The sequence below is a fragment of the Chionomys nivalis genome, chromosome 1, assembly GCF_950005125.1.
Source record: "Chionomys nivalis chromosome 1, mChiNiv1.1, whole genome shotgun sequence".
NCBI lineage: Eukaryota > Metazoa > Chordata > Mammalia > Rodentia > Cricetidae > Chionomys > Chionomys nivalis.
Window position 1 is genome coordinate 126,245,893 of NC_080086.1, and position 71,855 is coordinate 126,317,747.

Below are 71,855 nucleotides of genomic sequence, written 5' to 3' on the forward strand. Positions count from 1 at the left end.
CAAAAGCCCACTCACCCCAGTGACACATTTCCTCCAACAAGGCCACAGGTCCTAATCCTTCAAATGAAAGACCTGGATAAATCCAGACCTCCCCAGCAGGAAGAAAATAGTGAAAAATCCAAGCAGGAAGAGAAGAATCAGAAATCTAGGATTAGCCGGTTAGTGACTGTGTTTCAGAAACTAGCTGAAGATAAAGTTAGGTTGTAATCTTGAGAATAATCTTAAGAATCAGGGAGTTTCCCCCTTGGGATTGTTATTGTACTGTGTTTTAAGAACTAGCTGACTATGACCTTGGGAGTGGTCCTGAGAGGCAGGGGGTTGCCCCCTTGTAATCTTCACTGGTATTTTCACAATTTTCTGTGACACACCCCCTGCCAATTCCGGATGACTGGGCTGTGGTTTCTTCCCTTAAAAATCGGTTCTCCTGGTGACTCGGGGTCGAACTCTTCCCCTGCGTGGGTTATGAGTCTCGGCCCCAGTGCACTGGTTCCTGTCCCATCTCATCATTAAAGCCTCGTGTGATTGCAGCAAGGACAGTCTCTCGTGAGTTAATGGGTGGTTCGTGTTATCCCGAGACTTGAGTGAGAGTCTCCCTAGCACTGGGGGTCTTTCACAAAGAATACCACTCCCTCTAAGTCTATGTGGGCCATTTTCATTCAGACCATCACATCCAGTTTCCAAAATGATATTCATACTTACAGATTATTTATTTATTTATTTATTTATTTATTTATTTATTTATTTATTTATTTATTTATGGTTTTTCGCGACAAGGTTTCTCTGTGGTTTTGGAGCCTGTCCTGGAACTAGCTCTTGTAGACCGGGCTGGTCTTGAATTTACAGAGATCCGCCTGCCTCTGCCTCCCGAGTGCTGGGATTAAAGGCGTGCGCCACCACCGCCCGGCTCTACTTACAGATTTATATACATAAACACGGACAAAGAATGCTAAAGATAACCTGGCTTTTAAACGTACGCTTTTTTTTTTTGGATGTAATCATTTGATTTTATGTGTGTTTTGCCTGAATGTATGTCCCTGTACCACGTGGGGTTGTGATGCTTACAAAGGAGCCAGAATAGGGCATCAGATCCCCAGGTATGGAGTAAAGGATGGTTGTGAACCACTATGTGGCTGCTGGGAATCCAACCTGGTTCCTCTGGAAGAGCAGCCAGTACTCTTAACTGCTGAGTCATCTCTCCAGGCCCAAATCTAGGCTTTTTAGACTTCAGGTTTTAAACCCCTGTACCTAAATTTGATTGCAGGACAATTTTTTTTGGCATATTTTATTTGCTCGAAGGGGGGCATCTGACTCCCATAGAAAGACTTCAAGCAGAACTGGTGCACCGTGTCTCTTACTGCCGTCTCTTTCCTCAAGGCCCTAGTTTTTCGCTGATGACATTTCCTTTTCTGCCCCCAGCCCCGCAACTCCTTTGATACATCTTCGGTACACTTCGATTTTATCTTAATTTTCAAACTCAATTTCTAGCTTTCAGTTTTGTTGGTGTATGCCAGTGGCCTCACACACAGTTGCTGTACCGTGTGCAGGAACACTTGGAACTGGGATTCTAAAATGATAAGCGATGTAAAGTCTAAAGGAGAAAATAGCATTATGTTAAAAGCACCATCAGTGGAAAGCACACGTTGTCTTTCCTGGGGAAGAAATGACGGGGGTGGGGGGGTGGGGGGTGGACCCGGCTAGAGGAGGAAACGACCCACAGCTGGGAAAGGAAGAGGTGCATTTAGGACTGAAGGGCACAGACAACTGATCTCAGGCAATTCTCCAAGGTTGAAAGTAATGGGGCACTTAGGGCATGACAGGCTTCTCGCCGGAAAGAAATGGACCGTTATTCACCAAGGGCCAGCCGTTCAATAAGCCATTGAAATCGTGCCATTGATTTGCAAAGACAACACAGTTCCTACCCTTAAGCACACCTAGTTTATAAAAACACCTTGAGATAGGTGTTAAAAGGTCTTTTGCAGAGAGAAGCAACCGAACCGTTACGGTGGTCCGTAGGCTTCACAGAGGAAGTGAGTTGTGGGTTGGAAACCAGAGCTGTGATGCCGGTTCCTATTTTGGAAAATGAATGGTAGTAGAATGGATCATCCAGAACAGAAGAGTCGGGTTTTAGATGAAGGCTGCGAACATCGACTGCAGCGGGGTCTTGGATGTGTCTGTCAGTCAAGGGTCCGGTTTGCCAAGAACCTATGCAACCCACGCGGGTCTGTGTGGATCGCCACAGTCACTAATCGCTAACAGCTGCTCTCAGATATTTAAACATCTGCTGAAAATTTGCACACGCACTTTTAGGGCCATGTGGGGTAGGGGTGCGGAGATCCTCGAGGCTCCCCACCATCTTTTCAAAAGGAGAAGCCAAGCATTCAAATTAGCGGGAAGGCGGTTAACACCCGCAGCCCCGACTCTACCGAACGCACCGCCGGTCGCCCAGAGGCACCGGGCACGTCGCCTGAAGCGAGGGCCTAACAGCGCCAACCGCCGCGGGGCCGCAACCGCTGCAGAGTCGCGCGCAGCGGGCGTTGCGCCGTCCGGACTTGAAGCCGGGCGAGGATCCAGGCGGGATTCTGACGAACGGCCCCTCCATCCAATGGGACAGCAGATCGACTTTTCCCTCGCCAATAGGAAGCGGAACCTTGGCGAGGGGGCGGGAGCTCTTGGCTGAGGGATCCGATCCCGCCCGGCGGCAGTCGAGGCGGGGTGGAGGCTCCGCCTGAGCGGCGGGGAGCGGATTAGGGAGGAGGGAAGACCGGAAGCTACGGCCCCGGCCCCATCCTTACTTTCGCGTTCCCCCCGGGGGCTGGGAGCTGCGAAGCTGGCGGAGGGAGAAGCCGGGGGCCGGCTGGGAGAGAAAGGGAAGCGTCCCCTCAGCCCGCGCTCCCTCCTCAGCCACGGGCTCCTGGAGCGCGCCGCGGAGGACCCCGGGGCCGCTCCGAGCCGCGCTGAGGAGGCGCAGCCCGCGGCGGGGACCGATCGGCGACATCTGAGGCCGAGCGTCTCCCACGCCACCTCGACCGCCGCCATGTCCTCCACCTCCTCCTCCCCGAAGGAGGAGACGTACGAGGAGGACCGCGAGTTCGAGAGCCAGGCCAAGCGCCTCAAGACCGAGGAGGGAGAGATCGTCTACTCGGCGGAGGAGAGCGACAATCGCCAGGAAGCGACGACGCCTCAGGCGGGGAGCGAGAGCGGCGGCGAAGGCGACGGCGGCGAGGGAGGCAGCGGCGACGGCGGCGGCGGTGGTGGCGACGACGGCGAAGAAGGCGACGGTGAAGAAGGCGACGGGGGAGACGAAGGGGACGGCGACGACGGCGATGAAGGAGGCAGCGGCGGCGACGAAGGCGGCAGCGGCGGCGGCCCTCGGAGCATGCCCCAGTCCATGGTAACAAAGCGCGGCCGCGTCCCCTGTCACCGGGCCCGGGCGGGCGGCGGGCCCCGGCCTGCTTTCTTGATGCGTGGCTGCCGAGCGTGTCGCTGGGGACCCCCTCGGGCTTAGTATTTATGGCTTGCTTAGATTTTTCCGGATCGTGCCGGTGCCACGCCGGCTCGGGCTTCGGGTGGCGGGGCTTCGCCGAGTCGACAGCCGGGGCCCTGAACTTGGGGAGGGTCGGGGGGCGGCGGGGGCGGCGGGGGCGGGTGGCGCTTCCGCTCCGGGAGTCGGTGCCGCGCGCCCGCGGCGGGCTCAGCTCTTTGTTAGTTGAACAACTCTGCCTTGGCTGTGCTGGGACCCGGCTGCGTACAGCCCTCCCGGCCGCAGCATCCTCCTCCGGGCACCAGCCCAGGACGGCTCTCCTGGCCTCGTCTCCAAAAAGCCGAGGCCAAAAGACAAATGACGCCCCCGTGCCCTAAACTCTAGCTCCCTTGCTGGTTTGTTTTGTCTTGGGTTTTGTGTATGCGTGTGCGTGCGTTATTTTGCTCTTAAAAAGTGTTTGCGGGCATGGAGTTCATGCTGGGCTACCCGCTTTTTGGGCGGTGACTCAAGACAGTTTTCACATAAAAAATGTTAACCAAAAAAAAAAAAAAAATGTGTGGGTAAGAGTGTGGCCGTGCTTTCAAGTAAAAGGTTTGCAAACGTTCCCGAATGACTTGAGTTCTACTTCAAGTTTGTCCCCACGGAAGAAGGAAATGAATTCAGAGCTGTGTTATACACATTCCTCGAAGCCTCCTTATCAGAAATGTTTTCGACCGAAGGAATGTGGATAGCTTAACCCACAGCTTCAGTTCCATGGAGAGTTTAAGGAAACAAAGCGTTCCAACGGTTTTGTCCCTCGTTGGAGCCCTTAAACTCTCTTGGTGACTAAGATATTCTTTAAACATTTAATACATTTGAGACAAATCTTCTGAGCATTTTATGAAGTTATAGAAGTCTTCCACCATTAAAGGTGTTTCAACCCTTTTAATCAAAAGCAACTTGTCTTTGAAAAGTTTGTTTGAATTTTATTTGTCTTGCTTAAATTAAAAAAAGTTACCTGTGTGGATACTTAAGCACCCATCCATGGCAGCCTCAGAAGTTGAATCGCCTGGAAATAGAGATAAAAGTAGTTGTGAGTCGCCTGACCTGGGTGCTGGGAATCAAACTGTGGTCCATTACCCCCAAGAGGACTGTGTGCTTTTCGGATGAGCCCTTCTTTCCGCCCGTTTGAATTAAATTAAATTAAATTAATTTTTGTGTGTGCATTGAAGCCTGCGTGTGTGGAGGTCAGGGGACAGCTTCATGTGAGACCTGGGGATTGAATTAAGAGTGTTTTTAAATATGACAATGTGATGGGTAAATTTGACCTTTGTTTTTTAAGGAATTGTTTTTTCTTGCTGTAACTGTGCTCACAACTGATTCTCAAAGGCCTTTTGGCCCAGATCAGGCATAGTTTCCATGTATTTGTTATTTGGGGACTTTTCTGTCAAGTTTTTTTGAAATACTCCAAATGTGACTTGGGGGTATGAATAAAGGAGATTATGGTTTTCTTAGAGACTCTTAAGATCACAGGCAACTGTTGTAAGAGTTGAAAATAGGGTTATAATAAGTGGTGTTGTGGTTCTTTTGCCAAAAGCCCTAGTTGTTTGTGAAGTACTTTTAAATGTTTTGGAAAGATGCTTAAAACACTTGGCAGGAAAGATGGGTGGCTCAGTGGGCAAGAGTACTTGCAAATGCCTGAAAACCAGAGTTCAGTTGCTAGAGCCCACATGGTGGATGTTGTCCTCTGCCTTGTATATGCATGGCTTGGTGCACACACACCCACACACACAGCGATAAAATTTTTGTTTTAAAATAGGCTATTTTTGAATGCTAGGGAGAAATATGTAATTAACATAAGTCAAAAAAGTGCAAATGGCATTGGGCAAGGGCTTGAAGTAGATCAGGAGTTTAGTCTTACAATTTTTTTTTTTTTTTTTTTTTTTGGTTTTTCGAGAGACAGGGTTTCTCTGGCTTTGGAGCCTGTCCTGGAACTAGCTCTGTAGACCAGGCTGGTCTCGAACTCACAGAGATCCTCCTGTCTCTGCCTCCCGAGTGAGTGCTGGAATTAAAGGCGTGCGCCACCATTGCCTGGCTAGTCTTAAAATTTTTGTGACCTTGAGAAAGTCTACTTTTTAGTTTTCTTAGTCTATAAGATGTGAAACTTGAACTATGTGTACTTTCCTTACTTGATGCTGTAGTAAACTAGTTAATACAACTTTCAAATGACCAAGGCAGGAATTGATGTGTGTAGTTAAAATTCAAGTTGCTGTTCATCTTTTAGTGCTTAGGGCAAGGTGCTTTCTTTTAACTGCATAGCTGGAGCTGGGGCTGTAGCTTGATGGCCTCAGTGGTGCACTTGACTAGCATGTGTAGCTGTTTTTGGCTCTACCAGCACTCCTCTCCAATAAACTTATTTGTAAATTTAACAATGGAACCGATGGGCTAATGTTAAGTTTAATGAAGACTCAGTTTGTCTTTTTTTTTTTTGGTTTTTCGAGACAGGGTTTCTCTGGCTTTGGAGCCTGTCCTGGAACTAGCTCTGTAGACCAGGCTGGTCTCGAACTCACAGAGATCCGCCTGCCTCTGCCTCCCGAGTGCTGGGATTAAAGGCGTGCACCACCATCGCCCGGCTAACACTCAGTTTTTCATTTTCAAAATTTTTCCTTGTAATTTTCAGTACTATTTTGAAGTCATTGTAATTATGAAACATGTGCATAATAAAATTACCTTTATCAAGATAGAGTCTAGTGCTCCATCTTATTGAAATACTTTTTTCATTTAACTGAAGAGTTTAGCCTAATTTCTATAATCCTTAGCCTGTAAAAGAAATACATCAGTGTCAAGCTGTTAGAGTAAATTCAGATTCGGTACAGTGGTGAACTATCTTCTTAACTCTAATTGGAAATTTGTGAAGGGAGAAGCAAGATTTTAAAGGATGCCTTCTGTTTGACTTTTCATGATTTAATAACTAAGTTTAAAGAAGAATGTGAATAAGAACAGTTAAAATGGGAATGGATCCTTAGCAATGGTCTCAGTGTTTGAAGGTAGAGAAATAGGAAGGCTGGCTGTGGTGCATGCCTGTAATTCCAGTACCCAAGAGGTAGATGTGGGGAGCACTGCTCTGCCACTTGACCTATCTAGTGAGTTCCATAGCCAGAGACTCTGGAAGGAGGGAGGGAGAGGAGAACGAGAGGGGGTGGGATTGGGATGGATTGCTCTGAATGGTTTGGATTGGACAAATACGATACCCCTTGGTTGGCGTCACAGACCAAAAATTCCCAGGGTTTTTGATTCACTGGATTTCATTCTTGAACAAAGCTTAATTATGGGAGGTTCATGCTATGTATGTATTATAATTATTTTATTCTTTTGGAGTAAATAGCTTATGATTTTTAAAATTTATTTTTGAGGCAGGGTCTCACTGTATACCCTTGACTGGCCTGGAACTCAATAGAGACCCACTTTCCTTCTGCCTCCTGTGTGCTGAGATTAAAGTTGTGTGTTTCACTATTTCTAACCAATTTATTTTTTATTGTGTGTCTGCATGTCACTGTGCGTGCCTAGTGCCCATGGAGGTCAGAAGAGGCCTCTGGAACTGGAGTGAAAGATGGTTGTGAGCCATTGTGTGGTACTGGAAACTGAACCTGGGCCTTCTTCAAAAAGCAGCAAGTGCTAAGCCATTTCTCCATAAGTAGCATTCTTAAATTTAGCAGGCATAATCTTCAAGTTCATTAGGGTAGCTTTTTTGGTTCCCGTCCTGGAACTAGCTCTTGTAGACCAGGCTGGCCTTGAACTCAGAGATCCACCTGCCTCTGCCTCCCGAGTGCTGGGATTAAAGGCGTGCGCTACCATCGCCCGGCAAGTTCATTAGTTTTTATATCTTTTTAATTTCAAGAAATAAACTAGTCCTTTACATATAAGGCTTCACTTACCAAAACCAATTTGTTTATAGAGATGGAGTTCCAATTTATCTTGAAGATGAAGTTTTTCAAGTGTTGTATTCCATTCATGAGTAGACAGGCAAAATCAAGGATTGAATGATAACCAGGCAGCTTGTAGTCCCAGCTACTCAGGAGGTTAAAAAAAAAGTCTGGAGGACTACTGGAGCCTAGGCCATCAAGTCCAGGGTGGGCAGTATGGTGTCAAAAAAACAAATCCAGGTACAGTGGTACATGTCTGTAATCTCAGCAGTTCTAATACTCCTAAGTGGACAGAAGCAGAAAGATGATGAGTTGGAGGTTAGCCTGGGCTTCAGACTCTTGTTTCAGCCAAGAAAGGTCAGGAATAGGTAGCAGTTGGGGTACAAGGCAGGATAATCAGTAAAGACTAGCCTTAGCTACATAGTGAGTTTGAGGCTAGCTTGGGTTCCAAGATACTGTCAAAAGAACAGTAACAACAACAAAACTGCCCGAACAGAAAGCTCCAAAAGGAAAGGGGGAAAAATACTCAGATAGTCAAAAGTCATATAAGTTAGGTAATTTGTTTGCAAATAAAGTAACTACTCAGGGTTTTCAAATTTTAATAAAGTAGACTCGTAAGGTAGTAAGACAGATGAAATTGTTGCCCCTAAAATTTCCAAATGAAAGATTATAGCCAAATAGAAAAAAAAAAGTTTGGTTGGCTTGTGAGAATTTGTCCTTGAGCGACTGTTCAGCATAGTTATAACTAGACAAACCTCAAGCCTGTTGGTGGGGACCCACTGAGCCTCCATTATAGTTTGACACAATTTACCTAGTGAAAAGAATTGAAAAATTGTAAAAACAGACATGTATTTTGAAAGAATGATTGGATTTGCTTGGGTATATATATTTAGAATATTACTTTGAAGCTGGGAAATGATAGATATAGCAGAACAGGAGAGAGCCTAGCTATGGAAGAATTTGAAATGGAAAGATTGCTGTAGACGAAAAGAATTTAAAATGATTTCTTAAGCCGGAGAAGATATGCTGCAAGTATTAGTAGGTATATAGTCTGGCCTTGACTATGAATGATGGTGATGTGAGTGAGGGGATTGTGGGCCTTTGCCATCACATCTACTTTAGTTTGTATATAGGTAGGGATTATCAATACTGATTTACCCACTAGTTTAGAAATCAGGTAATAGGGTAATGTTGTAAGACTCAGTGGTAGAATAGTTGCCTAGCATGAGAGAAGTGTATTCCTTGATACCACAGCTACATACATGATATATACCTGATTTTAGGGTAGGTAAAGGCCTCTGTGCTGCAGAGGATTTCAGATTTCTTGTCATAGGTATATCTCAAATTGAAAAAACAGTGATTTAAGAAGAGTGCTAATGATTGGGATATAGCTAAATTTGTGCTTGTCTGTGTGCATGAAATTGTGGGTTTGATTTCCTGTGATGCATAAACAGTGTATTCTAGTGCACATTTAAAATCTTAGCTGGATGATCGGAAGTTCAAGGTTGTTTTCTGCTACATATAGCAAGCTTGAAGCTGGTCTTGAATGTATGAGAACTTGGTTTTTTTGTTTTGTTTTAACTTAATAGTAGTCCCAGCACTCTCGGGAGGCAAAGGCAGGTGTATCTCTGTGAGTTCGAGGCCAGGATAGTTTAAAGAGCAAGTTCCAGGATAGGCTCCAAAACTACAGAGAAACCCTGTCTCCCAAAACACACACACACACAAATTTAGGGTAGAAGGGAGGATAGAAAACTATACCTTGAGGAAGGGAGTGGTAGACATATAGTTTGAAAAGAAAATTGTCTTTCAATTGGGAATGACTAGAATTTTAGTGTTTCAAAAATGAGCGATAGAAAAGTTTTTGTATTAAAGGGATGGAAATCGGGTTCTGGATTAGCCAGGGCTACATAGTGAGACCCTATCTCAAACAGAAGTATATATGGGAATATAATTAAAATTAGAGAATTGCCAAGATAGATAATTTAAGAATGGTAAATGATTGGGAATAAGGAAAAGTACAAGGATTATGAGGTGGTTTCTTTGCCTTCAGACTGAGAACAATCTCCTTTCACCCAAATACTATATTATAGCTAACATCTTCCAGCTTTTCTCTATAAGTTCTTTTTAAAAATTTTCCTTGACAACAAATAATAACCTTTATGGAGTACAGACTCATAATTTGTATGTAATACATGGATCAAATTGGAGCAGTAATATTTTCATGTCCTGCAGCTTTTGGAAATGGTGTCAGTGTAAATTGTGAATTCTTTTGAGGGATTTTAAGAAATTGGTCTGCATTTTCCATTTTTTATGGGAAAGACCAATTTGAAAACTAGCCATTTTTTGCACTGTATTCATCATAGTCATTATTCATGACGGGCAATTCTTAGAGAAAAACTGGCAAAGGTAAAAGACCTATTCAAAGTTACTGCCAAAATACAGGAGGAGAGAGCCTCTAGAAAAACAAAACTGAATTCAGAAGGTAAATTTTGTTATATGAAAGATTTAATTGGATTAGCATAAATATTTTTTGAGTGCAGAAGGTGAATTTTATAATAGACTAAAAGTGCCTTAGAAGCCAGATGATGGACAGTTGGAGAAATATGAAAACAGACTGTTAGATTTGCCTAATCGAATTATTTTTGTCTTAGGAAAGTGGTAAAGGTTATGTAAAAGAACATCATCGTTGTTAGATGTTCTGGATGTAAAATGCAAGGGTAAAAGCCCCCAAAGGGTGGGGGACACAAACAATACTGAGTGTTTTATGAAATAAAAAGCTGTAAAATAATTATTATATATTATGTAAGACAAGCAGAAAAGTATAAAAAAAAAAACCACTCATGAGCCCACCACCTACTTCAGTACATCAGACATTGCCTATCACATTTCCCTTCCTGGCTGAAACACTTTTTTTTTTTTTTTTTTTTTTTTTGATTTTTGAGGCAGGGTTTCTCCGTAGCTTTTTTTTGGTTCCTGTCCTGGAACTAGCTCTTCTAGACCAGGCTGGCCTCGAACTCACAGAGATCCCCCTGCCTCTGCCTCCCAAGTGCAGGGATTAAAGGCGTGTGCCACCACCGGCCAGGCTTGGAACACTTTTTAAAGGAATTTATTTTGGCCAGGCGGTGGTGGCCACACACATTTAATCCCTGCACTCTACAAGAGCTAGTTCCAGGACAGGCTCCAAAGCCACAGAGAAACCCTGTCTCGGGGGGGAAAAAAAAAGAAGAAGAAAGAAAGGAATTTTGTGTATGCAACAGTTCCCTATGTCCACTGTGTGGGTTCTGGGGATTGGACTTGGTGTCAGGTTTGGTGGCAAGTGCCTGTGGCTTTACCCAATGAGCTGACTTCTGTTCTCAAGATCACTCTTCTTTAGAAATAAAAATTTCAGAAACAGGCCTGAGTTTGTGGCCAGCCTGGTCTACATAAAGAAATCCTGTTTTAATAGCCCAAAGCCAGAGAGAGGGGTTTGGAAACTTATTAGGAATAAAAATTTCAAAGCAAACATTCAATTTATCTTATTTCTCAGGTCTTTTGCTAACTTGTGAATTATAATTTAGTTTGTCATGTATGTTTGATGTATGTGTGTGTGTGTACCCTTTATAATGTAGAGTTGAATTTACTGAAAGATGCAGTTTAGACTTTGAAGTTAACTTGACATTCTTTTCTCTTCACTAGGAGGGAGGTGGAAGTCATCATAAAGTTTCTGTTTCCCCTGTTGTTCATGTTCGAGGACTCTGTGAATCTGTGGTGGAAGCAGACCTTGTGGAGGCGCTGGAAAAATTTGGGACAATATGGTAAGGACAGCAGGGACTTAAATAAATATTGAAAATAACATGGTAGGACAATTGCCTGCTTGATTGCTTGAGTTGTATGTAGCATTGCTGTATGTATGTATGTATGTATGCTTTTCTATGGGGGAAAAAACTTCTCCCTCATATTTTGAGGTGGGGCAGGCTGGCCTGGAACTTTCCTGTTTCAGACTGTTGAGTGCTAGGATTATAGGTGTCTGCCATCTTTGGAATCTTTTTGTTTTGTTTTGTTTTGTTTTGTTTTGTTTTGTTTTTTCCAGACATGGTTTCTCTCTGTAGCTTTGGAGCCTATCCTGGAACTTACTCTATAGACCAGACTGGCCTCAAACTCAGAAATCCGTCTGCCTCTGCCTCCCTGTGTGCTGGGATTAAAGGCGTGTGCCACCGCTGCCCGTCTTTGTTCTTTATTTGAGGAAGAGGGGTTCGAGACAGTCTTTCTCTGTGTAGTCAGTCCTAGCTGTCTTGGAACTTGATTACATAGACAAGGCTGGCCTCAAACTTACCAAACTCCACCTGCTTCAGCCTCCCTTGTTGTGTTGGGATCAAAAGTGTGTGCCACTACCATCTGGTTGTTTTAGTTTTTTAAATTTACTTGTTTATAGTCTATGGAGGTCAGAGGATAGCTTGAGGGAGTCAACTCTCCACCATGTGTGTCCAGGGTCTAAAGTTAGTTGCTCAAATTAGTTTGTTTTGTGTTCTGTTCAGGGCTTTGTTTGCACTATACAAATAGTTTCTTTCCTGGGATTTATTTATATTTTGTACTTATAGCTAGGCAGACACTTTGCTACTAAGCCTTAAGCTTTTTTTTTCTAACCTTTATGGGGTGATTAGTAGATGCTTACATTGATCATCACCTGCCATTCAATGAGTTTATAGGTAAAAAGTTTCTTGGTATTGAGTTGAAAATATTGACTCATCATGTTGGTTGGCTCTTTCATTTCTCTTTTTGCTGTTTGGCCTTTCTCATATTCTTTTTAAACTTTTGGGTTTGCTTCTAGTTAATGTTTTATTTGTGTGTGTGTGTGTGTGGTTTTTTTTTTTTTTAAGAGGCAGGGTCTCTACATGGCCCCGGCTGTCCTGGAACTCACAGAGATTCATCTGCCTCCTGAGTGCTAGAGTCAAAGGTGTGCTTTGATAACTTCACCCAGCTAGAAAGCAGTTTTCTTATGACCAAATCTATAATAGGCCAGTTAACTTTGTTTTTAATTTTTCTGTTTCTAGGGACCATTTTTAACTTGGCAACAAAAAATTTTTAGTTTGTGCAAAAGACATTCTTAAATTATTTACTTTTAAAGATTTGTTTTGTCTTCATATATGTATGATTCCTACAGAGATCTTAAAAGAGGATGTTGGATCCCCAGGAACAAGTTAGAGTTGTGAATCACCATGTAGATGCTGGGAACTGAGCCCTGGTCCTCTGTAAGAGTAATAAGTACTCTTAATTGGTGAACATCTTATTCCCCCCTTTTTTATTTTTTTTAATTTTATTTTTTTAATATTTATTTATTTATTTATTTATTTATTTATTATGTATGCAATATTCTGTCTGTGTGTATGCCCGAAGGCCAGAAGAGGGCCCCAGACCCCATTACAGATGGTTGTGAGCCACCATGTAGTTGCTGGGAATTGAACTCAGGACCTTTGGAAGAGGAGGCAATGCTCTTAACCTCTGAGCCATCTCTCCAGCCCCCCCCCTTTTTAAAATAGTTTAAATAGTAAGCCAGATTCCGAGGTTTACTATTTTACATATAAAAGAATTCATCTGGAAGAAATAGTTTCTTTCCTGGGATTTATTTATATTTTGTACTTATAGCTATAAATCAAAGACCTTACTGTGTCTCTGTTGACCTTTTAGTGATATAGGTAGAGATAGCTAACCAGCCTCCTAGGCCAATTTATTATCTGCTGTGTGCCAGGCTCTGTTTCTTTCTTCTGAGGATATGAAGTTGTGTGAGGAAAACAGAGTAAGAGATCCCAGAATGTGCCAGGCTGTTTGCTAGGCAGTTTGTATGCAGTAACTCTAATCTTGACCATAAGTCTCCAGTTTTATAAATGAGGAAAGTGGTAAATTACTGAATATAAAATGATGTGAGGGACCGGATGTTGGTGGTGCATGTCTTTAATCCTAGCACTCGGGAGGCAGAGGCAGGTGGATCTCTGTGAGTTCAAGGCCAGTCTGGTCAACAAGAGTTAGTTCCAGGACCACCAAGGGCTGTTACACAGAGAAACCCTGCCTCCTTTAAAAAAAAAAAAATGTGGGTTTTTCATTTAATTTGTTTTTACTAACACTGTGTTATTGTCAGTTTCTGTTTTGAAACTGTGGGCCCTGGGTGCTTGTTTTGCAGAGTGGTTTGAGTACCTGACTTGATGTTTTTTGTTCTGTTTTATTTTTTAAGACGGGTTTCTCCTTAGCAGCCTTAGCTGTGCTGGAATTTACTCTGTAGATCAGGCTGGCTTTGAACTAGAGAGCCATAGGGATTAAAGGCAAGCGCCATCATGCCCTGATGATTTTTGTGTTTTTTTTTTTGTTTTGTTTTGTTTATTTGTTGATATGATTAGACCATGTTGCTTGTATCTCAAGACAGTTGAAAGTTCTTCTTCATGTCAGCTGTGAATATGCTGTTTCTCCTTTTGTAAAACATGCACTGTGATTTTTTTTTTTTTTTTCTATTTTAAAAAATTTAGACAGGGTTTCACAATATAGCAGCCCAGGTTGACCAGGCTGGCCTCAAATCCTCAGAGATCTTTCTGGCTCTGCCTTTTGAGTGCTGGGATCACCCCATTTATTATTCATTTGTGTATTAAAATATATTTCCTCCAGAGGAATATATTTTCAAAAATAAATACCTCATCCTCTTGCTCATAGTTAACCAAGATTAACTTGTAGTGTTTGTCTTTTTGTGAACTCTTTAAAGTATTTTGGGGTAAATTACTCGGATGAATTTTGGTCAATCTATGGTCACCTCTATTTGTCTTTTTTTAATAAGATAAAATAGAAGTAGTTAATTCTTAGTTATTGTTATGTGGGTATTTCTTTTCTTTTTTGAGATGAGCTGGCTTTGAACTTGCAGCCCTCTTCTGCCTCACATCCCAAGTGCTGAGATTACAACTTTTGCCACCATGTCCAGATAGTTTCTACTGTTTATCTTCAGGTTTTGCTTGCTGATTTTCTGTGGGGTTTTTTAGTTTCTGTATCTTGATGTTTTCTAATTATCGCATGGGAGAGGGGGTGTAAGTGATTGATGGAATTGGGCTTGAGTAGGGCATGAGATGAAAGCTTTTTCAGTCATGGGGAGATTAAAGTTTGCTTTTACTTGACTGAGAGTAAGTAATGAATTTTGATATCTCTTCCTTTTTAGCTATGTGATGATGATGCCATTTAAACGACAGGCTCTAGTGGAGTTTGAAAATATAGATAGTGCCAAAGAGTGTGTGACGTTTGCTGCAGATGAGCCTGTGTACATTGCTGGCCAGCAGGCTTTCTTCAACTATTCTACAAGTAAAAGAATCACTCGGCCAGGAAATACTGATGATCCATCAGGTGGCAACAAAGTTCTCCTGCTCTCTATTCAGAATCCTCTTTATCCAATTACAGTGGTATGTATTTTAGTAGAACCAACTACCTCTATAATTAGCCCCTGTAGTTTTTTTTTTTTTATCTGCCAACGACTTGTTTTTGTTTGTTTTGAAACATGGTTTTCACTATGTAGTCCTGGCTGGCCTGGATCTTGCAGTACCAGGCCTAGACCAGCTTGGCCTGGAACTCTACCTTCCAAGTGCTGGGATTTAAGATGTGCAACATGCTTAGCTGTCTTTCTTTCAGTTTTATTTGTTTATTTTTAAGTTTTATTTTTATTATATGTACACAGGCTTTTTGCCTGCATGTCTGTTCACCACATGTGTGCAGTGCCCTTGGAGGCCAGAAGAGAGCATCCCTTGGAACTGGAGTTACAGATAGTTGTTAGCTGCTGTGTTGCTGGAAACCTAGCCTAGGGTCTGAGCCATCAGTGATTCTCAACTGGCAGGTCATGATCCCTGTTTTTGTTTTTTCAAGAAAGGGTTTTTCTGTGTAGCTTTGGAGCCTGTACTGGAACTTGCTCTGTAGATCAGACTGGCCTTGAACTGCCTCTGCCTCTAGAGTGCTGTGATTAAAGGCATGTGCCATCACTGCCTGGATGTCATGATTCCTTTTACTAGGCTCACATACCAGATAGTTTGCATATCAGATATTTACATTCTGATGCATAACAGTAGCAAAATTATAGTTATGAAGTAGCAATGAAAATAATTTTATTGTTGGTCACCACAACATGAGGACCTGATTAAAGGATTGTAGCCTTAGAAAGGCTGAGCACCACTGGGATAGCCCCACTCCTTAGCCTTTCAGTGTGGTTAATAGCTGGATGTTGTGGGAGATAACCTCTGATTCCAGCACTCAGGAAGCAAAAGTGGGTAGATTTTTTATTTTGAGGCTCTGCTGGTCTGTGTGACCAGTTAGGACTACACAGTTCGATCCTCTAAAGTTTAGTAATTAAGAGGAATGATATCTGTAAATTTTTGCTTTTTAAATAAACAAAGTAGAATATAGTTTTAATGTTTTTCTAAATGTAAAAAATGAAGAAATATTCTTTTTTTTTCCTCTTTCTAGGATGTTCTATATACAGTATGCAACCCTGTTGGAAAAGTACAACGGATTGTTATATTCAAGAGAAATGGGATACAAGCAATGGTTGAATATCCTTTATTTGTAAATGTGTTACTGATATATAGAAGTGTTTGTAATTCTTTTTTTTTTTTTTCCTCTGCTTGGCATTTCTAGGCAAGTGGTGCTTTTTCCTCTTAGAGCAATCTTCTTAACTATTGTATAACCCTGGCTTGTCATCTGCCTACTTTCTGACTGTTGAGATTAAAGGTATATACTGCCATACCCTACTTACTTACATTTAAAACATGAAAGAAACTGCAGTCCTCTAGGGAATTTTACTCTTGGTTAAAAATAACTTTGTACCATAGAATAGTCCATTAAGGTCTGGGGATTGAACCTAGAGGCTCTGCATTTGAGGCCAAGTATTCTAACACTGTTATTTCTTTGGATCTATTCTGAGAACAAAGTAATTTTGTTTCCAGGTTGTAGGTTGCCCTTCACTAAGAGGATAAAACCTACTCCATGTTCTACTATATAGTACTTCTAATAATTTGGAAGGATTAATGTAGATAACGTTGATGGTGTTCTATTTTCTTTGTTATTCTCAGTCTTTAAAATAAATTTTTATCAGTAAGGATTTATTTGTAAGTTTTAGTTGGGAAAACGTTTCCAGAAACAGAGTTAGTTTTGGTTATCTTTTTAGTTCCCTGGGAATTAAGAAAACTAAATTTAGGAAGCCATGTTTCCTTAATAGAGCTTTATGTTTGAGTCAGTCCTTTGTGCCCAGAAAGCTAAAGCAGCACTCAATGGAGCTGATATATATGCCGGATGTTGCACACTAAAAATTGAATATGCAAGGGTAAGTATTTCAACACCCCACCAAAGAAATATTTATGCTTTCAGTATTCAATTTAAACTAACTTATCTTCGCTTTCAACAGCCAACTCGTCTAAATGTTATTAGGAATGACAATGACAGTTGGGACTACACTAAACCTTATTTGGGAAGACGAGGTAGGTATTTTACGAATTTTAGAATGTACTTGGATCTGCTGAGAAATTTTTACAAGCGGTTACTTTCTTTTTTCTGAGATGAGCTAGTTAATTATAATGAAAATCTTGTTTCTGAATGCTTTTGTTGGAAAAGTTGTGTAATGCTGGAAATTAACCTTGGACATTAGTGCCCCCTACTGGTATGTGCTGAGCTTATTTATATTTAGTTCAACAAGGAGCCCTCACATACAGGCACGCCCGCAGTTCAAGGACTTGCATTTCTCCAAGCAGCTCTCTCTCTTTGGAGGAGAGGAAACTGATTCAGAATATTCCTTACAAACTGCAAACTTGCACACTGCTTCTCTATGGAAAGGACTTTTCCCCCAAGCTGGACGAGGCATTAAGAAGGATAGAGGACTCCGGCAGGCTGACTCTACACCTCATCATGCACAACATCGGCATCAACAAAAAGCCCTCTGAAAAACTCAGACTTGCAATTCACCTTGACTGCATACTACATGCACCATCACCCCAAGTTTTTAAAGGACGACATTTAACAGTACTTCAGACTTGCATGGGATGAACACCATGATAGACTGTGCCCATTTATTCAAGTTGTATGTATACTGATCTGATTTCCCTTAAGGTTTCAGTTGTAGAATTTAAGATTTATGAAAACTAGACATTTTGCAATGTTGTAAAGTTCACTGACCGTTGATGTAACTGTTTTCAGCTTAAATTGAAATTGTTAATTGACTTTTAACAAGGGGTCAGTTTATCTACAGGTATTGGGAATTGATATGCTCAACCAATCCACACAAACGTTAAAGATTTAATGTGAATTAGAAGGGTGTGCATTTGGCTGGGGATAAACAGGTCAGTGGAAGAGCATGTGTTTAGCATGTGTAAGCCCATGTGTTTGATCCTCAGCATAAAAAATGCACATTTGTTGCATTTAAGTTTACTTTCGTTTTTTGTTTTTTCCTAATTATGAACATTGAACAGATATTTTAACAAATGAAAAGGTGCATTATATGTAAAAGATGTTATTCTGTGTGGTTTGATTTTTGTAAAGTGACTTGTTTATAAGTTGCCAATTTTGTAACAATTTAAGGTTTTTCACTTATGTTAATTTGTGTAACCAGAAAATTTAACATTTCAAATATAGTTGAAAGTAACATGTAATTTTCAAGGTAGGATATATTTAAACTTGATAAATCTGAAAATCAATAGCATTTCATTTGAAATGCATTTTCACCAATAGCCTATACATTCTAAATTTCATGAGCATAGATTTTCACTTACAAATTGTTCAACTAACTGTGGTAATTCTGGAATATACAAATTAAAATGTCGATGTTGTAAAAACAAGGGGGCTTCAGTATTGGCTACATCTCAACTACAATATTAATGTTTGAACCACATGTTAGGAAAGCTCAAGATGTATGTGTCTGTACAAGTCAGTTTGAAAAACTTTGTCAACCAAAATATCTTGAGCACTGAATACTCGATAGTGCATGTACTTCAAAGGAAAGAAAGAGTCAAAAAACCACAATGTGGTCATTTGCATGTTCAGATACTTCTCTGTGATTGGCTTCTTTAGCTCTCAATTTCCAGGAATCATTTTTATCTTATGCATGAAATTGTAAATAGGTTTGCTTTGTAAAATGTAGCTTTGTTAAAATCCCCAGTTTTGATGCTTAAGGAAATTTGCTTGACATATGATTGGTGTAGTTGAATCCAATACTGGAAAACAAATCCTTAAGAACTCAAACAGCAGGATAAATGGTTGATGAGAAATCTCTCATTGCTGTCCACTGACACTATTGAACACTTGAGGTTTTATTTACTCATTTGAAATAGTTTGGGTTGCATTTATGTTACCATATATTGAAATATTTATAGATTTTTTTTTCCTTTTTTATTTTTTGTTTTCAAGAGAGGGTTTCTCAGTGTAGTCCTGCCTGTCTCAGGACTAGCTCAGTAGACCAGGGTAGCCTTGAACTTTAGAGAACTGCCTTCCTACTGCTGGTATTAAAGGTGTGTGCCATCATGCCCAGTGAAACATTTATACATTTTAAACATTGTTTATGTGTATTCTTTTAAAAGATTTGACCTTTACACAAAGCCCGCTTAGTTTTTTTTCATGCAGTTCTAGTTTATTTTAAAATGTGTAAGGTAGATATTTAATAAAATATAATTAAAGGAAGTAAAAATTTATATTTATGCTTTTAATGCAAATATACTCTTATTTTTCAGTTTATTGACAGGTAACTTTATGGCTAGACTTGCAGCTTATAAACACATAAACATAGTTTTTGTGGCGATCTAAACTTGACTCAAGTTGACAGATTATTAAAATTATTTATTTCCTTTGCCCAAAGACCTTTACGGAGAGCCAGATAATGGTGGTGTGTGCTTTTATAATCCTAGCACTTAGGACGTAGAGGCAAAGAGTCAGAAGTTTAAAGTCAACCTGACCTATATGAGATCCTGTCTCAAAAACAAAACAATAAATAAAAAGAAGACAATAGGATCTTCATATATCTTTACTAAAGAAATTTTATTAAAGAAATAATCATTAAAATACTTTTTTTTTTTTAAAAAAAATTCATTTTACAAAACCTGATTACAAGCTGGGCAGTGGTGGCGCACGCTTTTAAGCCCAGCACTTGGGAGGCAGAGGCAGGTGGATCTCTCAGTTCAAGGCCAGCCTGGTCTACAGAGGGAGTTCCAGGACAACCAAGGCTACATAGAGAGACCCTGTCCCAGGAAAACAAAACAACAACAAAAAACACCCTGATTACATTTTATTACAGAGAATTCTTAGCCTAAACTTCAGGGAACTCTTCTATAAATGTTACACAAAACTTACATATTGTATATATGTGTGTACCTTTTTGAGAAGAAAGTGTATAGCATTTATCAGATTTTGCTTGAATATACAGAGTTTAACAAAACACTATAGGCTCAATGTTTGACTTTACTGGTCCTTTTGTTTTATATAGTTTTATCTTTGGCAGTGAATGCTTCAAAATATAGTAGTGAAAAATATATGACTGAAAGATTTTTTTTTCTTTTTTTTCTTTGGAGGGTTTCACTACCTACCTCTGTATCCTGAATGCTGGAAATAAAGGCATGTGCCACAACACCCATCTTCTACTCTTTATGAAGATTGTGGGTTTCTATAACTATACGGCAAATAAGTGGTTAATTGGAGTCTTTCCTTGTACACATTGTTAACTGTCAGTAAAACTTAAGCCATGAAAACATGGTTCTGAGAAGAGATAAGGAATCGAGTCTTTTGGTATCTACTTACGGGGACAATACCTGCGGGGTCAGCAGACTGGATTAGAGAGAGTAGACGCTAACACTGGGAAATGCTAGAAACAGAAGTTCCGTAGCCTGTAGAAGCAGTGAGGAGTTGAGGTCAGTGTATAAGTACTAAGTGTAAGGTTTAAAATACATTAGAATTTGGGTGGAGGATCAGTTTCTGTTCCTCCTTTCAAGTAATATTCTTGAAATTTGAAGTAATTTTCTTGAAATCTAGGTTATCTATAAATGTAAAGAAAGATAGTGAACACCTTATTGCTGGTATTGGTTAAGCAGTGGCCAAAAAGGGATGAGTAAGAGGTTTTATTTTCCTTTTTTATTGTTTGGTTGTTTTTTAATATTGAATAAAAGTTTAGATGACTCTTCAATCCCTTTCAGTAGTATGATAGCATGGTTAGAATAGGTAATTAAAAATAGACTTCTAGACTAAAGTGAAAGTATTTCTCATCTTCCATAAACCTTGTTTGTTTAGGTGACTAAGGATGTTTTGGGCTCTATGATTGGATCAGCAAACTTCTAAAAGTATTATGATTTTGAAATTTGCTAACCGGCAGTAGAAGTCCTATTTTGGAACCCTGGAAGTAATTCCTTAAAAAAAAAAAAATTCTCTTTCAAGTAAGACTTGAGGAAATTGGCATGCTTTTTTTTTTTTTTTTTTTTAAAAAAAAATATATATATAGCTACAATAAAAATTTAGAGTATTGTAGTCTCATCCAATAATGTAGCCCCCTTGGTTAGGTTCATCTTGGCATATTTAACTCTGGAGGTTGCTCATGCTTCTGCTTGATGTTATGGTCAATAGAAAATGACCTATCTTTGATACAACATAAGCCAGTGATGTGCAAATTTTCAGCTCTCAAGTCAGTAGGTGTTTGTAAATATGTGTATATACATATAAAATACTCTGTGTTTACTGATTGTGAAACCATGTAATACAGGTTGTTGTTGGCTTATGCTGAAACTTCTTGAAAGAAGCCCACTTTGAAAATGTGTTGCTGTTGAAGCTAATAGTATGATTCAGGTACTGTCTTTCAAAAGTACTGCACTTAAAAGCTTGTTTTAAAAACATGTATTGGTAAAACCTGTGTACAGTGTCAAACTCTAGCATTGTGTGAATTCATCTCCTGCAAAGCATCTAATCTTTTAAATTTGAAAGTGTGATTGTATTTGGCATTTATCAAAAACATACTTTCCAGTGGAATTTGTTAGATAGAATTGTTTTCTTAAAATTTGGTGTTTGTATTTAAACTGGATATGGATGGATGTTTAAAATTAACCAGGAGTAATATTTCTTTTATGAAGTATTTGGATGTTTTGAATGGGTGTTTCCCATGTGAAAACGCTGTTAAGTACTTGGATCAAACTGTTAAAATCCTGTTTCTACTTTTGTGTCAGATAGAGGAAAGGGTCGCCAGAGACAAGCCATTCTGGGAGATCATCCTTCTTCGTTTAGACATGATGGCTATGGTAAGTTTGTCGAGGCAGGAGGAAGACCAACTAACTATAAGAATATTTGCATATCTGATAAAGAATATCCTATTACTTGTCTGTATTTCCCAAACTCCTAATCACCTGATGTAGTTTATATAAGTTCAGCCCTTTACAGCAGTATTGATATATTAAAATAATCCTTGAAATAAATTGAGAGCTATTGATTGGTTGGAGAATTGAGCACTTTTTTTCCTCTGTTCCTATAGTTTGGTTCTCTGTTCCTGTAGTTTGACTCTGACATATTTATAAGGGAACCAGAAAGGGGTATTATTGCTTCGAAAGTTTATTTTCACTTAACTAAGAGCAAAGAGAAATTTTTAGTAATAAAGCAAAAAGAATGAGTATTTGTCAAGAAAGAAACATAGTTTTATTTATAGATACTTAATTTTACAGTTGGTATTTTGACTTTGGTTAAATTTGTATTCTACTTTTAAAGCCTCTTAATCTTTGCTAGGTAGAAAATTTGATATTAGGAAACTCAGAATAATAATTTTTTTGAAAAAGCTAGGCTTTAGATTATTCTTGAAAATAGAAGTTGACAATTATTATTAGAATAGTGTGTTAACTGACTGACTACATAGTTTTAAAACATTTTTTTAAATTTTTAGAGTGTAGTTGTTGACTTCTACCTAGTTTTTGCTTCAAAGTTGAACTTAATATGTTTTATGTAGTGTTTAGATTTATCATTAAGTCTATTCATGGAGTTCTGGTTTACTGATTAGTATCTTTTTTAAATTAAAAATTACTTAACTTTCTATGTGTTGTGTATATTTAGCCTGCATGCATATCTATGCACAGTGTATATGCTTGGAAACCAGAAAAATGCATTGGATCTTCTGGAGCTGGAGTTAGACTGTTGCGAGTCTTCATGTGGTTGCTGGGAATTGAACTCAGGTCCTCTGGAAGAGCAATCAGTGTTCTTAACCATCTTAGTCACCTCTCTAGTGTCTATTTTTAAACTTGAAAAATTTATTTCTTATGTCTGTGATAAAATTTTTTTCAAGTTTTCTAGTAACCTATATTGCAGAGTTTTTTGTTAAAGCAGTAAATGTTGTACATGGGGGGGTGTCTTTTTTGTTGTTTTTGTTTTGTTTGTTTTGTTGTTGTTTTTTATGAGACATGGTTTCTCTGTGTAGCCTGACTGTCCTGGAACTTGCTTTGTAGACTATGCAGCCTTAAACTCCCAGATGTCCACCTGCTTCTACCTCCCGAGGCTGAGATTAAAGGCACGTGCCTTCATCATCCAGCTGGTTTTTTTGTTGTTGTTGTTGTTTTGTTTTTACATTTTTTTAAAAATTACGTTTTAGGGGCTGGAGAGATGGCTCAGTGGTTAAGAGCATTGCCTGCCTTCCAAAGGTCCTGAGTTTAATTCCAGGCAACCACATGGTGGCTCACAACCATTTGTAATGAGGTCTGGTGCCCTCTTCTGGCCTGCAGACATACACACAGACAGAATATTGTATGCATCCTTGATCATTTTTCTTTGTTTCTGTAGCACAAGAGTATATGTGTAGTTTTGTTTGTGCAGTAAAGAAATGCTGAGTAGAAGCCTATTGTGCTATGTATCACAGAAAGTGTTGTGTTATTTGTGGAGTTAAATGTGTCCATGGCAGTCGGGCAGTGGTGGTGCACACCTTTAATCCCAGCACTTGGGAGGCAGAGGCAGACGGATCTCAGTGAGTTCGAGGTGAGCCTGGTCTATAGAGTGAGTTCCAGGACAGAGAAACCCTGTCTCAAAGAACTAAAAAGAGAGAGGGGAGTGCATAATTTTGATAGGTACTAAATAGGGATCATTGAGATGGTGGAGTCTTGCTTTCAGGGGATAGTTGTCTCAGGGCTGTGTGGGTACATCTATTCTCAACTATATCATTAAGATATTGAACTTGTAGATTAATTTGTTCTGCTTCCTAAGAGAGAAGTTAAGCGCTTGCTGCTGGCTGCTCTTCCAGAGGTCTTAAGTTCAATTCCCAGCAACTACATGGTGGCTCACAACCATTTATAATGAGATCTGGTGCCCTCTTCTGGCCTGCTGTAATAAGTGCAGGCAGAAACAAACCTTTAAGAGATAGAGGTTAAGCAGATGGACTTTAAAAGGACAGACTGTAAATAAAAAAGAAAAGTGAAGTGAGATGAAGTGGGAAGAAGATAGGCGTGTGTCCTAGGGTGCTGAGATAGTTTACAAATATGCAGATCACAACTGTACCTTCAGAGCAGCATTTAAACAGAAAAGCTTTATTTGCATTTTGTGTTACATCATATGTGTTCCTACGTAATGATCAGAAATAAAGAGGGAATCGAAAAAAAATATGAGTCAGGTGCATATTTTCAATTAGATTAAATTTATTCATTGTTATCATAGGATAAATTTTATACTAACTTTTACAGTTTTTTTGTTTAAAAGATGTGGTCTTACTGTGTATTCCTTGCTGATCTGGAACTCGAGGTGTCAATCAGGCTGGTTTTGAATTCATCATACTTAAACTGTGAGCTTTAAGCAATCACAAGTTGATGATTAGCATTTTGGGATTTCCTGGATCAAAGATTTTAAATTTTGAAAGACAGTATATGACTTCAAAATGTTAATGATGCCATTTATTTAACATTTTCCCATATAAATGGATTTTTTAAAAAATGCGAAGCATTAGTTTTCTAAAAAGCATCAAGATTTGAATCTGCTATTTAGAACTGATGACTATACAGTAGAGTCTAAATCATTTAGATAATTTAATTCTGTTGACTTATGGTCGTAGTTAAAAACATCACAGCATTTTTATCCTCTTGTACTGGCTTTGGCTGTTACTTAACCTGTATCTCAACAGTAATGAAGTTTGTACCACTTGAGCTCAGTGGAAGCTTGTATTGCCTATCTGCTTCAGGTCTTTTCACTTCCCATGGGGAAAGGAATAGTGACTTTAGTTAAGTATTGTTGCATAAGCAAGTAGTAGTGGCAGGAAGGCAGTATAATATGAAAAATGACGTTGCAATGTGGTGATCAAAGTCTTTGTGTCCTACAAAAAAGTTGATGCTACGGTTTCTTCTTAAAATGGAGAAAAATAGCTTGAGATTTTAGTGTTTATTGTACACACGGAGTAGATTATGTTTCTGTTCTCCCACCCCTACCCCGAGACAGGGTTTTTCTGTAGCTTTGGAGCCTGCCCTGGAACTAGATCCTGTAGACCAGGCTGGCCTCGAACTCACAGAGATCTGCCTGCCCCTGCCTCCTGAGTGCTGGGATTTAAGGCATGTGCCACCACTGCCCGGTGGAATTTTTATGTATATTAACATTTATGTTATGTTTAACAAGTGTGCTTGTGTGCGTTTATGTACATCACTGTGCAGATTCCTGAGGAGGCTAGAAGTTATCATCCCCTGTAACGGAGGTTGTAGGCTGTTGCCTCACATGGGTCCTGGGAACCAAACCTCCTGGAAGAGCAGTAAGCTCTTTAGCCCCCTGGGTTTTATGTTTTTGAATTATAGGTCTCCATCTTAGTTGCTGCTTCTGGGTCCTTAATTGCTGTTAACACACTCCCTGTCTCCTTTGGTTTTTTTGAGAAAGGATTTCTCTGTATAGCCCTGGCTATCCTGAAATTCACTCTGTAGACTGGACTGACCTCAAATTTAGGGATCGGCCTGGCCTATCTTTGCCTCCTGGGTGTTGGGATTAAAGGCATGTGCGACTACTGCCCAGCTCTCTACCTATTTTTGTACCTCAGTTTCTTTACTGTTGTTCTGCTCTGTTACACACTCAAAAAAAGCTTGAAAGTGAAGTTATAGATACAAAAAACCCACAAGGTTGCCAGGCAATGGTGGGTGCATGTCTTTAATCCTGAGCACTCAGGACCAGAGGCAGATGGATCTTTTGAGTTCCAGGCTCAACTAGTCTCCAGAGCTATTTCCAGGACAGCTAGGGCTATTACACAGTGAAACCCTGTCGGGGGGTGGGGGTAAGGTTTACAACTCTTAAATTTAGCAAGTTGATTCTGACATTAAGATTTTTTGGTTTAAGAGATGTAATGAGCGGACAGAGAGTTTCCATAGAATTTTAGATATTTTCTGATAGGTTCTTGTTTTGTTTTGCTTTTATTTATTGTGGGTAGGGGAGGGTTGCAGACCTGTGAGATAGCTTGGTGGGTAAAGGCATTTGCTGCTAAGCCTGATTACCTGAGTTTGATTCTTGGAACACACAATGGTAGAAGGAGAGAACAGACGCCTGCAAGCTGTCCTTTTACCATGGCACACACACAAATGAAATAATTAATAAATATTGATGAGGTACTAACTAATGAATCCTAGTATTCATTTTTCTGAAAAGTACATTATAGTACAATATATTCAAGGAGACAACGTTTTAACATTCTATTTTTTTTGTTTTGTTTTGTTTTGTTTTGTTTTTTCGAGACAGGGTTTCTCTGTGGTTTTGGAGCCTGTCCTGGAACTAGCTCTTGTAGACCAGGCTGGTCTCGAACTCACAGAGATCCTCCTGCCTCTGCCTCCCAAGTGCTGGGATTAAAAGCATGGACCATTACACTGGCTTGAGAATATTTTTTTCTTATATTATAAAGGTAGTTTCTGGGGCTGGAGGGATGGCTCAGTGGTTAAGAGCATTGCCTGATCTTCCAAAGGTCCTGAGTTCAATTCCCAGCAACCACATGGTGGCTCACAACCATCTGTAAAGAGGTCTGGCGCCCTCTTTTGGCCGTCAGGTATACAGACAGAATATTGTATACATAATAATAAATAAATATTTAAAGGTAGTTTCTTACACTGTATTGTGTCATTCCTCTAAATACCATGGTAGTTATAAGTGTGTATCACCATGCCTCACTGAATTATAGCGTCATATGTGCATATATCCATATCCCAAGTTTTACACTGGCTCCTTCAGTTCTAGTCTAGCCTAGTCTTAATCCTTTTGAAAATAGAAATTTTGTATATGTAGATATAGCTGTCTGTTGGGTATGGTACATACAAATGCTGATTTTGGTTTCTGTATTTATATTTAAATATTCATATTCTTGTTTTTTTTGATGTACATAAAACAAATTTTGAGAGTTTAATTTGGGAGAATGAGGTTATAACTTTGTGGCAGGGTGCCTGCTTAGAACACATAAGGTTCTGGATTTTTATATAGTAAAGTGCATCTACTAATTTTTGTAAATGGAAATGCATATAAGTGTTACTTATTATTTTGGTTATTTTTGCAGGATCACATGGTCCATTATTGCCTTTACCAAGTCGTTATAGAATGGGCTCTAGAGATACACCTGAACTTGTTGCTTATCCATTACCACAAGCTTCTTCCTCTTACATGCATGGAGGAAGTCCCTCTGGTTCCGTTGTAATGGTTAGTGGATTACATCAGCTCAAAATGAATTGTTCAAGAGTCTTCAACCTATTCTGCTTGTATGGAAATATCGAAAAGGTGAATTTCATTTTGTTAGTTTATTTGATTGACTATATAGTAATTAATTCAGAAAATGCTACACATTTCTGTCAGAAATGTGAAGTTCTTTGAATAATGAACTCATAAGCTTAAAATCTGTTACATTTGAATTACAGAAATGATTAGTTTTTTACTGGCAAGTGATCAGTATAGATTGTTAGTATTAAAAGTATGTCTTAAATTACCAATATAATGAGTACGTCCAAAGGTGACTGAAACCAAAAGGTTTAGTCACCTACTAGTGTACTAAAGATGTGAAGCCTGTGTTATCAGTTGTTTGACTCCTGATTTTACTACTTTATGATGTTGTGAACATGAATTTAAAATTTGCCATATTACCTATATATATATATATATATATATATATATATATATATATATACACACACACACACACATACCATTTGTTCTGTAATCCTGAGAAGCAGCAACAGGCCAGGCTTCCTTATGTGTCTCTCATGTGATCACATGAAGAAGAAACTGATATTGATGTTCTACAGTGTACTATCAACCAAATTATGATGTTGGGTAGACTATTTAACTCCATTTCCAGTTTAAACTATAGAATTTCAAATAGTAGTTATGCTCATGGAGCTATTTGACTTGCTTTGGGAGGGTTGTTATATACTTGCTTTCTAAATACCATGGTATGAATATCTTATTTTTTCCATTTTTTATTTATTTGTGTTTATATTTTTTTATTTTATGTGTATGAGTGTTTTGCCTGCGTGTACGTCAGTGCACCACATGTGTACCTGGGCCCATGGAAGTCAGAAGAGGATTTTAGATTCCCTGAGAGAGTTAGCACCATGTGGGTGCTAGAACTAAACTTATGTCTTGATGGCTGAGCCAGCTTCAATCATCTTGCGAGAAACAATGTGTTTTTATTTGAGCTCAGTTAATATTTGAAATTGACCCACTTTGACAGAATGTTCCAATACTGTAATAATGTTAATTCTCCTCTTGTGATTTTAATACTCTTTCTATAGATAGTGATAAGAAAGGATACACATGTGAGTCATTGGTGTGGGAGTGGGAGAATGGCCTAAAAACTCGATATTCCTAGTTCTTGGTTCATTAATTCTAAAAACCTGATATATTTCCATTAGTTCATTGTATTAAGAAGAAGAAAAGAAAAAAATTGTATTTTGTCTGAGGGTAGGTAGACAGCTAAACTCAGTAAGTTTAATCTATGTCCTTTGTGTTAAGAATTTTCTCATAATTCAGTTTTTGGTATATTGTTTAGCTAATTCTACTGTTACATTTCGTGTGTGTGTGTGTTTATGCACCACTTACATGTCTGATCTCTGAGGCCAGAAGAGAGCTTTAGATCTTCTGGAGCTAGAGTTAAAGAAAGTTGTGAGCCACCATGTGGGTGCTGGGAATTAAGCCTGTATCTTCTGGAAGAGCAGCTAAGGAGTGAGTGCTCTTTTTATATATATATAATTAATATTTATTAAGCAATTAAACACTTACCAAGTTACATACTTTATCAAACTTAATAAAAATAAAATGCCCAAGTTCATAGCTTATAAAACAGTTAAAAGAAGCAAAATGTTCCTGGTCTTGTTTTTGTTTCAGGAAGGGAGGACATTGTTTTGTTATTTGGGCTCAAATACTGTGATCTCCAGCTGAATCTCTGCAGATGATTTATTTGCTCTTTTATTCTGAGATCGGAGTGAGTGCTCTTAACTGCTGAGCCATCTATCTCTTCAGCCCCCAAGTTTTTAATAGTGTTAAATAAATAAATGATGGATTGTGATGCATAAAACTCAAGCCATTATAGTCCTTTAAATTTAGAGATACTCATTTAAACTTTTCCAATGATTTAATTTTTTAAGGATTTATTAATGTGTATGAATGTTTTGCCTGTGTGTGTATGTATGATGTGTGTGCCTGTTGACTATGGAGGTCAGAAAAGGACATTGGATCCCCAGAATTATAGTTATGGATGGCTGTGAGCCACTATATAGGTCCTAGGAATTAAACCTAGGCCTTTTTCAAGAGCAGCAAGTGCTCTTAATCAATGGGCGTCTCTCTGGCACTTTTCTAGTTTTATTTATTTTTGGAGGGATGGGCTTCTTAATTTATACTTATATAAACATACTATGTATATAAACTATATATATATATATACTAGGTTTTTAGAATATCGCTGGATTAAATCAGCTGATTTCAAGTAAAGCTGGAAATTTCTGGTATTACTAATTTGTACAAGTATGGTAAAGAGTGCTAGGGTATTCTTTTAAAATGGCAGCGGTGGAGATAATGATTGAACTTAGCGATTTACACATTCTCTGTTTCCTTGAGGTGAACAGGTAAGAAGAAAAGTGTTCAAGTTGTCACACTTACTGTGTTGTTTAGTAGTTCTAAGTGTCCAACACTGTCCTTCCTGCTACCATGCTACTACCTCTAGGCTATCTTGTATTATTTATCACCTTGACATTTCTGAATTGCTTACTACCATATAAAGATGAAGACGGTTATGTTTACCATTCAATCTCCAGTACCTAGCACAGTGCTTATCAAAACATACTAGATACTCATATATTTGTTTGATGAATATTGCTGAGTCTAGGCTGAGTACCTAGGGATGTAATCATTATCTTCATTTTGTAACAACAGTTTGGTATAGAGGAATTAAGTAGATTAGCTCTAGATCACACAGATAATAGCCTTGGGATAAACCTGCCCTCCATGTGCTGTAGAGTACAATTACAGTCTTCCCCTTAACTTCAGTCAGTTTTGGTAAGAGTTAAGGCTGTCCTGTAAGACAGAATAATAAGGTTAAGATTCTAAGAAATGATGTTGGGATTTTTGTAATTTCAGGTAAAATTTATGAAGACCATTCCTGGCACAGCACTCGTAGAAATGGGTGATGAATATGCTGTGGAAAGAGCTGTCACGCACCTTAATAATGTCAAACTCTTTGGGAAAAGACTTAATGTTTGGTAATTACTTAAGTTATAAATGTTAACAATGTTTTGAAATCCTTGTTAATTTTAGAATATTTTGTAGTAACTGATCATACATCTGAAGGTAGAAACATTAGTATTGTTACTGTTGACAAATGGTAGGAGTTATATAATTGTTCTACTTTTCTGAAATTACGTATGTATACACAAGTGCAAGTGTCCAAAGAATCCAGAAGAGGACATTGTATCCCCTGGAGCTGGTGGTTGTCAGCCACCCAGCCTTGGTGCTCGGAAGGGGTCCTCTGCAATAGCAGTAAGAACTCTAAACCACTGAGCCATCTCTTAATCCAGACCTCCTAGTTTGTAGTTTTATTATCATAAAACAATGTTAAAACAGATAAGTTCTTAAATTTTTTTCTAACGTGGGATTTGATTCATTTTCTTTCTAATTTCTAAAATATAAGAATGACCTGGGCAGTGGTGGTGCACGCCTTTAATTAATCCCAGCACTTGGAAGACAGAGGTAGACGAATCTTGAATTTAAGGCCAGCCTATTCTACAAGAGCTAGTTCCAGGACAGCTAGGGCTGTTACACAGAGAAATCCTGTCTCAGGAAAGAGAGAAAGACATAAAACAAAAGAGTAAATAGATAAGGTTATGCATGGGTTACATGTAAATACTATGAAAGTGTAAAAAAGCATGTTTTTCCTTCCCTTGGGGGATGGGGGTTGGTGGTTCCTGGATACCAATTTTATATTCCCTTGTGTACCAATGAATACTTTTGTACTGTGCTTAAATAACTATATATACTTCCTTTTGTTTACTCATAAAAGTGTTTTGTGACTGCCTGCTGCTTATCTAACAAGATACATTGTATTTTTATTTTCTAATCCTCAGTGTATCTAAACAACATTCAGTTGTTCCAAGTCAAATATTTGAGCTGGAGGATGGTACAAGTAGCTACAAAGATTTTGCAATGAGTAAAAATAATCGCTTCACAAGTGCTGGCCAAGCATCTAAGAATATAATCCAGCCACCCTCATGTGTGCTGCATTATTACAATGTTCCACTGTGTGTCACAGAAGAGACCTTCACAAAGGTAGGCACTAAAGAAAAGTATATAGGATGCTGCTCTTTGTGTTTGAGGTTTATGTAATATTTCTATTAATGAAATTTGCTTTGAAAATTAAACTTTTTTTGTTTTTGTTGTTGTTTGTATTTTTTCTCTTCGAGACAGGGTTTCTCTGTGTAACAGTCCTAGCTGTCCTGGAACTAGCTCTTGTAGTAGACCAGGCTGGCCTCGAACTCAAAGATCTGCCTGCCTCTGCCTCCTGAGTGCTGGGATTAAAGGCATGCACTACCACCTCCCAACTAAACTTGTTTTTTAAATTCATAGACAATTCCTGAATTTGGCATCGTTGGAAAGGTCCGCCATGTTCATATTCTTTGTTTCCAACCTTAGTATTGCCAAAATGACACTCACACCCCTTTTTTAAAGACAGGGTCTCTTATTGAACCTAAAGTTTGCCACTTGGCCGGACTGGTTAACCAGATGCTTTTAGGATCTTCTCTGCTAAGTGTGGTGTATAGTCCTAGCACTTGGAAGGCTGAGAGGCAGGAGGATTGCCGAGTTTAAGGCAGTCTTGGGTTACATAGCAGGAGCCTAGCCCCAAAAATAAAGTAAAAAGCAATAGTAGAGTTATTTTACTTTAAATCTCACTAATAATAAAATTTTGTATTTCTTCCCCCTGTAACTTGTATAACTGTAGGAGCAGTTCAGGAATAATGCACTTTTTTGGAGTTGTACTTCCTTTCTTTGGTGTTTAGTTAGCTCTTTATAAAATCTGAGAAAATGTATTATTATGACCTAAAAGGAATCTGTTTTATTATATGTGAAATTATTTTCATAGTTTAGAATTTCACTGTTTTTTTCCAATTTGTTTCTCTGAGAACTTGATAATAACCTGAACATACATTAATTTATGTTATACTATAGGCTTAAATGCTACTGTAACAAGGGTTTTTTTTTTTAATTTAAATTTTATTTTTTTATTTAAATTTTATTTAGCTGTATTTCTGATGTTTTACCTTTCCTTGGCAGTTGTGTAATGACCATGAAGTTCTTCCATTCATCAAATATAAAGTGTTCGATGCGAAAGGTAAGTGAATGTCCCTTGAAAAGTCTTCAGGTTTTACAAGAAAGTTGCTGACAGATAAAGTAACAACTGGATTTGCATTTGTTTTCTTTTAGCTTCTGCTAAAACACTTTCTGGGCTGTTGGAGTGGAAATGTAAAACTGATGCTGTGGAAGCTCTTACTGCACTCAATCACTACCAGATACGAGTCCCAAGTGAGTGATGCAGTGGGCATTGCCTTCAGAAATACTGGCCACACATCTGTGAAACAGATGGCTTTTAGTACTGACTGTGACAGGTGGAGTGGAGGAGGTGCTCAGGAAGGCAGGAACGGGCTTCAGAGATTCCACGCTACAGTGGCTTGACCCTAGTAGTCACATGAGATTTTAGTGGGGTTTGAAGCAATTTATCTCTAAAGAATTGTTAGGAACCTATATAAAGTCACAGGGTGGTGAGTTCTGAAATTCTCCCAGCTACCTTAAGAAAATAAACTTAAAAAAAAATGTAGGCCAGGCTGTAGTGACACATGTCTTTAATCCTAGCATTTGGGAGACAGAGACAGGCAGATCTCTGAGTTTGAGGCAAGCCTGGTCTAAAAGCTAGAGAAACTCTGTCTTGAAAAACAAACAAATATATATATTAACATATATATATTAGCAGGCATGGAATTGCATGCCTTAATTCCAGCACTGAGGAGTTTGAGGCCAGTCTCCTCATTGATGAACCCTCAAGTCTAATTTGTGTTGCCTGTAGACTAATCGGAGCATGGTCAAACTCCCAGTAGCCAGCACCTTAAAAATAAATAAATAAATAAATAGAGTCCTTCTCAACTGTGCTTTGTATTTATAGGTCAGTTTCCTTAGCACAGGACATTAAGGTGTGTATTTTGGCAAAATGATTGTCCTTTAGAAGGTTGTGGTTACCTGTGATCTATTAAAACACCCATTGCCCAGCATTAGAATATTGAGTCACACCTTCAGTCTTTACCAGTATGATAGCTGAAAAATAGTATTCTGTTTTTAAGTTTTGAAACTATGTTGTATAATTTGCTTTGATCCTGGATCTCAAGGGTATAAAATTTCATTTTTTTTTTAATTTTATTTTTTTACTTATGTACACAACATTCTGCCTCCATGTATGCCCTCATGCCAGAAGAGGGCGCCAGATCTCATTACAGATGGTTGTGAGCCACCATGTGGTTGCTGGGAATTGAACTCAGGACCTCTGGAAGAGCAGCCAGTGCTCTTAATCACTGAGCCATCTCTCCAGCCCCATAAAATTTCATCTTTTAAAAAAGTACTAGCATGCTGGTAGTGGCGCACACCTTTAATACCAGCACTCGGGAGGCAGAGGCAGGTGAATCTCGGTGAGTTTGAGGCCTGCCTGGTCTACAAGAGCTAGTTCTAGGACAGGAACCAAAACCACAGAGAAACCCTATTTTGAAAAACCAAAAAAAAAAAAAAGTACTGGGTGGCACACTTGTATTTTAGCATTTTGGAGGATCAAGAATTTGAGGCTAGCTGAGACTTTATAAAACCCTATTTCAAAAAATAAAAATTGTATGGCACGGGTGATGGTGGTGCATGCTTTTAATGTCTACAGAGTGAATTCCAGGACAACCAAGACTTCCACAGAGAAGTCTAAAAAAAGAAAAGAAAAAAGTATGGGGGAAATTAATATTATTTAGAATGGTGATAGGGAAAAAAGGAAACAAGATAACACCCTGCAGGGGTGATGATACTTGCCTGTAGATCTAGATGCTCAGGAGACTGAGGTGGGAATGCCATTTGACCTGTTGAGTGCCAGGGGTAAACTGCATGACCTCATTCCATTAAAAAGGAAGGGATAAAATTTTAAGAATTATTTGAATTCGTGTGTGGAAACATGCTTTAAATATTTTTATAACACCCAAAATGTTTGTGAAGGGCCAGGCAGAAAATTATACTGCCAGATATGGAAAAAGTATAGAAGTAAATGAGTGGAATTCATTAATCTGTATTTTGATTTTGAAAATTACCTAAAAAACAAAGAGAAATACCTACTTGAAATAAATTATACAGGAGCAAACGTAAAGTGGTTTAGTTTAATGGAAAGTTTTAAACTTTTGAACTTAATATTGATAAACTCTACCATTGGCAATATGCTTTATGAATGCAAACTCTGCTGGGACAACTGTTTAACCCTGATACTATTGATCTTTAATGATGAATTAATTTACTTGAAAAATTGACTGTCCTTAAGCTTGGAACAGTAGGAATGTAGTAACTGTTTAATGGAGCTTAATGTCTATTAGGTCAGGCTGGTTAATCTTTGAGAGGTGGCTTATCTGGCACCCACATGGCAGCTCACTAACTCTAGTGTGGGAGATCAGCACCAGAGATGCACATGGTGTCTGTGTATAAATATATGTATGCGTGCGCACGCGCACACACACAGATAAAGCACTCATACATGTAAACAGATATTTAAGAATTTCCTTCTTTGTATTCCTGTTTCCAGTACTATAAAATGGTAGAATAATTTACTAATTCAAGCTGATCTCAAAATTTTGATGGAATGTTAACTTCACTTTTTTCAATTTTTACAGATGGTTCCAACCCCTATACACTGAAGCTTTGCTTTTCTACATCATCCCATTTATAAGAAGAGAAGAGCATGTTAGAATTTATGTTTATCTTTATTACAGTTTTAAAGCTATACTTCATAAAAAATAATCTAAAATGGTTGATCTAATGTTGCCTTGCTTACTATAAGATCCTGTTCTGTAATAAACATATTTTGCCTCAAGTAAATTTGTTGTTAGCTTAAATATTGTTTTCACCTTAAGATAGAATACCATAATGTAGACTGTCTACAGCTTCATTGTGGATTTATACAACGTATGATTTCTAACATTATTACAAGTTTTGTTCCATGGTAAAATATATTTGCATTCTTAGTGCTAATTATCTGTAAATGTTTTTCCATTGTGTTTGAGATTAATGCAGGTGAAAATATTGCATTTTATTACAGAATTCCCACAATAGCTGACTGAATGTTATGGTTACTCATTAAACATAATTTGTATTTATTATTTTAATCAAATTTGACAATAACATTGAATTTGTTGATTTCAAGAACCTACAGATTTAGCCGATTTCAATTTCTAAAAGGCTTAATATACATGAACACACTTGTATGGTATGCACTCAAACTCAGATTGGTGTGTTTCTTTTAAAAAGTCATCATCCGTTTGTATTGACATGTTTTTGTTCCTAGTTCCATTTTGGAGATTTTATAAAGTTATAATAATAAGTTAATGTGTTCATCTTCATTATTTTGCATGTGACCTAATCTTAAGGTACATATAGTATTTGACATTGATATTTTAATACTATAGAAGTTAAAATTAATAATTCTCCTATATTATCTGGGTTCCATAGATGGGTTTCAGAGAACTTGTCAGCCTTCCCAAAATTGTGTGTAGACTTTGGGATATTTGCATTTTTATTTCTTAATCTTTGATCCATCACAAAATGTATTTTTCTATATGGCGTAAGATTTAAGAATTTTATTTTTGATCAAAACAGCTCTTTGTCTCAACACCATTTATTAAACATTCTCCCTCTAGATTGGTTTCTTTCTCTTTTTAAGTAATCTTAATACTAAGGCTGTTATAAAGTTTGCACCTTTTTAATAATTAGAAAATGAATATAGCCTTTTGGTTTTCATTTTAAAAGAATACTTTTCATCCAGGTAGTTCATAGTTAACAGAAGCAGTTTTATAACCTTTAGATTAGTGAAGAAAAATTTCAAGTTTCATTTAAGTCTTATAAAAGATCCCCCCCGCCCGCCCCCCCCTCCACCCCCCATCCTGGAACTCGCTCTGTAGACCAAAGCTGACCTCAAACTCACAGAGGTGTACCTGCCTCCCAGGTGCTGGTATTAAAGGCGTGCACCACCACCACCCAGCAAAAGACTTTGTTTTGAAAGTCATCTTCTATGTAGCTCTGGCTGGCCTGGAACTTTTCTTAGAACTTGATCTGTACCAGGCTGACATCAAACTCAGAGATCTGCCTGCCACTACCTCCCGATTCCTGGGATTAATGGCACGTCCTACCACACTTGTTATTATTTCTTATTTTAACAATTCTTAGTTCTTTCAGAATTGAGTCAAAGACTTACAAATCTGTGGGCTTTGTTTTTAATTTATAGTGCATGTGTGTAGCAGAGTGTATGTGTGCACAGTACCAGCAGGCCAGATGAAGGCGTTGATCTCCTGAGATTGGAGTTATAGGCAGCCATGGGCCACCCAATGTAGGAGCTAGGAAGTGTAGGGTACTAGGTTATATATTCATTCATTCATTCATTCATTGTCACTTTAATACCTAACTATAAGCTGGGCGGTGGTGGCACACACATTTAATCCCAGCACTCTGGAGGCAGGGTCATGTGGATTTCTGAGTTTGGGACCAGCCTGGTCTACAAGAGCTAGTTCCAGGACAGGCTCCAACGTTACAGAGAAACCCTGTCTCGGCAAAAGAAACAGACGAAGAAAAGAAAATATATACCCGATGGCACCACAAACAAATTTATTTTGAGAGGTTTTCTCTGGGTAACAGCTCTGTCCTAGAACTCTAGTTCTTACTGGCTTCAGTTCACAGCGATCCACCTGCCTCTGCCTCCCAAGTGCTGGGTTTAATGGTATGTGCCACTACTGCCTGACCATAACAGAAAGTTTTAACTTTTGGCTACAAGTCTTAATTTTAAGAGGTAATTTGTAGCCGGTTGGTGGTAGTGCACACCTTTAATCCTAGCACTTGGGAGGCAGAGGCAGGCAGATCTCTGAGTTTATAGCTAGCCTGGTCTACAAGAGCTAGTTCCAGGATAGGCTTCTAAACTACAGAGAAGCTCTGTCTCGAAAAGCAAAAACAACAAAAAAGTAATTTGTAAACCTATGTAGTGATCTTATTTTTTCCCTTTGAAAACTAATGTGTGCTTTTAGTATTGGATTTTGTGTTTTTGTGTGCGCGCACATACCTAAGGTTTCAGGAAATAAACATAGCTAAAGGCAAAGTTTAATTTAGAGTGTCATGAAGTGGAATTGACTGATCTCGTCCTTAGTAGGTTCCTTCACACAAACATAACAGTGGAGTCTTCATGAGTGAGCCAGAGTCTCTGACAGATGCTCGGTTGTATAAAGTCATGTGCTCTTGTCACTACTGTTGCTTGAGCATCCTTGCCCCGCTGTTTGAATGGAGTTCTGTGGCTGTTTCCCCTCCTTAGCCTTGAAGCCATTCTTTTCCATCTCAGCTTCATAGCCACATGTTGGGGTGACATCTGTCGTGTCCCACATTGGGAAACCATCTTTTGGGGTCCAGCCTCAATGGGTTCATATATTCCAGGGTAGGGGGCGTGTGGATTAGAAATGTTAGGCAGAATAGACAAAAGAAATACAGAGACATAGGATAGTGCTGGGAGGGCAATCAAGTGTTAATTTCTTTTTTCTTTTTATTTTTTTTTCTTTTTTTTTATTTTTATTTTTTTTTTTTTGATTTTTTGAGACAGGGTTTCTCCGTAGCTTTTGGTTCCTATCCTGGAACTAGCTCTTGTAGACCAGGCTGGCCTCGAACTCACAAAGATCCGCCTGCCTCTGCCTCCCGAGTGCTGGTTTTTTTTTTTTTTTTTTTTTTTTTTTTTCGAGACAGGGTTTCTCTGTGGTTTTGGAGCCTGTCCTGGAACTAGCTCTTGTAGACTAGGCTGGTCTCGAACTCACAGAGATCCGCCTGCCTCTGCCTCCCAAGTGCTGGGATTAAAGGCGTGTGCCACCACCGCCCGGCAAGTGTTAATTTCTTATTTATTTTTTCCAAATATTTATTTATTATGTATACAATATTCTGTCTGTGTGTATGCCTGCTGGTCAAAAGAGGTCACCAGGCCTCATTACAGATGGTTGTGAGCCACCATGTGGTTGCTGGGAATTGAACTCAGGACCTTTGGAAGAGCTCTTAACCTTTGGATGGCTCTTAACCTCTGAGCCATCTCTCCAGCCCTTACTTATTTAAATACCTCAATCCAAATAAAGGAGAAAGCAGAAGACTTTTTTTTTTTTTTTTTTACCATGATACAAGGAACAAACTGGTTACCATCTTAATACCCAATATACCAAGTAACCACACCCTAGATCAAGATATCCTGTTATTAGCCACACCTTAAATCAAACCTGTCAGTAACCTTGAAGGAGCAAGACTAGGCTTAAACTCTGACCTTTAGTCAAGATGAAATGGATCCCACATTGATGTGGGAGTGATTTCTTTCTAATCTGTTGCTTTCATTGGTTAATTAATAAAGAAACTGCCTAGGCCCATTTGATAGGCCAACCCTTAGGTGGGTGGAGTAGACAGAACAGAATGCTGGGAGAAAGAAGCAAAGTCAGGCAGTCGCCATGATTCTCCTCTCTGAAGTAGAAGCAGGTTAAGATCTTCCCTGGTAAGCCAGCTCGTGGTGCTACACAAAATATTAGAAATGGGTTAGATCAATATGTAAGAGTTAGCCAATAAGAGGCTAAAACTAATGGGCCAGGCAGTGTTTAGAAGAATAGTTTCCGTGTAATTATTTCGGGTATAAAGCTAGCCATGTGGGCAGCCGGGTGCCACGAACGTAGCCCGCCGCTCATATTACAACACCACATGGACACAGAAAAATGCTTTAGATTCGCCAGAATAGAAGGTAGGTTAAAGAGTGGGTGGACAGGTAGATACTGATTTTACATCTATTTTTAAATAATTTTAAATACTTAAATTACATCTGTGTTCAATCTCATTACATATTTGTAATCTGTCATAGGGTAGGGATACATCTGCCTTTTAAAACCTCTTCAGCTCCTACTGTGTAATAGCTCTGTCTCGGAACTGATCCTGTTCCAAATAGTAGTCTCAGGATGAATAAAACCTGTTACTTTTATTTATGTGTTCAGGGAAGATAGAACTAGTATATGTGGTACGTAAATTGTAAAGCCAGACAGTAAGATGATGGGGAAACATGCTGAGTGTTCTCATCTTCATCCTTTCTACCTGCAGTAATCCAGATGTGTGTGATAGTGATAGCTCACAATACTTCCCCACTGAAGAACCTGTGACTGCCTGGAGTGAACAAGAAGCTGGTGGAAAACATGGCTTATGTTAAAACCAGTCATTAACTCTGATTGTGACCAACTCAGTTCCTAGGTCTAATTTTCTGTTGTTTACTATGTAGAGTTTAGTTTGGCAAGAATTCAGCCCTGGGTTTTTCTGTTTTGTTTTTTGTTCCTATTTTGTTTGGTTTGGTTTAGTTTTTCAAGATAGGGTTTCTCTGTAACTTTGGAGCCTGTCCTGGATCTAGCTCTTGTAGACCAGGCTGGCCTTGAACTCACAGAAATCCGCTTGCCTCTGCCTCCCAAGGGCTGGGATTTAAAGGCCTGTGCCACCACTGCCCAGCCAACTTTTACTACTTTTGACTTATGTATGTGTGTGCGGGAACATGTGTGCCATGGTGTGCATGTGTGTATCAGAACTACTTGTGAGAATCCCTTTTCTCTTTCATGTGCGTCGCCGGGATTTAAATGCACATTTTCAGGCCTGACAGTAGGGTACCTTTTAAAGCAACCTGCCCCCATATTAAAATGAATTCGATATTTTTATTTCTGTTCTGGTTTTGTTTTTTGGTGAACTCAGGGCCTCATGCATACTTGGCAAGTCCACTGCTACACAGGTACGCTCAACTCTTGTGGCTCAGCAGTTATACATATGGAAAGGTTGTAATGTGGATCAAATAGGTAAGGTTTTATGAGTTTTACTCCCTGAGTTAAATAAGATTGGTTTTAAGAACTTGTTAATGTAATTGTTTTCTGCGTGAGTTTTACTTTTATAACAGCCATTTTAGTGAATAACAATTAGATTGCTTGCCAGTACCTATATAGCATGAAAAATGCTCATATGAGTGTGATTTTCGGAGGGACAGCTTGGATGGGGAAAGTTAGAGCCCAGTGTATGCGGGACTAGCAGAGGACATTGATGTGCATGTGGAAGATGGGGATAGGACATGAATGGATTGCAGCAGAGAGGAGGATAGTGTTGGCTGCATTTGGTTGTTTTGGAAGCTGAGTGTTCATTGAGGACTAGCCCTTCTGAGCTTGAAGGAAAGTCAGGTAACCACATCTGGTAACACATACCTGTATTCCAGCTATTTGGAAGACTGAAATAGAACAGAGTAAGTTCAAGGCCAGCCTCGTCAACTTAGTGACACCGTGTCAAAATGAAAAAAATACATAAAGCAGGCTGATGGCAGAGCACATGCCCAATGTGTGTGAAACCCTAGATTCAATCCCTAGCACCCCTACTTAGAAGCTAGAGTTCTACCAGGGCCTAGCAGGCTGGTGGTGGGAATCACAGTAATGCATGGGGATGCACTTGATCTCAAGTCATGTGCTTTGAGAAACATCTAAGCTGAAGATTGGTCACAATAAAATCTCACAGACATTGGCATATAGCGGTAAGTAGGACTTGTTCGGGGCAAGAGGGAGCAGCATTAAAACATCAAATTCAATGCAAAAACAAGAATATTGACTGCTTTGCCATAAGAAAGATGGTACTGAGAATTGAAGTATCTATCTGGAATAGAATGATATAGTAATTAAATCAAAAATTTAACTTTTTAAATGTGTATGTTTTGCCAACCCCCAATGGTTCTTGGAAAAACATTCCCCTTGTGTTAGCAGACAGGTGATGGGACATGCTGTAGGAGAACACTGTTTGAGACAGGGTTTCTCTGTGCAGCTTTGGCTGCCCTAGAACTTGATTTGTAGACCAGGCTGGCCTCAAACTCGCAGATCTGCTTCCCAAGTGCTGGGATTAAAGGTGTGGGGCCAGTACCACCTGCTACACACTTTAATGAAGAAGAAACCTAGCCGGGCGGTGGTGGCACACGCCTTTAATCCCAGCACTTGGGAGGCAGAGGCAGGTGAATCTCTGTGAGTTCGAGACCAGCCTGGTCTACAAGAGCTAGTTCCAGGACAGGCTCCAAAGCCACAGAGAAACCCTGTCTCGAAAAACCAAAAAAAAAAAAAAAAAAAAAAAAGAAGAAGAAGAAGAAGAAGAAGAAACCTCAGACAAGCAGCTAAAGGTTGAACAAATGGAAAGTGCTGGGTCTTGAACCTGCAGTTTGGTTTCTAAAGTTGTGCCCTCAATTACCTTTCTAAATTGCTTTTAAATGAACAGTGTGGAAATGTTTTTTTAGATTTTCCCAGTTATCAAAGTAAGACGTTTACTACAAATGTTACAGTGAGCAAATGGGTGTGGCTCAGTGGTCGGAAGTCCTGGGTTCAAGCTTCAGCACAGCAGTAAATGAGCATGAGCAGAAAGGAAAGACCAAACAAGCCGGGTCTCCCACTCCCAGCTATTTGGGAGGCTGAGGCAGGAGACCAGGGACTCTAAGGCCCCTGCGTGTCTAGTGAGGGATCTGGGGTCCTGACTGCCTATGCTTCACAAATCAAAGCTGCTCTGTACTATATCAGTTTATGGCAGTTCTGGCACCAGGGTAAAAAGCCATCCGTCTTGTGTGCCTGAAAAAGACAGGCACCCTTTACCGTTACTCAGTACTGTTTTGTCTACAACCATATGGAAGCATACAGCCCTTACTGCATGTGTGGTGTTCTTTGTTGGAACCTTCTTCCTTCGAGTTTCTGTTTTACTTTTTCTAAAACTATGCTGGTTGGGCTGCAGAGATGGTTCAGCCATTAAAGGCTAGGCTCACAACCAAAAATATAAAACTATGCTGGTTGAATCCTCTTCCTATGTAGTCATCAGCAGGACAAAATCCTGGGGTCACAGACAACAATTTTTACAATTAAGTTGTTATAGATAAATTTAAAAAGGACTGAATCTGGGGGGTAGCCCAGTGGTAGAGCACAATTATTTAGTGTGTGCCAGGCCCTGGGTTCGATCCAGTATTGCAGAAAAAGCACAAACAAAAGAAAAGTTATCGATTTTTCGCTATGGTTGTCCATTGCTGTAGAGCATCCCAATTGCCAGGTGAGCCATGAACTGATTCAGTCAACCTCATGCTGATGGGTTTTTGCATACAACACCCAGACGTCTGTTATAGGCTCCTGCTAGTCCTTGAGCTGAAGTGCCAAAAAATTCACATTTTAAAATCTGAAGAATTGCCGATTAAATTTTCTTTCCATTGTTAAGTCTTAGATAGTGAGAATTGCCTGGCAGCATAGTGATTGCTACCCAGTAAAGAAAATATTTTCCTTCTAAAGAGCCTTCTGCTTGTCTCAGTGCTTTCAGCTGCTGGATGCCACGACTCTTCTCATTCTGAGAGAGCAAAACAACTGGTAGTTCAATCCCTAGTTACATGCCTTTCAGAGTTGTTTCTAAAGTGTGTGTGTGTGGGGGGGTGCGCGCGCGTGTGTGCAGAGGATAGAAGTGGGTTTGGGATGCCCTGGAGCTGGAGGCATTGGCAGTCATGAACTGCCTTATGAGGGTACTGAGAATCCTCTGTAAGAACAGTGCCATTTCTCTAACCCCAGCTTGGTTTACTATTCCTCCGTCTTTCCCTTCTTCCTTTTTACTTTTAGTCTTTGACATGTTTTGAAGTGTCAAGGTGTATCATTTCATACATGATCCAAAGAAGGGCTGTCCTGAAAATTTCGGAACTTCACAGGCACACAGAGAGGTCCAAACAGCTCTCTTCAGTATGAATGGCTGCTTGTAATTTAATTCAGAAGTGGGAGGAAATTAGACGTCAGTGCTTCTCACTGGTCAGACACAAGGCAAAGGACAGGGCAATGTGTTTGAATAGTGTCACATAAATGGCAGAAACAGGCTTTTCTGTTATGTGTCTCAAAGTATTTATGGTCTTTAGGTCTGTAAACCCAGATCCACTCTTGACAAGGCCATGCCTGATGGATTTCTTCACCTTATATAACCGTTAGTCAGCAGCCTTGATTCCATGCCAGGGCAAACTGGAGTGCCAAGAGCTGTGTAGGAACACAGGGAAAGAGGAGCTCTTTACAACAGCTGGATGGAGAGAACACTGCAAGCTGGGACAAGAACAGAACTCTGAGGAAAAGGAGGTATAACCCAGCTCAACAGAAAGATCTCTCAGAGTGCTGAGAAGCAAGTAGCTGGTTACTCATTTCGGTGTCTTTGAGAAGGCTTAATCCTCGTCAAAGAAAAATGCATGCCATTGCTCACACACTGCCTCCAACCTTGCCCAGTGCCCCAGGAGGTGTGTCATACATTGGAGAGCACCCTGCTGTGGTCCCAGCTCCAGCAACTCTGCTACATACTGTGCACTTTGGCCACATTATTAATTCTTCCGAACCTCACTTTGATCATCTTTAAAATGAAATGGTTGGAGGTGGTGATATGGCTTAGGAGGCTGAAGTGCTGTTGCCAAGCCTGATTACCTGAGTTTGACCCCCAGGATCCACATAGTGGAGGGGAGTATCGACTATATGTTGTCTTCCCACTTCCACAAGCTCTGCTCCTGCAGACACAGTAATAAATAAATGTAATTAAAATTTTCAGCAAGAATATTGGGTTAGTCAGTCTTGCTTGAAACTTAATTATATGGCACAGAGGTAGAATTTAAATTATTTTGGTAGTTGTTGCTGGGTCCTAACAGCTCCGTCAGGGTAGGTGTTGAGAAGGCATGGCGTCAAGGGCTTGTACACTAGAAGTCAGGTAAAAGGCAAACAGACTTCTTTATTCAGCAATGGGAAGAACCTTATATACCTTCTTCCCAGCACCCAGGCTGCATCCCAAACTGGTGACATTGCATGGTCGCCCCTCATTGGTTAGGCACAATCAGGACCTCTGACAGTGCCTGTTGCTAGGCCCCAGGCAGACTCTAGGTTGGCTCATCTCTTGACCTCCTAGGCCTTATCTTCCTACAGGATATCGATGGGGAAATAAGATCCATTTTTGGGAGGGAGATTGACTTATGAAGAAAAACTGGGCCATATGGGATTAAGGAAATTTAAGAAATTATCTTCTCTTGCTCAGTGAATGTGTCAAGCCTTTCATCTCAAGAACTATATTCTTTTTAGCAAATGAGAAACCAGTATAAACACTCCCAAAGTTAAAACAAAATACTCATGTGATAAATATGTGGTATGAGTAAGCAGCAATGTACTGGGCTCTACGAAGAAAATTTGTATTAAAGACAAATTAAATTATTAAAGTCAGGCAGTGATGGCTTTAATCCCAGCACTCAGGAGGCAGAGGCAGGAGGATCTTTGAGTTCAAGGCCATTCTGGTCTACAGAGTGAGTTCCAGACAGCTAGTGAGACACAGAGAAACCTTGTCTTGAAGAAAACAACAGCAAGAAACAAAAACCCAACCACCCCACCAAAAAAAGACAAATTATGGTCCTTGTTATTTAGGAGATTAGGACTAACACACAAATCATGAAGAAATGATTAGCAAAACACAACTCCTATGATATCAGCATAGCTCCTAATTAGTGGATGATGTGGGATGTCCTTTTGTATATGTATTGCTACTATTGGTCAATGAATAAAGCTGTTTTGGCGTATGGCAACGTAGTCTTGTTGGAAGAGTGTAGGCAGAAAATCCCAGCACTTGGGAGGCAGAGGCAGGAGGATCTCTGTGAGTTCAAGACCAGCCTGGTGTACAAGAGCTAGTTCCAGGACAGGCTCCAAAACTACAGAGAAACCCTGTCTCGAAAAACCAAAAAAAAAAAAAAAATCAAAAGAGCCAGGCAGTGGTGGCGCACGCCTTTAATCCCAGCACTCGGGAGGCAGAGACAGGTGAATCTCTGTGAGTTCGAGGCCAGCCTGGTCTACAAGAGCTAGTTCCGGGACAGGAACCAAAAACTACAGAGAAACCCTGTCTCGGAAAAAAAAAAAAAAAAAAAAAAAAAAAGTCCAAAAAAAAAAAAAAAAGAGAAAGAAAACAAAATGACTTAGCAAGCCACTGAGCATCATACCCTGTCCCTTAGAACACAGGACCCTGTCCCTTAGAACACAGGCCTCAAGAAATAGAAATACTTTTCCAGCTAAAGAAATCGTTACTCCAAGTTCCCATAACCGATTCAGTGTTTAGTTCCAGTCTCTGAGTCAAATGCTGCTGTGGGTAGGGTTTTCGGTGTCGTGGGAAATCTCCAGAATGGTGTGTAGGACAGATCACAACAATATGCAATAAATACTGAGCTGAAAAATACCGTAAAAGAGGAAAGTATTCATGGGTGAAACTATGCAAGCTCAGGGATTTGTTTTAAAGTAATTCAGCTGGCTGGTGGAGGGGAGCCTGGGATACAGCTGGAATGGAGTTGGCCAGGTGTTGATATTTAGTAAATCTGAGTGAAGGACTAGGGGGACTCAATATATTATTTCCTCAACTTTTGTAAATGTCTAAAATTTCCACATAAAAATTAACCCTCCAAATCCCAACTGTGTGACTGTCTTGTGTAGGAATGAAATCTCTCTCTCTCTCTCTCTCTCTCTCTCTCTCTCTCTCTCTCTCTCTCTCTCTCTCTCTCTCTCTCGACAGGGTTTCTCTATGTACTCCTGGTTGTCCTGGAATTTGCTCTCTAGACCAGACTGGCCTTGAAATTAGAGATCTACCTGTCTCTGCCTCCCAAGTGCTGGGATTAAAGGTGTGCTCCACCAAGACTTGCTATAATATGTTCTTACCCCTGGCACCCCCTACGCCTCTTGTACAGGTACTCAGGGAAGCCAGAAGAGGATGTAAGATACCCTAGAGCTGGAGTTGCCTGGCGAGGGGGCTGGGACCCAACAGGCCCTCTAGAAGAGATGTAAGCACTCTTGACCACTGAGCAGTTTCTCCAGTCCCATAATGCATGGTTGGATCTGGAGAGACGGTTTAGCAATTAAGAGCATTTGTTGTTCTTGTCGTTGAGCTGCTGAGTTCGGTTCCTAGGGCCCAGGTGATGATGCAAGCATTGGTTGGAACTCCACTTCCAGGGAATCTGACAGCCTCTTCTGATTTCTCAGGGTATCTGGCACACCTGTAGCGGTGCACATGCATACACACGGGCAAAATATACACATAAAAAAACATAAATCTAAAAAATAAAATGTAAGAATTCACAGAAATTGCATAATTAAATATAAAATATATACCACACACATAAGCCCTCAGCACTGGGAGGTGGAGGCAGGAACAGAGGCCATGGAGGAGTGCTGCTTCCTGGCTTACTGGCCTCCAGGTTCCTGCCCTGACTTCCTTCAGTGATGGACTGTGATGTGGAAGTGTAAACTGAATTAACCTTTTCCCTCACCAACTTGCTTTTGGTCGTGGTGTTTCATCATAGAATTAATAACCCCAACATACTGATTTGGGGCCAGCCTGGGCTACATAAGATCCTTCTTCAAAAAAGCCATTCACCATCTATCTTCTACCATCTAATTGTTGCTTACTATGTACTAGGACATTTATTTAGTTTTATACTTAAATTTAGTATAGTATAACATGTGCATAACATATACATGTAAGATATACATATATTAAATGTGTGTTTAACACACACACACACACACACTTCCTTCTCCCCTCTCTGTTGTGGGTATCTACCAGGGAAGACTGCTCAGACATGAGCCAATAGAAAGTCTTTATTAGTTGGCTGGCTACTACCCTGGGTGTCTGGGATCGCAGTGTAGCCCTGAACCTTCCTCACAGCGAGCTTTTAAGTACAAAAACCATATCCTGGGTTGACATGCTTCAGTTCACAAGAACAGTTTGCCAGAGTGAAAGTATAGAAACCAAAAAAGCAAGATTAGGACATTTAGAGACTTTCCCAGAACTACGGACTTTATTTGTTTGTTTATTTTTGGGTATAGAGTTTCTCTATGTAGAGGCTGTCCTGGAACTGACTCTGTCCTATAACTCATAGATCTGCCTGCCTCTGCTTCTGAGTGCTGGGATTAAAGGCGTGCGCCACTGAACTGTGGACTTTGATGGACTAGGTCATTGTTTCAGTTTTGGTAGATGGTGCTGTCTATGTGCTGAGTTGCACAGCCTGAATGGTACTTCCATGATGGAGTCAGTTGTGCTAAGGTCTCTGGGCCTACAGAGGTCTAGGGCCATGGGCATCTCTGCACTGTTTGAGACAGGGTCTCCTGTGTATCCCAGACTGCTGCTGGTCTGGAATTTGGAGCATGGGTGTTCTGCCTAAACCTCAGTCTGGGATTACAGCTACAGGCACGACATGTCAGGACTTCAATCCTGTCTTCTTAAACAGCAATTGCTGTTGCTATCTGTATGTTCAATGCCATTGTCTCCAACAACTTTTCTGCCAGCTCGTTTTAAATTTTTATTAAAATGAGAGATAAGAAAATATATTGCCAGGCTGTGGTGGTGCACACGCCTTTAATCCCAGAACTTGGGAGGCAGCGGCAGGCGGATCTCTGTGAGTTCGAGGTCAGCCTGGTCTACAAGAACTAGTTCCAGGACAGGCTCCAAAGCCATAGAGAAACCTTGTCTCGAAAAACAAAACAAAACAAAAAAGTCATTTTATATATCTGAATGTTTTTCCTGCATGCGTGTCCACGTACATGGTGTGTGCCTGGTGCCTGTGGACATCAGAAAGGGGTATCCTCTGGGACAGGAATTACGGATGGTTGTGAGCCATCATTTGTGTGTGCCGGAAATCGAACCTGAGTTCTCTGCAAGAGCAGCAAGTGCTTTTAACCTCTGTGTCATCTCTCAAGCTCCCTCTTTTTAATTTTTTATTATTTTAAATTGTTTTGTTTTTTGAGACAGGGTTTCTCAGTGTAACTTTGGAGCCGGTCTTGTAACTAGTTCTGCAGACCAGGCTGGCCTCAAACTCGTAGATCTGCCTGCCTCTGCCTCCCTAGTGGTGGGATTAAAGGCGTGCACCACCACCACCTGGCTCTTTTTAATCTTTTAATTGATCTGGGACTGCCGAATGGGATTCCTTTCTTTCCCTTTTTCTTGTTCTTTCTTTATTCTTTTTTAAAACAACTGCCTTCTGCGTTTGCCTTACCAGACCGTGAGCCTCCTGAAGCCAGGGTGGAGGATGGACTCAGGAGAACGTGTCAAGATGCTATGCTGGAGGTCACGTGGTGCCACCTGGTGGCAATGAGCGCAGAGCCGGAGCGTGAGCAGTCATCAGTGACTTACTGTTCAGGAAGGCTAAAGAATCCCGGGTGCTCCTGCACGTCCCTAAGACACTCAGGTCATCGGTCTGAGGTCCTTTGGGGACGAAACTCTCAGGGGCCTCTCAGTTACAAGGGCGCCAGGCAGGGTTGCAGGGCATAGGGAGGTACAGGGAGCAGCTGGAGGCTGCCCCTGAACCAAGTCATCTACACTGGCCAGGGCAAGCTCAGTTGAGAAGGTCGTGCTTGCCTTTTGCCTCCCGGGCTCCTTAAAGTCTCCAAGTACTTGAAATCAATGTGATAATGTAATGGGCCTCTGAGTATTTCTTTGTAACCTTGTTTCTTATCAGAAAGGCTTTGAAAGTTGGAATCACTTTATACACCCCTCCCCTTTTACAGCAGCACGTGGTGGCAGGTTAATAGCCCCAGATCCTAGTCCAGCCAAATTAGCTGGACAATTTTCACTCAGGGTCCTTTGCACCTTGTCACCAGCCTAAAGCTGGCAGATAGATAAGTCCTGCTCCCTGATGCTGGAGGGAGACGTACAGACGACTCGGGGTGGTGGCAGGGATGCTGCGTGCTTGGTGCTCTAGGAGAGGCAGCCCCACCAGAGGCTAGGTATCCACTCTCTTTCTACAGCACACCGAGAAGATTAGCAAGGTCAGGAGACCTCTCTGCTGTGCAGGGTGAACCCACAGAACTTCAATGGCTACCTGGAGAGAAGGCCACTCTGCAGTATGTAGTTAGCCTTAGGGCTAAGCCAATTCTGAAGGAAGGGCTATGCTGGGAAATTCTTCAATGCGCAGGTCAGAGGTCATATGCTCCACAGTACCTTCTGCCACGTGAGGCAGGTTCTGGATGCCCTAGAGGAAGGGCAGCTCCATAAAGGGCAAGACAAGATCACTGAGATCTGTCTGGAGAAAAACAGGTAAGAGTCCCTGGAGGCCTCTCTGCCCAAGGGCTAGATGGGTTTACTTTGTGAACGAACTGTGTGTCACTGTGTAGAATCCAGGTTCTGTCTGAGGGGAAAAACCACAGTGCCAGTCCAATTGAAGAAATTTGGCAAATATGTGTCTGAGCAGGAATGTAATGGTCTGCTCTGTCCCTTTAAGAGACAAGCCATGCCCACTCCCTCCCTGTCCATCTTCAGCTTCCAGCCTGAGTCCTTTCTTTTCTCTGTCTCTCTCTCTCTGTCTCTCTCTCTCTCTCTTTCTCTCTCTCTTTCTCTCTCTCTCTCTCGAAGAGGCAGCTTCTGTCTCTCCCTTCTCCCCTCTGTTTCTCCATCCTTCTCTCTCTGCTCTTCTCCCTTTTCCCCTCCATAACCCACTAAATAAACATCCAACCTTACTCTGCATGGCGGGCCTATGCATGTCTCATCTCTTGCCCACCGCATGGCCCCCTGCAGGGACCAATCTCTCTTCGTGGGACTCGCTGCTCCATTGAGGTCTCTCATCTACCATGTGGCTCTCTGCCTGGGACTTGTGACCCACTGCAGCTACTGGGAAACTGCACCATCCCTGCCTGGGACTGGCTGTTCTGGGGACCCGTTGCCAGCTCCCTGCCGCCACTTCGGGGACCTGCTGCATGGTCTCAGGACCTGCTGCAGCCGGCTACTTGGGGACCTGCAGCATTTTACTTAAACCATTACAAGGAATATTTGTGCAGCCTTAGAGTGAGGTGTTAGTCACCCAAGCTATGATATTTTTGTCATCTAAGCACGGACAGGCTAAGCATAGGGCAACAGCGGTATAATTGCTGTAGCCTCTGGGGTCTGGGGGAAGTAACTGTGCTGGCAGGACCCAAAGGCTAGGGATCACACTGGGGGTCCAATAAATCCCTTCCCTTCTGGACTTCTTCTGATATGTGCTAGTTACTTTTCTTGTTGCTGTGAGAAAATACCCAAGATCAACTTAGAGGAAGGCAAGGGTTGTTTGGAGCTGTGGTAGGTGCAGCTGGTCACTTTGTGCTCAGTCAGGAAGTGGAGAGCAATGAATACTGATGCTCTACTCTGGCTCCTCCCAATCAGTCAAACCTCTCTGGAAACACCATCACAGAAATGCCCCTTGTTTGTCTAAGTCCCAGTCAGTCAAGGTGACCGCATCATGAGGTTGATCGTCACATGATTGTAAACTTTACAGGGTCTAGGTTTAGTTTTTTGTAGGAAAGTTTTTCATTGTAATCCATAGTTTCAATGTGAGCCCCTTGTGCCCAGATCACAGGCAGAGTCCCCCCAAAACCAATAAGGAGACCAAGTCTCATATATAAAAGCAAAGAGCCTTTATTTTTATTCAAGTTTGAACTTAGACTCTCCATGTGTCCAATGCATTGGCACGATCAGAGAGCTTTGAGCTCAGTTGGGTGGGGGTTTTTATAATAGCAGAGGTTGGGGTGAGGGATCTCTAAGGTTCAGAAACCCTGACTGGCTGACATCTGTCTAGGAGTGTCTTGGTGAAGTGGGGTGGGTGTGCTGGGCTAAGGGACGTCAGGTGATCCTATCTACGATAGTTGGAACGTTAAGAATTTCCTTTGGATGGGCTGTTCCTGGGTGATACCTGGATAGTCTCAGTTTGTGGTCTTTCTTAGAACCAGGTATTGTCTTAGGGGAACTAGTGAGAGACTCAGGCCTCTACAGAGCTGATCCTGGCTGGGTCCTAGAAGCCAAAAGAAAAACCAATAAAGGAGATAATGCAGCTGGATGTGGTGGTCCACACCTTTAATCCCAGGCAGAGGCAGGTGGATCTCTGTGAGTTGGAGACTCACCTGGCCTACAGAGCTAGTTCCAGGACGTTACACAGAGAAATTGTATCTTGCGGGGGAGTGTGGGGGAAGAAACGAAAAGAATTTTAAAAAAAGAAAAGAATAAAAAGGGCTAAGGCCAGAAGAGCTTAAGTCCTAGGACAGCTTGGGCTATATACAGCAAAAATAAATAAATAAAATTTAGCCAGGCAGTGGTGGTCCACACCTTTAATCCCAGCACTCCAGGTAGAGGCAGGAATTCCAATACAGGTGGCTCCACAGACACCCAGTGCGTTGGAGGCATTGTACCTCAGGTAGGAATGGGCTTTGGAAGTGATTTGGGTGCCCCGAGTTTAGCTGGCACATCTGCATGCAGCCCGTGGGAAGTACAGGATCTAATTTTTTTTTTCTAATTAGCATGTTGGGCGCCACTCTATAGTAATAAGAACGGCGGGCTAAGTTCCTGGCACCCAGCCGCCCGCATGGCTAGCTTTATACCTGAAATAATTACATGGAAACTGTATTCTTTTTTTTTTTTTGGTTTTTCAAGACAGGCTTTCTCTGTGGTTTTGGAGCCTGTCTGTCCGGGAACTAGCTCTTGAAGACCAGGTTGGTCTCGAACTCACAGAGATCCACCTGCCTCTGCCTCCCGAGTGCTGGGATTAAAGGCGTGTGCCACCACCGCCCGGCGGAAACTGTATTCTTTTGAACACTGCCTGGCTCATTAGTTCCAGCCTCTTATTGGCTAGCTCTTACATATTGATCTAACCCATTTCTAATATTCTGTGTAGCACCACGAGCTGGCTTACCAGGAAAGATCTTAACCTGCGTCTGTCTGGAGTGGGAGAATCATGGCGACTGCCCTGACTCGGCTTCTTTCTCCCAGCATTCTGTTCTGTCTACTCCGCCTACCTAATTTTCTGTCCTATTAAAGGGCTAAGGCAGTTTCTTTATTTAACCAATGAAATTAACTCCTCCATCACTAATTTTGTAATGCTGGCCACAGAGTGAGTTCCAGAACAGCCAGAGATACACAGAGAAACCCTGTCTTGAAAAACAAAAACAAAAAACAAAACAAAACAAATCCCCCCTTCCCCGTGTGTGTGTGTGTGTGTGTGTGCCTGCCCTTAGAGGGCAGAAGAGGATGTTGATTCTAATTTTGTAACACAAGCCACAGAGGAACACCTCTTTGTGGATCGGCAGCTCTCCTAAACAACCCCTCACTGGCACCAGCTTGCCTGAGCCAACCCAAACAGCAGCCCCGAGAACGGCTGCTCAGCTGTTTTCGTCTTACTCAAGGCAGCGTGGAGGGGACTGAGTGCAGACTGAGCCAGTTCTGCTTCTTGCAACCAGAAGCAGAACCCTGGGCATTTACTGGTCCACGCGGAGCTCCTTCACGCCAGTCTGACGTAGCTAAATGGCACCCTTACAGCTCCAGCAACTTCCCGTCTGACCTCTGTGTCCCTGTCCCTTTCACCTGAGCGCTAATCTTTATTTTACCAAATCCAACCTATCCTTGGAGGGTCAGATCAAATGTTGCCTGCTCCTCCAAGATCTGGAAGTTGGAGTCGGTCAAACCCTCTTTCCTTTTTGGAAGGAACCAGAATTGGACCCATGACCACCAGTCCAGGAATCTCCCAACTCCATCAACCAGAATATGAAGATGGACAAATGACTGGTTTTCAGGAGAAAAAAAATCAGAGATGTTGCAAGAAGGGACACCGTGCTCCCCAGTGACTGTTCACTTGGTCCCTGAACCTGCCGATCTGCTCTGGGATACAGAGCAGGCTTAAGAGGAGGGGAGAAGGGGGCTGGAGAGGTGGTTTAGCGGTTAAGAGCACCAACTACTGTTATGAATAACTGGAGTCCCAAGGGATCCAATGCCTCTTTTTGGTCTGCAGATATACATGTAAACAAAACACACACACAAACATTATATACACACATACACATGCGCACGCACACACATATATGTATTTCCACATATATGTAAATAAAAAATTTTTAAAAAGGAGGAAGGGAGTGTACGGCCCGGAGGAAGGGGGTTGGCACCGCTGCCTGGAGGTCTTGGCTCCCGAGTGTAGGGATGATGGATTCATAGCACGATCCTTCATTTCCCCTTTCTCACAGCCCTCAGGGGCAGTACCTACTTCCTAATTCTATAACAGGACTTTGGATAAGTGGAATCACTACTTGTCCTTGTTGGGCTGGCATTTGACTTTTAGTAAAATGTCTTCAACTTTCATCCGTGTCACAGCATTCATCAGAATTTTCTTCTTGGGGCTGGAGAGATGGCTCAGAGGGTAAGAGCACTGGCTGCTCTTCCGGAGGTCCTGAGTTCAATTCATTTTTTTTTTTTTTGGCTCCCCGTCGGGGAATCGAACCCGGGTCTCCTGCGTGACCTGAGTTCAGTTCAATTTCTAGCAACCACATGGTGGCTCACAACCATCTATAATGAGATCTGGTGCCCTCTTCTGGTGTATAGTCATATATGCACGCAGAACACTGTATACTAATTAATAAAAATAAATAAATAATTTTTCTTCTTTAAGGCAAAATAATATTCCCTTGTGGGAATACAAAATATATGAAAACTATTCACCTGTTGGTGGACAGTTGGTTAGTTTCCATCTCTCGGATATCGTGCATAACCCTGCTAACAACATGTGTGCAAACATCTCTTTAAAATCCTGCTTTCAGCTGGGCAGTGCGGTAGTGGCGCACGCCTTTAATCCCAGCACTTGGGAGGCAGAGGCAGGTAGATCTCCGAGTTCGAGGCCAGCCTGGTCTACAAGAGTTCCAGGACAGGCTCCATAGTTTCTGAGAAACCCTGTTTCAACCCTCCCCCAAATTTCCCTTTTGTGCTCGCTTAGGCAGCACATATACTAAAATTGGAACAATACAGAGAAGATTAGCATGGCCCCCCCCAAAAAGAAGAAGAAGAAGAAGAAGAAGAAGAAGAAGAAGAAGAAGAAGAAGAAGAAGAAGAAGAAGGAAAGAAAAATTCCCAGCTGTACCATTTTACATTCCCATCAAAGGTTCTTATTTCTCCACATCGTTACCAGCACTATCTTCTGGGTTTTATTTGGTAGTGGTTACCCTGATGGGGAGCGGCAGTCTCTCACTGTGCTTTTCTCCAATACTTAGTAATGGTTAGCACCTTTTCATGGCCCCTAGGCCACTTGTATGTCCTCATTAGCAAACTGTCCAAGTTCTGGAGCTGTTTTTCCTTTGTTGTTTAATTGTCAAAATTCTTTATATGTGTTATAAATATTAAACCTTTTTAATTTTTTTCTTAATTATTTATACAGTATTCTTACTGCATGTATACCTGCAGGCCAGAAGAGGGCCCTGGATCTCATTATAGATGGTTGTGAGCCATCATGTGGTTGCTGGGAATTGAACTCAAGACCTCTGGAAGAGCAGTCAGTGCTCTTAACCACTAAGCCATCTCTCAAGCTCCAATATTGAACTTTTTTTTTTAAAGATTTATTTATTTATTTTGTTTACAGTGTTCTGTCTGCATGTATGCCCACAGGCCAGAAGAGGGCATCAGATCTCATTACAGATGGTTGTGAGCCACCATGTGGTTGCTGGGAATTGAACTCAGGACCTCTGGAAGAACAATCAGTGTTCTTAACCCCTGAGCCATCTCTCAGGCTCCAATATTGAACTTTTAACAGGTATATGAGTTAGAATATTTTCTCTCATTCCATAGGTTGACTTTCCAATTGATTGTGAGTGTGTTTATGATGAGATTTATCTTTTTAACCAATATCAAGGGTTTTGGGGAGGAGTATTATATCTGAGAAAGATTCTCAGTAATGGTTATGAAAGAAAGCAAGGACTATGTACTGAAGATGATCATATAATCATATCCATTTTTTAATTTTGTCAGTAGGGTGTTTTGTCTACATGTATGTCCTCCCTCCCTCCTCCCCTTTCCCTCTTCCTCTCTCTCTCTTTCTTTCTTTCTCCCCCTTTTTATTTCTTTTTGTGAAACATGATTAATAAAAACTCAGAGAAAGAAATTGGGGTTTAACCTGGAAAAGCAAAACAATCAACCACTGATTCTTACCTGCCTGGCTGGTCAGTTATTCCAGGGTCCCTGAAGAGGCACTATCTGAAAAGACATGGGTGGGAAAGAGGAACGAGGCCAAGCAAGATCTGTTGTCAAGGTCCCACTTTATTGGGGAAATGGTTGTGGCTTATATAGCCCTGGATGAGGAATTTGGGTTGGGATGGGGGCAGGGGCATGGCAAGGGCAGGAAGGGATCTCGCAGCAATGGTCACGAGTCGACACACCTAGTGTTCTCTATGCAAGCCAAATCATTCCTTTTGTGATTCCAACCACAAACAATTCTCTAGATAGTTGGGATGTGGGGTGGGTTCTGCTAACAGATAGCTCTCAAGATAGTGTAAGACTTTAAGACAATTCTGAAGCCATTTTGACAACTCTGAATCCTCTCAGCCTCTGTGCCATAGTGCTTCCCCTCCTCCCCTGGGAACCAAGGACCTAACAGCTACACTCGCACGTACTCAGTTCCTGAACAATTACCCATATACGTATGTTTTGATTCGGTCCCCTGGGAAACGGGGTCAAAATGACCTCTTACCTCACCTGATCTGGCAACAGCTCTCCAGTCAATTATTGGTAATAGCCCTTTCAAATAAGCGAATCAAAATAGTCAAAGAACAACCCCCCTTGCTTCTGTGGCCCCTTTAAAAGTAGCCTGTGCCATCTATTCGGGGTCCCTCGGCTTCCCGAATGCTGGGGGACCCTGTCATGACAGAATTAATAAAATCCTCATGCTTTTGCATCGGCTGTGGTGTATAGAGTGGTCTCTGGGGGCGACTCCTCCTCAGTGTTTGGATGCTAGAGTCCAACAATAGTTGGGTGTGGGGTGGGTTCTGCCAACAAACAGTTCTCAATACAGCTGGGGTGTGGGGCTCTCTGCAAACATCCCCAGGACAATGGTCCCTGCTATAGTCTTTGGGAAAATGGCTCTTGACAACCTCAACCTCAGTCTGAAATGGCTCCTGCCTCCAAGAACCTCAGAATGAGACTGTGACTGACAGCTGTCTCCTCCCGTCTTATAACCCTCTCCAGGACTGGGATTAAAGCCATGCACTGCCTGGTTTCTGTGCAACTAGTGTGGTTACTAGGATTGAAGGTGTGTGTCACCACTGTTGTTTGGTAAGGCTGACCCGTGAGGCTTTTTTACTTTCTGATCCTCAAACAAGGTTTATTTATTAAGATAAAAGTGAAATGCCATTACATTTTTGTTTTTGTTTCTCTGTGTAGCCCTGGCTGTCCTGGAACTCACTCTTTAGACCAGGTTGACTTCAAACTCAGGAATCTGCTTGTCTCTGCCTCTGGAGTGCTGGGATTAAAGACGTGTGCCACCACTCCTGGTGCGTAAATCTTTCTTAAGCCACAAAACAATGTCTTCCTTTTCCTTTCTGTATGTCTTATTTGCTGAAGAAACTGGGTCATTTGTCCTGCAGGGTAATTAGCTTCAGATTTCTTTTGCCATTCTCTTTGTCCCTAGGCTCGATCCCCCAAGGGTGTTTAACATGGCTAGAGTCATGTGACAAAATTCTTCCCTACGTGGTTGTGAAATCGTCTTGATGTATCCTGAGCTCCATTTGTCTCAGTTGGATTTTGATGGAGGAGGTGTGTTTGCCTTTCAAAGCTCTAAGTGATTGACAGCAAAAATGCTAAGAAGGTGTTAAAATAAGCAGAGAGGGTTAGCTTCATCTCTCTCTCTCTCTCTCTCTCTCTCTCTCTCTCTCTCCTCTCTCTCTTCCCATTCAGCTCCCCCCAGGCCTCCTCATCATCATAGAGATAATGGTTTCTAGTCCATTGTTTCTTATCCTTTGTTTATTGTTTGTGAACATAAACTAAAACTCTCCCTCCTAACAGAGACAGGCTGCAGCTGTACTTATTCTTCTGATCTATTTCTCATTTACCAGTGTACCCTGGGAACTATGTTGTTGTTGTTATTATTATTATTACTACTACTACTAATGTATATGGGTGATTTGCTTGCATGCATGTCTGTGTACCACTTGGGTGCTTGGTGCCCAGGGAGGCCAGAAGAGGGACTCAGATCCTCTGGAACTGGAGTTACAGTGGGAGCTGTCATGTGGTGCTGGGAATGGAACCTGCGTCCTCTGGAAGAGCAGTCAGTGCTCTTAATTGTTGAGCCACCTTTCCAGCCCCCATGCTTAATCCTTTGATCAGCTTCAGAGCAGTCCATCATGTGTAGTCTCCATAGTTTCTTCAGCCTCACCAGAGGACATTTGGCTGGCTTCTGGTCTTTGTCATCACAAATGGTGCTACAGAGGATAACATGGGCACGTGTGAGTTCACAATTCTGGTGGCTATATTTGGGACTAAATGCTTTCAGCCATGGCTGTGGGGTCCAAGGGAAAATCACACGTGCTTTTCCTAGGCATTGCAAAAGCCGCCGTGCACCGAGACTAGACCATTGTGAATTCTCATCCCATTTTAAGAGCAGCGCCACTCCCCAGCCTCAGTTCTAGAGTCTATTATTAAACATTTGGATCTCTGCCTTTCAGAAACATATATGGTTTTTCAGCAGACTTTAAATTTACAATTCCCTTATGAGCAATGGTGGATGTATTTTCATTTTCTTTTCTTTTCTTTTTTTTTTTTATGAATTGCTTTTTTCCCCCTTCTGAGGTGATTGGGTCCCCCCCCCCCCAGAAATTCCTTTAGCACAGCTTCTTTGTATTTGATGCAGTTTGAGGTGACTCCACCCAGCTTTTCATCTGCCATTTATTTTGCTTAGGAGGCTTTATATTGCTATAGAGGCATCTCTGTTAATGCTTTATTACTTTTATTAGTTATGAATTTTATGAGGTATAATTTAGAGAGAGTTTGTGTCTCTTGTGTTATAAAGCATTTTATGGATTTTTTCTTTATTTCTAAAAATAATTTTGAAAGAATTATTTCTAGCTTATTTTATTTTATGTGGATGGATGTTTTGCCTGCATGTATGTCTGTACACTATGTACATGCCTGTTGCCCAAGGAAGCCAGAAGAGGGCATTGGATCCCTGGGGCTGGAGTTACAGATAGTTGTGAGCCCTCCTGGGTATTGGGAATCAAACCTTGTTCCTCTGGAAGAACACCCAGGGCTCTTAGCCTGTGAGCCATCTTCCTTTTCTGCCCCTTTTGTTTTTGTGTTTTCATTTTTACATTAAGATCTTTAATTCATCTGTACTTATCCTGGTATTTAATATGTATTTAATATGTCTCTCTCGGCCTCTGTCTCTCTCTGGGTGTGTCATGTGTATTGATGCCTGTGGAGGCCAGAAGAGGGCGCTGGATCCTCTGGAGCTGGAGTTACAGGTGGTGGTTGTGAACCACCTGACATGGATGCTGGTGACTGGATTTGGGATGCTAGGAAAGCAGCGAATGCTTCTTTACTGCTGAGCCATCACTCCTGCCCCCATTGCTTAAATCTTTTTTGTTTGTTTGTTTGTTTTGTTTTCTGCTTTTTCAAGATAGGATTTATTTGTGAATCCTTGGCTATCCTGGAACTTGTTCTGTAGACCAGACTGGTCTCAAACTCACAGATCTGCCTTCTGAGTGCTGGGATTAAAGGCATGCACCATTACTGCTTGGTCCATTGCTTAAATCTTAAACAACCCAACTCTGAATGGGAAAAATTATGAACCTTTTCCTTTTTCTGTTGTTACTCTCTGTCCCTAGTATCAAGAGATATCTGCTATGAAGCTTGGGACATTTGCTTCTGAGACTTACATAAATGTGGATACTGAAAGGCCCAGACCCTCACCCAGTAACTCCCCTCCCCCCTGGCAATTTGGCAGTCATGAAAGGCTTTAGAAAAGACTCAGCAAGATGTAAGCCTGTTGTTGGAGGCTGTTTGTTTTGTTGGGGTTTCTGTCCCGCCCAATACCCCACAGCTGGCAAGCCCTAAAGAAAATGACACAGAGATTTCTATAAGTTATAAAGCTGATTGGCCCATCAGCTCAGGCTTCTAATTAGTTCTTATGACTTATATTAACCCATTATTCTGATCTATGTTAGTCATGTGGCTCAGTACCTTTCTCTGCTGGGAAGATTACATGTTGCTCCTTTGGTGGTCTGGGCTGGACTGGGGGGGGATGGGCTTCCTCCTTCCTAGCATTCTCCTGTTCTCATCACCCTGCCTCTACTTCCTGTCTGGTTGACCCGCCTATACTTCCCGCCTGGCAAATCAGCGTTTATTTAAAACATGATTGACAGAATACAGACAATTCTGCACCATGCTTAGACCTGGAAAAAAAATCACACAACACTGCTTTACCTATTAGCTCATGCTCTTATTGGCTAGCTCTTTTATCTTAAATTAACCCATTTTTATTAATCTGTGTATTGCCATGTGGTTGTAGCTTACTGGTAAGGTTCTGTCAGGCGGCATCTGTCTCCTGCAGCAGCTACATGACTTCTCCTTACTCTGCCTTTTTTTTCTCCCAGCATTCAGTTTAATTTTCCCGCCTAGCACTATCACAGGCCAAAGTAACTTCTTTATTCATTAACCAGTAAAAGTGGTACATATACAGAAGGACTTCCCACATTGAAAGCCCCTGACTCAGCCGGATGTTCTGTGCCCCCAACCTTGCTTGACCTTGTCCTAATTACTGGGAAGAAACTGCCAGATATCCTCCATATGGTAAGGTATTTGTCAGGTTAGCAGGCTCTGGATTAGAGAGGAATGCAGTAACCACAGCAAGTGCCACCAGAAGCAGCAATTTCCCCACTGCTGTAATTGACCAATCAACTTAGGACAGCTTCCCCCAGTCTGGAGGTGCACCAAACCTGAGACTGTTGCTATGCAACTTGAAGTCCTCCAGATCCCCCTTTGCTCTGGCCCCGTGTGGCTCAGGGTCTCTCCTGTTCCACTGCTCTGTCATATGGATGAGAGAACCTCGTTCAGACTCATAATTAAAAAGACCCTTTGCTTTTGTATTGAATCTGGTCGCTTGGTCATCTTTGGGAGTCTGGACTCTGGGCACAACAGATACAACGTATCAGGGAAAGCTTGCTTGAGCAGAGATGAGAAGAAAGGAAAGTTACTCTTTTTGAGTCAGAAATCAGAAATGTAGGCAGGCTTACCAGTACCCCAACGTACTAGCTCTCTAAGCAGTAGCTTCAGAGGACTGGTTCCGCTTCGTGGAGGATAATTAATTCTCCCATCTTCTTAGCTTGACCTCTTATGAATTATGAAGGGCTGATCTCTTGGGTCAGGTGACTGACAGGCTGAGTTTCATTAATTTGGGACGGGGACACCATTTATAATGCTCTAATCTTTGGAGTGAAAGACCTGGATAAATCCAGACCCCCCGCCCCCAGCAGAAAAAATAGAGCCAAAAATCTAAGCAGAGAGAGAAGAATCAGAAATCTAGGATTAGCCAGTTCAGTGACTGTGTTTCAGGAACTAGCTGAAGATAAAGTTAGATTGTAATCTTGAGAATAATCTTGAGAAACAAGGGAGTTAACCCCTTGTGATTATCACTGGTATTTTTGGAATTTTCAATGATGCCCTCCTTTCCCCCTTTGGATTACAGGGTTGTGGTTTCTTCCCTTAAAAGCCCCTTCTCCCAGCTACTTGAGGTTGAATTCCTCCCCTGTGTGGGCTATGAGTCTCAGCCCCAGCACTGGTACCTGTCAATAAACCTCCTGTGATTGCAGCAAGGACGGTCTCTCGTGAGTTACTGGGAGGGTCTTGTTATCCCGAGACTTGAATAAGAGTCTCCCCATACCGGGGGTCTTTCAGGAGCAGAATAGAATGTGGTGTCTTTACCCAAGGCCAGAGACTGAACTCAAATTCCATTCTTTTGTCCAGGAGGAAGCAGTTTTCTTTAGCAAAACCCTGATATGCCCCCTTTTCATGTGATATTTTATTTTATTTGTTTTTTGAGACAAGGTTTCTCTGTGTTACCTCCTGAGTGCTGGGATTAAAGGCATGCACCACCACTGCCTGGCTTAATATGATATTTTATTTTTATTTTTGTTTTGTGTTGTTGAGACAGGGTTTCTCTGTGTAACAGTCCTGGCTGCTGGGATTAAAGGTGTGTGCCACCATTGCCTGGTTTCGTGTGATATTTTAAACCTTGAGGAGGGACAGCTGAGAGAGTTCCCTTCCCGGGGTTGCTATGGGAATGGTTGGTGGGGTCCAAAGGCGACCATGAAGTAGAGGTCTGTTCACAATGGCCTCCAAGACTCTTACTAGTCCCAATCTATAACTGTAAAACCCACTACCCTATCAAGAGCTGAGATTCTAAATCATTTAGGAGGTCGACTGAAATTGGGGTTTATAGTCTCCATCCTTTTTGGCTTTTAGGTTTTGGAGCAATAAAAGGTGTTGGAGATCAGTTTTAACAAAAATACCATTTACCAGGATAGGGGCATGGGAATTAGAAAATTAATAAAGAAGACAAAGAAGATGAGAGTGAAAATAATAAAACAGAAAACATAGGATCGTACGGGAGGGAGCTCCTGAGAATACTGAAATTGCCTGCATTTAATTTCCATTTGCTTAAAATACCCCAACCCCAAAGAGTAGGAGTAAGATAAAAAACTTCATTAACATGATAGAAGGAAATGAACATACCAATTGAAGATTGTGGGCTACGTTCTTAGTTAAACATTCTGTTGCTAGAACAAAACAAGTCACACACCCTAGACCAAATCATTCTGTAGGCAAACCATCCCCTGGTTGGAGTAGGAATTTAGGATCCTTAGACTTTTGTTTGAGGTAGAAACATATCTACTTCTCTGTTCCTGAAATACAAGGTCTGGATATTAGCCACACTTGTTGACAATCACTTTGAGAGAGCAGAACTCTCTGATCTAAATCTAGGTGGGATCTTTGTTTGAGGTAGAAACAGACAATAACCTTGAAGGAATAGAGGTGAGTTCCAAATCTCTGACCTTTGGTCAAGGTGGAAACAGGCTTACATTTTTGGGCCTCTACAAAAGGGAACCAGTTGTAAGGCATTAGATTATAGGTGACCATCTGAGTATAGATCAACTGTAAATGAGAGGAGACAAATCAAGACAGCAGTTGACTACACAGGCCCCCAAATCAATTATATCCTTACTAAAATGATAATAGATGTAACCCATTCGCACCATGAAAGCCCCAAGATCCATCCCAAAGCTGTTGATCAAAGGGATGGTGGTGCCTGGGCTGGAGTTCTGGTCACAGCTTCAAGAACAGCTTCCAGGGAGCTGTGTAAAAGAAGAAACCAAACTAGAAACTGGAGTGCCCCCCTACCTCCTCAACTCCAATTCTTGTGACATTTGGCATTCCTCTAGCTAAGGACAAAAGTCACCCCGCTATTGTGGAGGCACGTGCCATAAACTCCCTGCCCAACCTCTGTCTCCTGTTCTCACCCTACAGGCTCCTGGATGGAAGAGTAACGGCATTGATATCAGATGTGAAGGGGTGTCCTAGGGAAGGGATAGGATTCTGTCCAAATCAGCCACTGGATCCTACTGCAGACCAGAGCCTGGCACACCTGTTGTGCACCAGCGTGGAGAGTGAAAAAGCAAACACACACAAAAGCCTTCAACTTACAGTTATTTCTTAAATTTTTATTTTGTATGGTATTGGGGGTTGGGGATGTAGCTTTGTGGCAGAATGCCTGGCATGCAAAAACCTTGGGGTTCAGTCTCTAGTATCCCCCCCCATACACAGAAAGACACACAGACACAAACACACCTTAGGTAACCATTTTGCCACTCCATCACCAGTCTTTAGTAATAATTGTGTGTGTGTGTGTGTGTGTGTGTGTGTTATGGGGATAGGAAGCCTGGTAAGTCTCCCTCTGTGACTATCTAGAGCTACTGAGGGTCTCATATCCATGCCTGTCCTTTTGGACTGCCCTTTCCCTTTGAGGTCTCCAACCTCAGGACTGGAGGATTCTGTGGATTGTCCCCACAAAGGGCTTTCTTCAACTTTTTGACACAATCCGTTTGCATTTTTAAAAAAATATTTATTTATTTATTTATTATGTATACAATATTCTGTCTGTGTGTATGCCTGAAGACCAGAAGAGGGCACCAGACCCCATTACAGATGGTTGTGAGCCACCATGTGGTTGCTGGGAATTGAACTCAGGACCTTTGGAAGAGCAGGCAATGCTCTTAACCTCTGAGCCATCTCTCCAGCCCCCTCGTTTGCATTTTTTATAATGCCTGTGGGTGTCTAATTTAAAACTTCCATGCTGCAGGGATAGAGAACATCTCTCTTTTATATTACAGACCTTCCTGCTACCCTTAGGGCGCTACATGTGTGGGAGATGGACATAGAGGATGGGCTCCTGGTTCGCTTGGAGCAGCTACTACAGTCACGTTACCTGGAGTACCCGATAGTTTAGGACTACAGTGACGTCACGTTACCTGGAGTACCCGATAGTTTAGGACTACAGTGACGTCACGTTACCTGGAGTACCCGATAGTTTAGGACTACAGTGACGTCACGTTACCTGGAGTACCCGATAGTTTAGGACTACAGTGACGTTACGTTACCTGGAGTACCCGATAGTTTAGGACTACAGTGACGTCACGTTACCTGGAGTACCCAATAGTTTAGGACTACAGTCATGTTACCTGGAGTACCCAATAGTTTAGGACTTCGCCTGTTTCTACATCTTCCCCCAGCTGTGGTGAGGATGAGTCAACTCAGGCCACTCTGGCCTTGTGGGCAGAACTCTCGGATCAGTAAGGGCCTCTGTTGGTGCAGGTTCCCCATCTGTGTTCTGAGACCCCTTCACCACACCCATTCTGTTGATCAGTCTCCTCTGTGAATGTGTCGTCGTTCATTGAAGCACTAAGGTTACCCAGGGAGGAGAAGCTGCTTTGGAGACTACCCAATGGAAATATTCTTGACCATCAAGGTTCCTATACAAACCTTTAACATCTAAACCCCAGGAAAGACATCATTCAGACACTGCCACACGGTGGATGGGACAGAAGGGACTGTGTTTATGATCTTGTCCTCAGTTACCTGACACCAGTCTCCAGGGGAATTAGCAGAAGGCAACTCAAATTTCAGAGGACATATTTCTGTCTGAGGTCGAGCTGTCTTCTCTCTCCAAGGACCTGTACCACATCCTTCCACAAATAAATGACTCAGCCTTGTTATGGAATGACCTACATGGAAAATATAGCTTCTCTGGGAAACACAGAGACCAGGACAGCACCTCAGGGGCAGGTGAGACTGCTGGGAAGTGACCAGGGGGCAAGGCTGGTCAGGAGCCAGGTTACTAGCGCCTCTGAGTTCCCTCTAGGACTCTTTCTCCTCACCCTTATCTTCCTTTACGCATCCTACAGTTTCTTTGATTGTCAAGACAGCAGTGTACAATAACTGGGTACCCTGATACCTCCCATTATCTTTGTACTGGGCAGCCACCCATAAACTCAATGAGGCATCGCCTCTCCCTCTCGTCCTCCTGGAGCTCTACCTCCAGCCCTGTACACCTCACTCTCCAATGTGGTAATGGACTCGTTTAGTCATTTCCAAGCTCAAGGTGAGAAGGCCCGAAGATATTCCATATTCCTCACTGAGTTCTCCGTATATTCTCCTGATGTCGGATTCTCTCTGTGTGCTATGAATATGATTTATTACCATTGGTTATTAAAGAAGCTGTTTTGGCCAATGGCTTAGTAGAGTAAAGCCAGGTAGGAAATCTGAATAGAGATATAGAGAGAGTAGGCAGAATAAAAAGATGCCATGTAGCTGCCCAAGAAGTAAGAGGTAGCAAACCACGAGCCCTGTTAATTTAAGATATAAGAGCTAGCTAGAAATATGCCAGAGTTGTTGGCTGAACAGGGTTGTAATTAATATAGTTTCTGAGTGGTCTCTGTGTGCATTCTCCCTAACTATGGATTCCTGTACTGGGGATTTCTCATCCAAGGGAGATGGTTGGGGGAATAAAAGGTCACTAAGTACCTTGTATTACACTGGACCAAAGTTCTCCATAAATTAAAAACAGAATCAGATGCTATCAAGCTCATCTAATGCTCAGACCATGGAGTCCTCCAAAAACCAGCCAGGAGACCGAGGCCTGTACTTGAAAGGGAAGAGTTTTTATTCTTGTTCAGGTTCAAACTTTGTCAGGAGCCATTTCCCCAAGGATTATAGCAGGGACTTTTGTCCTGGGGATGTTTGTGGAGAGCCCCACACCCCAACTGTATTGAGAACTGTTTGTTGGCAGAGCCCACCCCACACCCAACTATCTTGAGAGTTATCTGTTAGCGGAACCTGCCCCGCATTCCAACTATCTAGAGAACTGTTTGTGGTTGGAATCACAAAAGGAACGATTCCGCTTGCATGGAGTACACTAGGTGTGTCGACTTGTGACCTCCTGACCAACAACTCGTGACCTCGTGACCGACTCGTGACCAAGCGTCAACTCGTGACCATTGCTGCAAGATCCCTTCCTGCCCTCACCATGCCCCTGCCCCCCATCCCAACCCAAATTCCTCATTCAAGGGCTATATAAGCCACAACCATTTCGCCAATAAAGTGAGGCTTTGACAACAGATCTTTCTTGCTTGGCCTCCTTCCTCTTTCCTGCCCATGTCTTTTCAGATAGTGCCTCTTCGGGACCCTGGAATAACTGACCTGCCAGGCGGGTTACAACCCGAGAATAACTGACCCGCTGGGCGGTTACAAAACTTGGACTCTCCATGTGTCTAAGGCATTGGCACAATCAGAGAGCTTTGAGCTCATTTGGGATGAGGTTGTTTTTTTCTTTTATAATAGAGATTGGGGTGAGTGATTTCTAAGGTTCAGAACCCCTGATTGGCTGACATCTATCTAGGAGTGTCTTGGTGAAGGGGTGTGGGTTTGCTGGGCTAAGGGACGTCAGGTGATCCTATTGGAACCTTAGGAACTTCCTTTGGGTGGGCTGTTCCTGGGTGGGTTCAGTTTGTGGTCTTTCTTGGAACCTTAGGGAAAACTACTAAGACTTGGGCCTACTTTCCAGTTGGTCTCTATGGAGCCTGTCTTGGTGATTTTTCATGTTTTCTTTAACCGCCATTTAGGGATGACATGTTTTGCTTTTAGTATCTTTTCTTTTGTTTTTATGTGTCTTTTTTGTTTATAGAGTCTCTATGTGCGGTTCATAATGGCCCTGAACTTGCTCTGTAGTACAGACTAGCCTCCAGTTTACAGCCCTCCTGCCTCAGCTTCAACTGGAATTACAGGTATGTGTACCTGTCCCAACCGCTGGTGAGCCAATGCTTGAGAACTATTAGGTTGGATCATTCTGTTGCAGTAAAGGTTGGCTCTTAATGATCTCAGAGGCCGGTCTTCACTTCAGGCTCCGCTGTGTGTAACACCACCAACACCTGGCAAAGCACCAACTTCCTTAATGACTGCTGACATTGTGCAAAGTATAGTAAGTGTTCTGTTTACTGTTAGAAGGAGGCTCTGGGAAACTTAGGGCCTAGGTTTCAGACACCAACTGCCAACAACCACAGGAAGGTTGTTCCCTTTCTCTGGGACCTGAAAAGAGGGGTGGGGAAATAAATGGAAACACATTCCAAAGAAGTTTCGAATGCCAGCTATTGCCCCAGCCTGTTGGGAGACCAGGGCTGTGGTTTCTGTCATGTCACTAAAGTGAGAGGTGATGTGGGGCCTCTACTCAGACCTCCATTTCTTTGTCTGCAGAGACTGGCCTGGATGACCTCAAATGACCTCACTGGCAACTGGAATGTCAGATTCTACTGAGGTCTGGTTCTATTCTTCACTTGGAACAAGTAGAGAGAAAAAAGCAAGAGTCACAGAATACAAAATAAGGTCAAATGCAAACAAACCAGCAAACAAACAAACAAACAAAAAACCCCAGGCCACAGGCGGAGGAACCTTGCTAAGGACTGTGCTTTCCTGTCCACCTTGACTAAAGGTCAGAGAGTTCAGACAGACCTATTCTCGCTCCTTCAAGGTTCGACTTAAGGTGTGGCTACTAACAGATTGTTTTGACCTAGGGTGTACGTGTGTGTGTGTGTGTGTGTGTGTGTGTGTGTGTGTGACCTAGGCTGTGGTTTGGGTATTAAGAAGGTTGGTTTGTTTGTTTCTTGTGTCATGGTAAAGAAGCCTTTTGCTTTTCCCCCTCCTTTTTGGAGTTGAGTATATAAGGGCTGCTAGAAATAACCTCAAGGTGAATCTCAGCATTTACTACATGCCCTCCGACTCTATCTGTTGTCTCTTGTCTTTTTCATTCTTTTTTTTTTTTTTTTTTTTTTTTTTTTTTTTGGATTTTTGAGACAGGGTTTCTCCTTAGCTTTTGGTTCCTGTCCTGGAACTAGCTCTTGTAGACCAGGCTGGACTCGAACTCCCAGAGATCCACCTGCCTCTGCCTCCCGAGTGCTGGGATTAAAGGCGTGCGCCACCATTGCCCGGCTCAAGCACTGACGAATATGTCGGACGGGCGAGACCCAGCAGGGTGACATTCAGAATGTGATTGAAGGCTAGAGTGGGAGGCATCTCTGAGAAGATGCCAGATGCCAGGCCATGTGTGTTGAGGATGAAACAGACACAGGCTTGGTCACAAAGACCAACAGAGTACAATGCTAGGCCACTATCCTGACCACAGGGACGAGCAGGCACTTTACATTTAAATAATGATTTGCTGGTTCCTCTAAGATGCTTCTTTTTTTAAAAAAATATTTATTTATTTGTTTGTTTATTTATTTATTATGTATATGACATTCCTTCCATGTATGCTTGCAGGCCAAAAGAGGGCACCAGATCTCATTACAGATGGCTGTGAGCCACCATGTGGTTGCTGGGAATTGAACTCAGGACCTCTGGAAGAGCAGCCAGTGCTCTTAACCGCTGAGCCATCTCTCCAGCCCTCTAATATGCTTCTTTTGCCCTCTGTCTGTCGACCTTTGTTTCTTTTCCTCCCTACCATCTGATTTGTGCTTGCCAGCTCAGGACAGTGCAGAGAACTGCAGTTACCGTGAAACACAGGAACACTAAAGACAGTAGCTGTAATGGTTTAAGTAAAATGCTGCAGGTCCCTGAGTAGCGGCAGTGGGCAGCGGGCCATGAGACCACACCGAGGTCCCCGAGTGGTGGCAGGGGCAGTGGGTCCTGAGATCATGGCAGGCCATGAAGGCAGCCAGGTCCCGGGCAGGAAGCCACATGGCATAGAGACGGAGATGGATAGGCACGCCATGCAGGGTGAAGTTGGATATTTATTTAGTGGGTTATGGAAGGGAAGGGGAGAAGGGGGAAGAGCAGTTAGAGAGGCTGGAGGGGGTGGGGGGAGGAGAAAAGTGGGGAGAAGGGAGAGACAGAAGCTGCCTCTTTGAGAGAGAGAGAGAGAGAGAGAGAGAGAGAGAGAGAGAGAGAGAGAGAGAGAAGGGGGAGGTTGGGGGGGGAGAGAAGGAACTCAGGCTGGAAGCTGAAGATCAGCTTTGGATGAGGGAGGGAGTGGGCATGGGTTTTCTCTTAAAGGGACAGGACACACATCCCAATAGCTCTCCAGTCAATTCCTGTTAACAGGAAAACCCTGGAGACTGGAAGGGTCATGTGGGTCAGGCAACTGTTGCTGATGGGAGCAAAATGATGAATTTCTCCCCTAAAGAAAGAGGTTCAGCCTGTCTAGGAACCAGGTTAGATGTGCTGTGCAATAATAGGAGGCCTGAGACTCATCATTAGGACAGGAGAAAGAGAATGAGCCAGGACCCAAGTCACTCGGGATCCCGGAAAGGACACACACGGCTTCCGGTCACTGCTCTTTTGTGCTCAACATGTGACTTTAGGAAGTCACCGTGCTTCTTGGAACTTCTGTGTCTTCAACTGGAGCGTGGCTCTATGCCTGTTTTATCCAGCTCACCAGGCTATCCTAAACATAAAATGAGTTGATGTCTGTTTATCAATTCTATTCTGAACACATCTAGTGCTTAGGGGCTGCCCCTCTTTCCAGGGGAGCTCATTTCTTGGTTCACTGGGGGAAAGAAAAAGGAAGATTGGCAAATGTCCAACACCCGATTAACCAGGAGAACTGAATCATTGATTTCCTTGTGCAAATAGCACACGTCCTTCCAGTGACCCCAAACAGGCTTTCAAGCCGCTGCTCCGGTGTGATGTACTTTATTTAAACTTAACCCGGTCGTTTCCAGTCTCATGAGGAAGCTCTTTTCTCCTACAGCCAGAGGAAGAAATCAAAGCTTGGATGAGTCAACTAAGTCATGCCTGAATTCACACGGGGATTTGAACTTGAATCTGTGTGACTTCGTGTACTGTTCAGTTTCCATGGTAGGGCTCTTTTTAGCTTTGATGGGAGAAATGAAGCCAGGTGTTACTTTACGCCACCGGGGCCCTATATGCCCTGGAGACATGAGAGAAGGGATGGGGGTCTCTGAGAAAATTACCTGAGTACCATTCTGCGGAGACGCCTGGTGCCCAAGAGTGGCCAGTGCCCAATATATGGGCACCTTCTCTTCGTTCTCCATCTTTCCTCCGGCATCACCAAGGATGACCCGAGTTCACAGCTCACTGAATACACTTGAGTAGTCTTACTGCCCATCTTCTTCAAGGCAGGCTAGGAGGCCACTTCAGATGGAATCCTGGTTGGGTTGCAAACTGAAAGCGGGGCGGGGTGAGGGTGGGGGGAGAGGCCAGTTTCAGTTTACCCCTCCTTCTCAGTGTAGGGCTATCCCCTCCCCAAGGCCTGTTTGTTGATGTTCCTGGGACTTCGGGCGGGGAAGTATACAGTGGATTTAGCCAATCGAGAAAGGCCATTCTCTAATCAGGTCATTTAGTCTAATCCAGGTGGTCAAGTCCTTTGCGTGGGTTTCAGTTTGCTTTGTAGCAGCGACGCCGACCTCAAGCTGGGCTGGGAAGCCTGGTCCTTTGATCTGAACAAACCTAGCCGCCAGCTCCAGGAGAGTTCCGTCCTGCTGGCAGGCCTCCAGAAGGGGGCGTTGCTGACCTATTTGTTTGGATTTGATAGCCTTCGGGTAGTCCTAGGTTTCAAAACAAGCATGTCCCATTACCTAGCAAATTCCAGTAAACCTTTGCTGACGGATTTTTTTTGGGGGGGGGGCGCAGAAGGGGTGTGAAGAAGTACAGAAAATTTCTAGAGCTGTTGAAAAAAGCTCCATGAAATGAAAATGTGAATACAGTGAGACTATTAGAGCATTATTCAAGTCATTTGCACTTTCGTCTACTAACCCTGCTAGAAAGAAAAAAAAGGCTTACAGCTAACATTCATAAAGGAAACAAAACCTTTAATGTGCCAACAACAACAACAACCCCCCCCCAAACTGAATGAAACTTATTAAGAAAAACTAAAGATTGACAAGAAGAAAAGTAACAAAGAAAATCAGGAAGACGATATGGACAATTGTAACACAAATCCAAAATGTTTTTTTTTTTTTTTTTTTTTGGTTTTTCGAGACAGGGTTTCTCTGTGGTTTTGGAGCCTGTCCTGGAACTAGCTCTGTAGACCAGGCTGGTCTCGAACTCACAGAGATCCGCCTGCCTCTGCCTCCCGAGTGCTGGGATTAAAGGCGTGCACCATCACCGCCCGGCTCCAAAAGGTTTTTAAGTCCACAAATGTGCATCCTTACTGGTGATCAGGGAAGTTAAGTGAAAGGAAAGTATGCCGGGCGGTGGTGGCGCACGCCTTTAATCCCAGCACTCGGGAGGCAGAGGCAGGCGGATCTACGTGAGTTCGAGGCCAACCTGGTCTACAAAGGAAAGCTTCTCTTACTTGCTCCAAAGGCTAGTGAGAAGAAAATACTGTAGAAGTGTTTGAAAGAAAACAAACAAATCCTAAAACAACCTAGATGAACACCAAGAAAAACAATCAGCTGAACTGTAGGATATCATGAAGCTCGGGGGAAGAAAGCAATCCCCGCCTAAAAGGCTGAAAAGATCCATTAATAGTCACTTTGAAAAGATTTATTTTTATTTTATGTGTAGGTATTTTGACTGTTAATATGTATGTGTGCCATGAGCATGCAGTATCTAGGGTGGCAAGAAGCAGGCATCAGATCTTGTAGAGCTGGACAGACAGTTGTGAACTTCTCTGGGAAATGAACCTCTGGAAGAGCAGCCAGTGTTCCTAACTGCTGACTTGCCATTTCTCTAGTCCCTCACTCTACTTTTTGTTTTGGTTTCTCTGTAGCTTTGGAGCCTGTCCTGGAAACTAACTCTTGTAGACCAGGCTGGCCTCGAACTCCCCGCCCTGCCTCTGCCTCCCGAGTGCTGGGATTAAAGGTGTGTGCCACCACCACTACTGCCTGGTTTAGCCTTGAATTTCTGTTATTTAGCCAGGGCTACAGACCTGCCCCATCAGGCCTGATTAAAGTCATTTGTTAAGGGTTGAGACACTTGTTGAAGGGACCTGACGTTTGATGGCACTGTCTGCCTTGAGTGGATCTGGCCTTGGGAAGTACAAAGAGAGCAGGAAAACAAGACGGGTGGTGGACAGGAAGGAATGCGGCCCCCAGTTAGGCATGTCCGCTAGAACCCACACCCTGGCCCAGCCTCCTCAGACATTAGGATGGCTGACAACCAGCTGCTACCTCCTGTGTCTGTCCTGGAATTCTTATTACATGTCTGGAGTCTGGCTCAGGCCAGTGAGGACGTTGCAGACAGCAGGTGCAGCCTTGCCCATGGGACCCACGCAGGGAAACCTCCCTCTAGATCTCCACTTTGGACAACCTCCCAGCTCTCTCTCTCCGCCAGGGCCTTGTCCTCAGTTGCCTTCCAAAGCTGAGGCTGGGTGATGAGCCCTGAACTGTGTTTGTCTCCTCCCTCCCCCTAGAAAAGTGGCTACT

The 71,855-nt window shown here is 41.9% G+C and overlaps 1 protein-coding gene and 1 pseudogene across 1 annotated transcript; both read left to right on the forward strand.

The window, feature by feature from the left end:
- The first annotated feature begins 2,683 nt into the window (after window positions 1–2,683).
- Window positions 2,684–35,441, forward strand: Hnrnpll (heterogeneous nuclear ribonucleoprotein L like). The gene is made up of 13 exons (XM_057777128.1): window positions 2,684–3,391; window positions 11,059–11,177; window positions 14,552–14,789; window positions 15,841–15,926; window positions 16,600–16,696; window positions 16,778–16,850; window positions 21,558–21,629; window positions 26,858–27,075; window positions 29,926–30,047; window positions 30,909–31,110; window positions 32,113–32,170; window positions 32,263–32,361; window positions 34,734–35,441. Exons 1-13 carry the CDS (start codon window positions 3,035–3,037, stop codon window positions 34,787–34,789), a joined length of 1,797 nt encoding a protein of 598 aa, XP_057633111.1. The 5' UTR covers window positions 2,684–3,034; the 3' UTR covers window positions 34,790–35,441.
- An 18,428-nt stretch (window positions 35,442–53,869) lies between these two features.
- Window positions 53,870–53,932, forward strand: LOC130889586 (U6 spliceosomal RNA; annotated as a pseudogene).
- Window positions 53,933–71,855: the final 17,923 nt, after the last annotated feature.

Excerpts from the sequence above, each read along its gene's own strand:
- Hnrnpll (XM_057777128.1), top strand. The coding sequence starts at position 3,035 with ATGTCCTCCACCTCCTCCTCCCCGAAGGAGGAGACGTACGAGGAGGAC. Across the intron at positions 3,392-11,058 it reads GGAGCATGCCCCAGTCCATG|GAGGGAGGTGGAAGTCATCA; the intron begins GTAACAAAGCGC and ends TCTCTTCACTAG. Across the intron at positions 31,111-32,112 it reads CAGAAGAGACCTTCACAAAG|TTGTGTAATGACCATGAAGT; the intron begins GTAGGCACTAAA and ends TTTCCTTGGCAG.